Here is a 72,089-nt window from a genome sequence, read left to right as displayed (position 1 = left end):
AGGCACTCGGGGAGGCTTGCTGCAGACGGAGACGATGGCGAGCTCGATCTCGAGCTCGGCTCCAATGGTAGCCGAGAGGAGGGGGAGCACGAGAGCGAATGGAGAGAGGGAAATATCTGGAATGGGTTGCAGAGAAGCTTATCTTCCTCGCCAGCACGATAGGGAGGCCAGCCAGGCACCCAGGTGTGTGGCCTTGCCGGAGGAAGCGACGACCACCTCCTGCTGCCTATTGTCGAGGAGGAAGACGACACGAGAGGAGCTGGGCTAGGCCAAGGTGAGCGACAGATAACACTTTTCTAATTTCTTTCAATTTTGATTTCTGTTAAATCATTTCTGACATTTGTTTTATTTTATTTTGGCTCCAAACTATTCCTATAAATAGTGAATAAAACTGTAGGGTGTTATTTGGAACATCTCCAAGCCCACATAATTATTCGAACATTTTATGATATTATGAAATATTTGAAACCACCTATTTGGATAATAACAGTGGCTTTTGTGAGTTAAAAAAATGCCAAATGTATTTTTAAAATAAGTTCCACCCGAAATATTGTTTCCAATATTTATCAAAAAGGGTGGGCTTTTATGAGGGCCATTTTGGGTTCATTGAACTTTTAGTTCATTTGAATTGAGTTGAATATAGAAGTGCTAGGGTTTTTTCTTTGATTCCTATTTTCATTTTTAATGCAGGAATAAAAACAGGAGCACAATCTTGCAAAACACCAAATGGAATCTAGGGATGTGACAAATGTTACCATCTATAAATCTCGACTTGTTGCAAAGGGGTTTTCACAAGTTCAACGAATTGACTATGATGATACTTTATCACCCGTAGCGATGTTGAAGTCTGTGAGAATCATGTTAGCAATAGCTGAAGTTTTTTATTATGAATTTTGGTAGATGGATGTCAAAATAGCATTCCTTATTGGTTTCCTTAAGGAAGAGTTGTATATGATGCAACCAGAAGTTTTTGTCGATCCATAGTATGCTGACAAAGTATGCAAGCTCCAACAATCCATTTATGGTTTGGTGCAAGCATCTCGGAGTTAGAATCTTCGCTTTGATGAGGTGATCAAAGCATTTGGGTTTATATAAGTTTATGGAGAAGCTTGTATTTACAAGAAAGTGAGTGGTAGCTCTATAGCATTTCTAATATTATATGTGGATGACATATTGTTGATTGGAAACAATATAGAACTTTTGCAAAGCGTGAAGATATATTTGAACAAGAGTTTTTGAATGGAAAACCTTGGAGAAGTTGCTTACATATTAGGCATAAAGATCTATAGGGATAGATAGAGACGCTTAATTGGACTTTCACAAAGCACATACCTTGATAAGATTTTGAAGAAGTTCGAAATGGATCAGTCCAAGAAGGTGTTCTTGCCTCTCCTACAAGGTGTGAAGTTGAGTAAGACTCAATACCCACTGACTACAGAGGATAGAGAGAAGATGAGTGTCATCCCCTATACTTCATCCATATGATCTATTATATATGCGATTTAGTGCACAAGACGAGATGTAAGCCTTGCCATAAGTATGGCTGGAAGGTTTCAAAGTGATCCAGGAGTGGAACACTGGATAGTGGTCAAGAATGTTCTTAAGTGCCTCAAAAGGACTGGGGATATGTTTCTCGTTTATGGAGGTGATCAAGAGCTCGTTGTAAAGGGTTACGTTGATGATAGCTTTGACATGGATCCGCATGATTCTAAGTCTCAAACTAGATACGGATTTGTTCTAAATGGTGGAGTGGTAAGCTGGTGTAGTTCCAAGCAAAGCGTGGTAGATGATTCTATATGTGAAGCGGAGTACTTAGCTGCTTCGGAAGCAGCGAAAGAAGGTGTCTCGATGAAGCAGTTCATGACGGATCTTGGAGTTGTGCCTAGTGCACTAGATCCAATGAACCTGTTTTGTGACAACACTGGTACAATTGCTCTAGTCAAGGAACCAAGGTTTCACAAAAGGACCATACACATAAAATTCCGCTTCGATGCCATCCACGATTATATCAAGGAGGGGGCATAAACATTTGCAAAGTACATACAAATATAAATGTTGCAAATCCTTTGACTAAACCTCTTCCACGAGCAAAACTTGATCAACCCCAAAACTGTATGGGTGTTAGATTCATTACCATGCAATACTAGATTATTGGCTCTAGTGCAAGTGGGAGACTATTGGAAATATGCCCTATAGGCAATAATAAAGTAGTTATTATCATATTCCCTTCTTCATGAAAATCGTTTATTATCCATGCTATAATTGTATTGATTTGAAACTCAAATACATGTGTGGGTACATAGAGAACAAAGTGTCCCTAGTATGCCTTCGCTGGATTAGCTCGTTGATCAAAGATGGCTAAGGTTTCCTAGCCATAGACATGAATTGTCATTTTATAACGGGATCACATCATTAGGAGAATGATGTGATGGACAAGACCCAAAACATGAGCATGGCGTTTGATCATATCTAGTTTTCTGATGTTGCTTTCTTCATGTTAATGTATCTTTTCCTATGACCATGAGATCATGCAACTCACTAACAAAATAGGAATGCCTTGTGTGTATCAAACATTGCAGCGTAACGGTGTGAGTATAAAGATGCTCTACAGGTATCTCCGAGGGTGTCTGTGGAGTTGGCATGGATCAAGACTGGGATTTGTCACTCTGTATGACGGAGAGATATCTCGGGGCCCACTCGGTAATACAACATCACAACAAGCTTGCAAGAAATATGACTAAGGAGTTAGTCACGGTATATTGTATTACGGAATGACTAAAGCGACTTGTCGGTAATGAGATTGAACTAGGTATGGAGATACCAACGATCGAGTCTCGGGCAAGTAACATACCGATGGACAAAGGGAACGAGGTACGGGATTAGTTGAATCCTTGACATCGTTGGTTCAACCGATATAGATATTCGTAGAATATATGGGAACCAATATGGGCATCCAAGTCCCGCTATTGGTTATTGACTGTAGAGGTGTCTTGGTCATGTGAGCATAATTCTCGAACCCGCGGGGTGTGCACACTTAACGTTCGATGACGATTTGGTATTGTTGAGTTATATATGTTGGTGACCAAAAGATGTTCAGAGTCCCAGATGAGATCTTAGACGTCACGAGGAGCTCCAGGATGGTTCGGAGATAAAGATTTATATATAGGAAAGTGGAATTCGGGTTACGAAAAGGTCTTGGGTGTTTTCGGCATTGTACCGGGAGTGCCGAAAGGGCTCCGGGGTCCACCGAGAGGGGCCCACCCGCCCCAGGGGCACATGGGCCTAATAGGTGGCGCACCAGTCCCTGGTGGGCTGGGTAGCCGACACTAAAAGGGCCTATGCGCCCAAGGATTGGTGGAAAGAGGTGCCTTGGTGGAGGAGGAGTCCTCCCTAGGGTATCCACCTCCCTTGTTGGAGGTGGACTCTTCCCCACTTCGGTCGGCAAGCCCTACTTGGATGAGGGGCCAAGGCCAAGACCTACCTACCCCTTCCTCCTATGAATAGAGTGTTGGGGAACGTTGCATGGGAAACAAAAAATTGCCTACGCACACGAAGACCTATCATGGTGATGTACATCAACGAGAGGAGATTTGGATCTACGTACCCTTGTAGATCGCACAACATGAAGCGTTAAGAAACGCGGTTGATGTAGTGGAACGTCTTCACATCCCTCAAACCGCCCCACGGACCGTCCCGCCATCCATCCCATGATCGGTCCCGCGATCCGTCCAAGGAACTGTCCCGCGGTCCGTCTCACGAATCGTCTTGCAATGTGTCTTCATGATCCGTTCCGATCTAGTGCCGAACGTACGACACCTCCGCGTTCAATACACGTACAACTCAATGACGATATCCACCTTCTTGCTCCAGAAAGAGGGGCGGAGAGGTAGAAGAGTTCTTCGGCAGCGTTACAGCGCTCCGGTGGTGGTGACGATCTAATCCTGCAGGGCTCCGCCCGAGCTCCGCAGAAATACGATCTAGAGGAAGAACTATGGCGTCTAGATCTGAGTTGCACGTGGCAAAAAGTTGTCCCAAATCAGTCCTAAATCACCACTATATATAGGAGGGAGGGAGGGGAGGAGGCAGCCTCAAAACCTCAAGGTTTGGCAATAATTGGAGGGGAGGAGTCCTACTCCAATCCTACTTGGAGTAGGATTCCACCTTCCCACTTGGGAACTCTTTCCACCTTGTGTTTTTTCCTTCTCAAACCTTATGGGACTTAGTGGGAACTTATTCCAGCCCACTAGGGGCTGGTTTATCTCTTACCATAGCCCATGAGACCCCTTGGGGCGTGACACTCCTCCCGATGGTCACCGGCACCCCTCCCGGCACTCCCGGTACATTATCGATGAGCCCGAAACTTTTCCGGTGACCAAAACAGGACTTCCTATATATTAATCTTCACCTCCGGACCATTTCGGAGCTCCTCGTGACATCCAGGATCTCATCTGGGACTCCGAACAACTTTCTGTTACCAACACCTATAACTCAACTATACCGAAACGTCACCGAACCTTAAGTGTGCAAACCTTGCGGGTTCGCGAACTATGCAGACATGACCTGAGACACTCTCCGATGCATATCCAATAGAGGGACCTGGATGCCCATATTGGATCCTACATATTCTACGTATATCTTATTGGTTGAACCTCTATGTCAAGGATTCAGTTAATCCCGTATGATGTTCCCTTTGTCCTTCGGTATTTTACCTACCCAAGATTCGATCGTCGGTATCTTCATACATAGTTCAGTCTCGTTACTCGCAAGTCTCTTTACTCGTTACGTAATACAATATCCCGTAACTAACTCATTAGTCACATTGATTGCAAGGCTTGTTGTGATGTTGGATTGCCGAGTGGGCCCCGAGATACCTCTCCGGCACACGGAGTGACAAATCCCAGTCTTGATCCATGCCAACCCAATAGACACCTTCGGAGATACCTGTAGAGCACCTTTATAGTCACCCAGTTACGTTGCGACGTTTGATACACACAAGGTATTCCTCGAGTGTCTGGGAGTTGCATGATCTCATGGTCATGAGACACATTGACATGCAGAAAACAGTAGCAATAAACTGACACGATCATATGGTACGTTTATAGTTTGGGTCTTGTCCATCACATCATTCTCCTAATGATGTGATCATGTTATCAAGTGACAACAGTTGCCTATGGCCAGGAAATCTTGACCATCCATGATCAACGAACTAGTCGACTAGAGGCTCACTAGGGACAGTGCGTTGTCTATGTATCCACACATGTATTTGAGTTTCCAATCAATACAATTCTAACATGGATAATAAACGATTATTATGAACAAGGAAATATAATAATAACCAACTTATTATTGCCTCTAGGGCATATTTCTAACATAGAGAGGGAGAGGGAGGCAGCCAACACACAATTTCTTGGCGGGGCCATAATTCTCTCTCTCTCGTAGTAATTCCGCACCGTCGTGATTGCAGTAGCGCTTGGCGAAGCCCTACCAAGATCGCACCACCACCAACGCCACCACGCCATCATGCCGCCAGATAACTCAGCTAATACTTCATCCTCGCTCATTAGATCAAGGAGGTGAAGGCGTCAATGAGTTGTACATGTGGCGAACACGGAGTGTCGTCCGTTTTGCACTTAATCAGGACATTTGTGATTGGATCGCAGGATGGATCATGATTGGATCGCGAAGACGTTCAACTACATCAACCTCGTTTCTCAACGCTTCCGCTTAGTGATCTACAAGGGTATGTAGATGCACTCCCCCTCTCGTAGATGTTGATCTCTATAGACTGATCTTGGTGAGTGTAGGAAATTATTTGTTTCCCATGCGACATTCCCCATCAAATACTGCACAGAATCATTGGTAGCATCCACTCAACATGTCATGGTGAACTAAACAGATTCTTAGACTTGGACAACTTTCACAATTGTAAAACACACCGGTTTACATCAATATGTCATTTTTGACACGAAGAATGGCTAAGATGCAAAACCTATATGGCAAAGTATTTGCACAATTTATCAGAGGGAAACATGCTCTATAATCTACACCTAAAAACCAGCACAAAGAACTTGTAGATACTTAGCAAACCTCATGGCAACACATCTACTTGAAAACAATTTCTAGACTTAGTCATATTTCATACTACCAACTCAGCAACATTAACATGGCATGTTGACAGCAAGAATCCCAGAAGTAGACAAGGTTTTCATGTAAGGTAAAAATACCACGGCCTAGTACCCCCAACACATTACAACTTTCATGTTGACAAGTTTACGAAAGGGTGCAAGGATTGCTTCAAATAAAAAAAAACAAAAGGGCATCATGATCAAAAATAGCATACACACCAACTTGCTCAAAAGACTAAACTAATGTCGGAGATGAATTCGATGGATTTTCTACCTCAAAATCATATATGATAAGCCTACATTACAGTGGAAAAACATGCCACAATTCCATTGCACAAAATCCTACCTCAGATATAGCCTAGGATATGCTAGATTTGGCCTATGATAAAAATAGAAAAAAAAAACAGAAAAGCACAAAAAAAGGAGTTTCCAAACTTAGTCATATTTCATACTACCAAATCAGCAACATTAACATGGCATGTTGAGATAAGAATCCCACAAGTAGACAAGGTTTTCATGTTAAGTAAAAATATCAGGGTTTAGTACCCCCAACACACTACAACTTTCATGTTGACAAGTTTACCAAAGGGTGCAAGGATTGCTTCATACAAAAATAACAAAAGCACATCATGATAAAAAATAGCATCCACATCAACTTGCTCAAATACAAAACTAATGCCACAAATGAATTCTATGGAATTTCAACCCCAAAATCATATATCATAAGCCTATATTACAGTAGAAAAACATTCCACAATTCCATTGCACAAAATCCTACCTCAAATAAACCTAGGATATGTCAGATTTGGCATATTACGAAAATAGAAAAAAAAACTGAAAAACACAAAAAAGGAGGAGGCTGGTATTGAACCCACAACCTCTTGCGTGGGAGGCAGCGATAGCTATCACTAGGCTAGGTCGTGGCCCGTTGACCGAGGAGGGACTTGGCCCCGCATGAAGCAAGAAGGTCGAGCCTTTCTTCTCCATGGCGCACGATGGCTACTAGGCGGAGGCAGGAACAACAGCAACGGCTACCAAGCTCCGACAGGGGTGCGGGAATAGGAGGCGGTGTAGGTACGTGAGCCGCGAAACAACGGGGGGTGGGGGCATATGCGCTCGCGTGGCTGCACGCAGGCAGAGCTTAAGCTCCTTCGCAATGGCGGCCCAACTCAGCGGCGAGCAACCATGAGATGCAGGAGGCGTGGAGCAGGTGCAGATGCACGCGGGGCAGTGCACAAACGGCATATACGCGAGTGACAATGATATAGCGTGTGGGAAACAAGAGCAAAATGCAAATAAGTAGTACACATACACTGCAACTATGACTAGAGCACGTAAGTAATGAACTTGGCACGGACGAAACGATGCGCACGCGATGCTAAAGACGATGCGGATCACCGCAATAGAAGAAGCGGGAAACCTTCCCTACCTAGGACATGGAGAGCTGGTCCGGAGTACAACGAGGTGAAGGCTGCGAGTCACTGAATACCGTCGCTTCCTGATCTGAGACATAGAGGAAGAAGCCGACGTCGATCCGGGCCTTGGAGTCGCGCGTGTGTAGGATCAAAAGTATGTCTAGAGGGGGGTGATTAGACTACTTGACAAGATAATTTTTTTGCGTTTTCCCAATTTTACTTGAGAGGCAGCTACGACAGTTATAACAAGTCAAGTACACCCTACACATGCAGTTCTAATAGTATAGCAGTGGAAAGTAAACATGCAAGTGTAAATAGAGGAGTAAGGTAGGGAGAACAAATGCATGACGTTGACACGACGATTTTGGCATGGTTCTGATACGTGGCGCTATCGTACGTCCATGTTAGTGGAGACTTCAACCCATGGAGGGTAACGGCTGCGAGAGTCCATGAAGGGCTCCACCCACATAGGGTTCACAAACAAGCGGCCTTGTCTATCCCACCACGGCTTCCGTCCACGGAGGACTAGCCTTACTCACGGTAGATCTTCACGAAGTAGGCGATATCCCTACCCTTACAAACATCTTGGTTCAACTCCACAACACGAAGTAGGAGGCTCCCAAGCGGCACCTAGCCAATCTAGGAGGCACCACCCTCCAAAAGGTAATAGATGGGGTAGATCAATGAACTCCTTGCTCTTGTGCTTCTAAAGATAGTCTCCTCAACACAAATCACTCTTTCACAAAATATGCATGGGTAGGAGAAGTTGATTTGGTGGAAAGCAGTTTGGGGCGGCTAGAGATCAAGTTTCAAATGATTGGATTGGAATATCTTGGTCTCAACAGATGAGTAGGTGGTTCTCTCTCAAAAAATGGATCTGGAAATGAAATGTGTGTTCTGGTACTTCTCCTATGAATGCGAGTTGGATGAAGGGGTATATACAGGCAGAAACCAAATCCAACCGTTACACACAAAAGACCAAACTCGATAACTGCTACCTCTTGAGCTTGCGTTGGTTTTTCCCTTGAAGAGGAAAGGGTGATGCAGCATAGTAGAAGTAAGTATTTCCCTCAGTTTGAGAACCAAGGTAATCCAGTAGGAGCATTAAGGCAAGTCTCCAAAGTATATGCGCAAAAACAAAGAAACTTGCACCCAACGCTATAAAGGGGTTGTCAATCCCTTCACGATTGATTGCAAAGTGAGATCTGAAGGCGGAAAGTGCAACAAAGTAAAAATGTATAGCTGAAAATATGATGTGAAGTAGACCCGGGGGCCATAGTGTTCACTAGAGGCTTCTCTCATGATAGCAAGTATTACGGTGGGTGAACGAATTACTGTCGAACAATTGATAGAACCGTGCAAAGTCATGACGATATCTAAGGCAATGATCATACATATAGGTATCACGTCCGAGACAAGTAGACCGATACTGTCTGCATCTACTACTATTACTCCACACATCGACCGCTATCCAGCATGCATCTAGTGTATTAAGTTCATGAAAAACGGAGTAACGCCTTAAGCAAGATGACATGATGTAGAGGGATAAATTCATGCAATAGATACAAACCCCATCTTTTTACCCATGATGGAAACAACACGATGCGTGCCTCGCTACCCCTTCTGTCACTGGGTGAGGTCACCGCACGGTATGAACCCAAAACCAAGCACTTCTCCCATTGCAAGAATTATAGATCAAGTTGGCCAAACGAAACCCACAACTCGAAGAGAATTACAAGGATAAGAAATCATGCATATAAGAGCAGAGGAGACTCAAATAACATTCATAGATAATCTGATCATAAATCCACAATTCATCGGATCTCGACAAACACACCGCAAAATAATATTACATCGGATAGATCTCCATGAAGATCATGGAGAACTTTGTATTGAAGATCTGAGAGAGAGAAGAAGTCGTCTAGTTACTAGTTATGGACCCGAAGGTCTATGGGGAACTACTCACGCATCATCGGACAGGCAATGGTGTTGATGAAGAAGCCCTCCGTGTCCGAATCTCCCTCCGGCAGGGCACCAGAACGTGCCCCAGATGGGATCTTGTGGAGACAGAAGCTTGCGGCGGCGGAAAAGTATTTTCGTGGCTCCCTCCCGTGAATTCAAATTTTAGGGAATTTATAGGCGGAAGAGGTAGGGCAAAGGAGCCGTGGGGGGCCCACGAGCCTGCTAGGTGCCCCACGAGGCCGCGGCTAGGGGGCTTGTGGCCTCCCCCGGGACCCTTTGCCTTGGTTCCCAAGCTCCCTGCGTATCTTCTGTTCCGGAAAAAAAACATTTCGAAGATTTTATTCCGTTTGGAGTCCGTTTAAAATTCTCTTCTGAAAACGGTCAAAAACACGAGAAAAACAAGAACTGGCACTTGGCAGTGAGTTAATAGGTTAGTCCCAAAAAAGATATAAAATGCATACAAAACATCCAAAGTTGACAAGATAATTGCATGGACCCATCAAAAATTATAGATACGTTGGAGACGTATCAAGCATCCCCAAGCTTAACTCCTGCTCGTCCTCGAGTAGGGAAGTGATAAAGACTAAATTTTTGATGTGGAATGCTACCAAACATATTTGTCCTTTGCAACTTCTTTCATGCGACATGAATGTTCAGATTCATAAGATTCAAAACAATAGTTTGCTATTGACATGAAAACAATGATACTTCAAGCAAACTAGCAAGGTGATCATGAACTTTTGAAATAACAAGGCCACAGAAAGTTATCCCTACAAAATCATATAGTCTGGCTATGCTACATCATCCCCACACAACAAATTTGAATCATGCACAACCCCGGTATTGGCCAAGTAACTGTTTTCGCACTCTTACTTTCTCAAACCTTTTTCAACTCTCACGCAATACATGAGCGTGAGCTATGGATATAGCACTATAGGTGAAATAGAGTGTGGTGGAAGTTGTGAGGCAAGAGGGAGGAGATGGTCACATCGATTCGGCATATTAATGGGCTATGGAGATGCCCATCAATAGATATCAATGTGAATGAGTAGGGATTACCATGCAATGGATGCACTTAGAGCTATGAGTGTGTGAAAGCTCAAAAGGAGAACTAGTGGGTGTGCATCCAACTTGCTTGCTCATGAAGACCTAGGGCAATTTTGAGCAAGCCCATCATTGGAATATACAAGCCAAATTATATAATGAAGATTCCCACGAGTATATGGAAGTGTCAAAACAAGAGACTCTCAATCATGAAGATCATGGTGCTATTATGAAGCACAAGTGTCGAAAAGATAGTAGCATTGTCCCTTTTCTCTTTTTCTCTCATTTTTTGTGTGGGCTCTTTGGCCTCTTTTTTTTGGTGGGCATATTTGGCCTCTTTTCATTTTTCCTCACATGGGACAATGCTCTAATAATGATGATCATCACACTTTTATTTACTCATAACTCAATACTTAGAGCAATGCTGACTCTATAGGAAATGCCTCCGGCAGTGTACCGGGATGTGCAACGAACTAGCTTAGCGTATGACATTGAAACATCTCGCTGGCTATCTTACGATCATGCAATGGCAATATGAAAATGACGGCACAAGTCATGAGACAAAACGGTGGGAGTTGCATGGCAATATATCTCGGAATGGCTATGAAAATGTCATAATACGTAGGTATGGTGGGTTTGTGCACCGATGAAAGTTGCGCGGCACTAGAGAGGCTGGCAATGGTGGAAGGTGAAAGTGCATCTATACCATGGACTCACATTAGTCATGAAGAACTCATATACTTATTGCGAAAGTTTTATTAGTAATCGAAACAAAGTGCTAACACATACTCCTAGGGGAAGGGTTGGTAGGTGTAAACCATCGCGCCATCCCGACCGCCACACAAAGGATGCCAATCAATAACTCAATTATGCTCCGACTTCCTAACATAGCGGTTCACCATACGTGCATGCGACGGGGATCACTAACTTCAACACAAGTATTTCTAGATTCACGACACCCTACTAACATAACTCTAATATCACCAAATCCATGTCTCAAAACTAATTGAGAGGAATCAAACTTCTCTTACTAATAAATGCACATGAATATGGAATTTTTTATTTTATCATCTTTGGATGCCTATCATCTTTAGGACTACTTTCATAGCATAAGCCAACTAGCAAGTTACTCAGAGAGAGCACTCTCAAAAAGATATAAGTGAGGATCGAGAGTTTTTATTTCTCCAAAATATGACACCGCCATGCTCCAAAAAGATCTAAGTGAAGCACTAGAGCAAAGTTATCTAGCTCAAAAGATATAAGTGAAGAACATGCGAGCTAAATTGCCTAACTCAAAAGATATCACCGAAGCTCAATGAGTATTCTAGAAAATTCACGATGAGTGTGTGTCTCTCTCAAAAAGGTGTGCAGCAAGGATGACTGGCGCCGTTGCCGGGGAGGAGTATCAAGTCAAGAATAGTCTCCCTTCAACGTGCCAATTTCTGGCACCGTTGCCTGGGGGGAGTATCAAGTCAAGAATAGTCTCCCGTCAACGTTCCAATTTATGGCACCGAGGACTATTCTAAGTGAAGCTTATCCAAGTAACTATCGCAAACTCATCTCTTGCATTTACTTTTTGGCCTCTCGTTTTCCTCTCCCCCCACTTCTGAAAAACAAAAATTACAAAAAAAATATTTGCCTTTTTCGTTTGCCCTTTTCTTTCGCTTGCTTTCTGTTCACTTGTGTGTGTGCTTGTCTGCTTGCTGAGGTCACCATGACTGAAAACACCAAACTTTGTGACTTCTCGAATACTAATAATAATGATTTTATTAGTACTCCGATTTCTCCCGCCACTAGTGCGGAATCATATGAAATCAATGTTGTTGTGCTGAATCTTGTTATGAAAGAGCAATTTTCCGGCCTTCCTAGTGAAGTTGTCGCATCCCATCTTAATACTTTCATTGAGTTATGCGATATGCAAAAGAAGAAAGATCTGGATAATGATGTGATTAAATTGAAGCTATTTCCGTTCTCATTGCGAGATCGAGCAAAAACTTGGTTTTCATCTTTGCCCTAAAATAGTACTGATTCTTGGAACAAGTGCAAAGATTCTTATATATCCAAGTATTTTCCACCGGCTAAGATTATCTCTCTCCGTAATGATATCATGAATTTTAAGCAACTAGATCATGAACATGTTGCACAATCTTGGGAGAGAATGAAATTGATGATTAGAAATTGTCCCGTTCATGGCTTGAGTCTTTGGATAATTATACAAATCTTCTATGCTGGTTTGAATTTTGCTTCTAGAAATATCTTGGATTCCGCCTCCGGTGGAAATTTCATGGAAATCACATTAGGAGAAGCTACAAAACTCCTAGACAATATCATGACAAACTATTCTCAATGGCCCACTGAAAGGTCACCTACTAGTAAAAAAGTGCATGCTATAGAAGAAATTAACTCTCTGAGTGCTAAGATGGATGAGTTAATGAAATTGTTTGCTAGTAAAGGTGCTCCTCTAGATCCAAATGATATGCCTTTGTCTTCCTTGATTGAGAGTAGCAATGAGATCTTGGATGTTAATTTTGTTGGTAGGAATAATTTTGGCAACAACAATGCTTTTAGAGGAAACTATATTCCTAGGCCTTTTCCTAGTAATCCCTCTAATAACTTTGGCTATCACTACAACAATGCTCTTGGAAATTACAATAGATTACCCTCTGATCTAGATAGTAATATTAAAGAGTTTATCAACTCACAAAAGATTTTCAATGCATCCATAGAACAAAAACTGCTCCAAATTGATGACTTGGCTAGGAGCGTTGATAGAATGTCTCTTGATATTGATGCATTGAAATTGAGATGTGCACCTCCCAAGCTCAATATGGATGAAACTTTGAAAGCTATGCGTGTTTCCATGAATGAGATTAAAGAAAGAACCGCCCAAATTCGTGCTAGACATGAATGGCTTAAAAAGGCGTGTTCTCGTGATGAGAATCACGAAGATCTTAAAGTGCTTGGTGTGACTCCCATTGAATCCTTGTTTTCTACTATCAAACCTAATGATTATGGGGCTGGATATGAATCCACCTTGGTTGAGAAACGCCCCAATGATTCGGAGTCTATCTATCTTGATGCTAAAAGCATTGAAAGTGGAGTAGAGGATATCAAAACTTTGAGTAGTAATGAAATTACTACTTTGGATTTGAAGGAATTCCATTATGATAGTTGCTCTTTGATTGAATGTATTTCCTTGATGCAATCCATGCTAAACTCTCCACACGCTTATAGGCAAAACAAGGCCTTTACCGATCATATCGTCGATGCTATGATGAAATCTCTTGACGAGAAACTTGAGTTGGAAGTTTCTATTCATAGAAAACTTCATGATGAGTTGGAACCTACTATAAAAATCAAGACCAAAAACTATGAATGCAATGCTTTGTGTTATTTGGGTGCTAGTGTTTCCGCCATTCCAAAGTCTTTATGTGATGTTCTAGGCTTCAATGAGATTGATGAGTGCTCTCTTAATTTGCATCTTGCAGATTCTACTGTTAAGAAACCTATGGGAAGGATCAATGATGTTCTTATTATTGCAAATAGGAACTATTTACCTGTAGATTTCATTGTTCTTGACGTTGATTGCAATCCAACATGTCCTATCATTCTTGGTAGACCTTTCCTAAGGACTATTGGTGGTGTCATCGATATGAAGGCAGGGAATATTAGATTTCAATTTCCATTAAAGAAGGGCATGGAACATTTTCCTAGAAAGAAAATAAGATTGCCTTATGAATCCATGATGAGGGCTACTTATGGTTTGAGCACCAAAGACGACGATACTTGATGCTATCGCCTTATGCCTAGCTAAGGGCGTTAAACAATAGCGCTTGTTGGGAGGCAACCCAATGAATTTATCTTTGCTTTTTGCTTCATGTTTTGTTGTGTCCACACCATCATAATTCTGTTATGATTGTGTTTTTTGTGTTTCTTTTTGTGTTTGTGACAAGTAAAACCTTTATGACTAGTTTTGGTGATGGTTGTTTGATCTTGCTGAAAAAGACAGAAACTTTACGCTCACGAAATTATTTTTAATTCCTATCCAGAAAGAGCTTTTGAGTTGATTCTTTTTTCTGCGGGTTGATATGCCAATTGCCCTAATTGTCATAATTTTTCAGAATTTTTGGCATAGCAGAAGCATAAGAAAACAAACCACCACCTCTTTAGGTACTGTAGCAAACTTGATTTCTATTTATATTAGTGTTAGATTACTGTATCCTCACTTTTCCATGGCTAGTACTCCCCGATAATATCCATAGTTTCATCAAAATAAGCAATCAACACAACAAAAACAGAATCTGTCAAAAACAGACGAGTCTGTAGCAATCTGTATACTTCATATACTTCTGGTATCCCAAAAATTGTGACAAATTATGAAAAGTAGGGCAATTGGCATATCAACCACCAGCAAAAATAATCAACTCAAAAGCTCTTTCTGGATAGGAATTAAAAATAATTTCGTGAGCGTAAAGTTTTTGTCTTTTTCACCAAGATTAAACAACCATCACCAAAACTAGTCATAAAGGTTTTACTTGGCATAAACACAAAAAGAAACACAAAAAACACAATCATAACAGAATTATGATGGTGTGGACACAACAAAACATAAAGCAAAAAAGCAAAGATAAATTCATTGGGTTGCCTCCCAACAAGCGCTATTGTTTAACGCCCTTAGCTAGGCATAAGGCGATAGCATCAAGTATCGTCGTCTTTGGTGCTCAAACCATAAGTAGCCCCCATCATGGATTCATAAGGCAATCTTATTTTCTTTCCAGGAAAATGTTCCATGCCCTTCTTTAATGGAAATTGAAATCTAATATTCCCTTCCTTCATTCGATGACAGCACCAATAGTCATTAGGAAAGGTCTACCAAGAATGATAGGACATGTTGGATTGCAATCAATATCAAGCACAATGAAATCTACGGGTACATAGTTCCTATTTGCAATAATAAGAACATCATTGATCCTTCCCATAGGTTTCTTAACAGTAGAATCCGCAAGATGCAAATTAAGAGAGCACTCATCAATATCATTGAAGCCCAAAACATCACATAAAGACTTTGGAATAGCGGAAACACTAGCACCCAAATCACACAAAGCATTGCATTCATAGTTTTTGATCTTGATTTTGATAGTAGGTTCCCACTCATCATGAAGTTTTCTATGAATAGAAACTTCCAACTCAAGTTTCTCTTCAAGAGATTTCATCATAGCATCGACGATATGATCGGTAAAGGCCTTGTTTTGGCTATAAGCGTGTGGAGAGTTTAGCATGGATTGCATCAAGGAAATATATTCAATCAAAGAGAAACTATCATAATTGAATTCCTTGAAATCCAAAGTAGTAATTTCATTACTACTCAAAGTTTTGATATCCTCTACTCCACTTTCAATGCTTTTAACATCAAGATAGATAGACTCCGAATCATTGGGGTGTTTCTCAACCAAGGTGGATTCATATCCAGCCCCATGATCATTGGGTTTGACATTAGAAAACAAGGATTCAATGGGAGTCACACCAAGCACTTTAAGATCTTCGTGATTCTCATCACGAGAACACTCCTTTTTAAGACATTCATGTCTAGCACGAATTTGGGCGGTTCTTTATTTACTCTAATTGATGGAAACACGCATAGCTTTCAAAGTTTCATCCATATTGATCTTGGGAGGAGCACATCTCAATTTCAAAGCATCAATATCAAGAGACATTCTATCAACACTCCTAGCCAAGTCATCAATTTGGAGCAGTTTTTCTTCTATGGATGCATTGAAAATCTTTTGCGAGTTGATAAACTCTTTAATATTACTCTCTAGATCAGAGGGTAATCTATTGTAATTTCCAAGAGCATTGTTGTAGCAATAGCCAAAGTTATTAGAGGGATTACTAGGAAAAGGCCTAGGAATATAGTTTCCTCTAAAAGCATTGTTGTTGCGAAAATTATTCCTACCAACAAAATTAACATCCGAGCTCTCATTGCTACTCTCAATCAAGGAAGACAAAGGCATATCATTTGGATCTAGAGGAGCACCTTTACTAGCAAACAATTTCATTAACTCATCCATCTTAGCACTCAGAGAATTCATTTTTTCTATAACATGCACTTTTTTACAAGTAGGTGACCTTTCAGTGTGCCATTGAGAAAAGTTTGTCATGATATTGTCTAGGAGTTTTGTAGCTTATCCTAATGTGATTTCCATGAAAGTTCCACCGGAGCCAGAATCCAAGATATTTGTAGAAGAAAAATTCAAACCAGCATAGAAAATTTGTATAATCATCCAAAGACTCAAGACATGAACGGGACAATTTCTAATCATCAATTTCATTCTCTCCCGAGATTGTGCAACATGTTCATGATCTAGTTGCTTAAGATTCATGATATCATTACGGAGAGAGATAATCTTAGCCGATGGAAAATACTTGGATATATAAGCATCTTTGCACTTGTTCCAAGAATCAATACTATTTTAGGGCAAAGATGAAAACCAAGTTTTTGCTCGATCTCGCAATGAGAACGGAAATAGCTTCAATTATTCAGATCATTATCCGCATATTTCTTCTTTTGCATATCGCATAACTCAATGAAGGTATTAAGATGGGATGCGGCATCTTCACTAGGAAGGCCGGAAAATTGCTCTTTCATAACAAGATTCAGCAAAGCAGCATTGATTTCATATGAATCCGCACTAGGGGCGGGAGCAATCGGAGTACTAATAAAATCATTTTTTATTAGTATTCGAGAAGTCACAAAGTTTGGTGTTTTCAGTAATGGTGACTTCAGCAAGCAGACAAGCACACAAGCGAACAGAAAGCAAGCGAAAGAAAAGGGCAAACGAAAACGGGATTTTTTTTGTAATTCTTGTTCTTCAGAAGTGGGGGGAGGGGAAAACGAGAGGCAAAAAACTAAATGTAAGAGATGAATTTGCGATAGTGACTTGGATAAGCTTCACTTAGAATAGTCCTCGGTGCCAGAAATTGGCACGTTGACGGGAGACTATTCTTGACTTGATACTCCTCCCAGGCAACGGCGCCAGAAATTGGCACGTTGAAGGGAGACTATTCTTGACTTGATACTCCTCCCCGACAACGGCGCCAGAAATTCTTCTTGCTACCTCTTGAGCTTGCATTGGTTTTTCCCTTGAAGAGGAAAGGGTGATGCAACACAGTAGCAGTAAGTATTTCCCTCAGTTTGAGAACCAAGGTATCAATCCAGTAGGAGTATCAAGGCAAATCTCCAAAGTACATGTGCAAAAACAAAGAAACTTGCACCCAACGCCATAAAGGGGTTGTCAATCCCTTCTAGATTGATTGCAAAGTGAGATCTGAAAGCAGAAAGTGCAACAAAGTAAAAGTGTAGAGTTGAAAATATGATGTGAAGTAGACCCGGGGGCCATAGTGTTCACTGGAGGCTTCTCTCATGATAGCAAGTATTACGGTGGGTGAACGAATTACTGTCGAGCAATTGATAGAACCGCGCAAAGTCATGACGATATATAAGGCAATGATCATACATATAGGCATCAAGTCTGAGACAAGTAGACCGATACTGTCTGGAACAACTATTATTACTCCACACATCGACCGCTATCCAGCATGCATCTAGTGTATTAAGTTCATGAAAAATGGAGTAACGCCTTAAGCAAGATGACATGATGTAGAGGGATAAATTCATGCAATAGGTATAAACCCCATCTTTTTACCCTTGATGGCAACAACATGATGCGTGCCTTGCTACCCCTTCTATCACTGGGTGAGGTCACCGCACGGTATGAACCCAAAACCAAGCACTTCTCCCATTGCAAGAATTATAGATCAAGTTGGCCAAATGAAACCCACAACTCGAAGAGAATTACAACGATACGAAATCATGCATATAAGAGATCAGAGGAGACTCAAATAACATTCATAGATAATCTGATCTTAAGTCCACAATTCATCGGATCTCGACAAACACACCGCAAAAGAAGATTACATCGGATATATCTCCATGAAGATCATGGAGAACTTTGTATTGAAGATCCAAGAGAGAGAAGAAGCCATCTGGTTACTAGCTATGGACTCGAAGGTCCATGGTTAACTACTCACGCATCATCAGAGAGGCAATGGTGTTGATGAAGAAGCCCTCCGTGTCCGAATCTCCCCTCTGGCAGGGCACTAGAATGTGCCACAGATGGGATCTTGCAGAGACAGAAGCTTGCGGCGGCAGAAAAGTATTTTCGTGGCTCCCTCCTGTGATTTCAGATTTTTAGGGAATTTATAGGCGGAAGAGGTAGGGCAAAGGAGCCACGGGGGGCCCACAAGCCTGCTAGGCGCCCCCCAGGCCGCGGCTAGGGGCCTTGTGGCCTCCCCCGGGACCCTTTGCCTTAGTTCCCAAGCTCCCTGCGTATCTTTTCTTCCGTAAAAAATCATTTCGAAGATTTTATTCCGTTTGGACTCCGTTTAAAATTGTCCTCTGAAAAAGGTCAAAAACACGGAAAAAACAGGAACTGGCACTTGGCACTGAGTTAATAGGTTAGTCCCAAAAAAGATATAAAATGCATACAAAACATCCAAAGTTGACAAGATAATAACATGGAACCATCAAAAATTATAGATACATTGGAGACGTATCAGTGACACCGAAGTTGGAAACTTGGTGGTACCGACTAGCACTAAAGGTGTGAACTTTTGAATCTCGGTGATACCAATATATACAACTCGGTGGCACCGAAAAGGTGACTAACGGTCAGATGGCCAATCTCGGTGGCACCGAAAAGGTGAGTAACGGTCAGATGGCAAAACTCGGTGGCACCGATACTCAAACTCGGAAATTCCGATTTTGTGTATCTTGGCAACAGAATGTTGGTCACCCAAACTCTGTAGCACCGATTTGGTGGGAATGGCTAGAGTTTTGTCTGGGGTTCAAACTCGGTGGGTCCGATGTGGAAATGTTGATGACACCAAATTTGTGAGTGTGGAACTTGACAAAGTGGATATGTGGGAAAAATGGCTGAGTGTTTTGGTGGCTAATTTGAGCATTTGAGAAATCAGTTCATTTTACTACATCAGCCCCTTTTAATAGTATTGGCTTTCCTATGGACTAAAAAAGTGATTTCTCACAAATATAAAATGAAGAGTCTTCTAGCTTGAAGCTTGAGCCAATATTATTCCTTCCTTGCATCAAGGGGCATCTCCACAAAAACCTTAAGCCATAGCATCTTTTGAACTTTTCTAAAATATACTTGGAGAACACATTAGTCTAATGATGCATACGTTGTGATCAATTATCAAAACCACCATAGGGAGCAATTGTGCTTTAAATCTCCCCCTCTTTGGTAATTGATGGCATAATATAGATCAAAGCTTCGACAGAAGATATAATCAATGATTAGCATTGACGCTTTGAGAAGTATGTGAAAAGCAAGAGCTCCCTCTAAATTTGTGCATTATTTAAAATTTGCGTTTGAGTGGAAATGCAAAATCGATTTGGATAATTATTTACTCTTCCATGTCACATGAATCTTGGTGGTGCGTAAAAATAATAGCAGTGCACATGACACCAACAAGATAAATGAGTGATCATCATAAAGATAGCTAAGAGATGATATCGTAGGATCACACAGGATAAAGCATATGATCAATCACACAAATAGGATAAAGTCATCCAACAACCAAAGTTTTTAAAACCAAATGAGAGAAAATAAAGTCAAAATCTCTCTCTCACACGAAGTCTATGATCTATACATTTCTCCCCTTTGGCAACAAGTTACCAAAAAGCTCAAAAGTATAGAACTACTCATCTCTCTGGGCAGCTGATGATGGAGTCGATAGAATAGCATCTGCAAAGTCATATGTTGATGTTCCTGGAGCTAGATGATTTGATACTCGAGGTTCTTAAGATGGAGCTGGTGTTGAAGGTGTTGAAGCTTGCGCTGAAGATGTGTGACTTGTCTCCTGAGCTAGAATAGCAGCTGACCAAGGCCTGGTGTTGAACCTAGTAGTAGTGGGAGGAGGAGACTTATCCTCGTCATCATCGTCATCTTCATCTTCATCTTCATCCTCTGAGTGTGGAATCTCCACAAAGTCAACTTCATGTTGAAGCTGTTTGACAATGGTGGTCAACTCAATTACCTTCACATCCATTTTGTGGAATTGTCTTGTACATATTGGCCATTGAGTTGTGACTGTGCTTTGCTTCTACATACACATCTACATCTCAATCTTCCTTCTTGGGGGCACCAACGATAGCAGCCCATTCAGCAATTGTGGCTTCATACTTGTGACCATCAGTCATCCAGACTAAAGAATCATCGTAGAAATGAACAGTTGCATAGAATTCCATGATCAGCTCGTCATTCCATGGGGTCATCTCCTTCCCAACAAATTTCTCAATGTCCACGGCCTTGAAGTTTTCTCGGACATGTGGAAAGAAATCTTCATTATCTTTTATGTATTCCCAATCGACATACCTAATATCACTGACAGCAGGACTCTTGTCAAATAAGATATATAGTCTCATAAAAGTCTTGTTGTTCTTTGGTGTGAAACCTTGGATCAACACCAGTTCTTCTCCTCACAGCATATGGATCAAGGGATCTCCACTTTCTTAGTCCGACATCCTTCCTCTTCTTCATATCATCTGCTATAGGACGAGTAGCATTGTGGAGTGGAAGGAATGGTCTGAGCTTCGTGAGAACTGGAGCATTCTCATCTTCTTCTTCCTCTGCAGCAGGCGCACTCGATGCAGGGCCTTTTGCTTTGGCAGCTGCAAGTATGTCTTTGGTGGTCTTCTTGGAAGCTAGAGCCTTCTTTGCTTTGGCAGCAGGCTTAGGAGCAGACTTCATGGCGTGAGCCATCAACTTCTTCTTCTTGGGAGGAATTGGGATCTCCTCAGGAGCATCTTCCTCATCAACTTTTGGATCTTCATACATGGAAGTTTTTCTGCCAACAAGATGGACAGTTCTGTTCCTGGGCCTCTTCACACCAGCTTTCTTTGCAGGTGCATCCTTGGAAAGCTCAGTGCTCTTCCTGGCATACTCAGGTCCTCTCAGATTAGCTGGAGTAGCAGTGAATTTCCTAACAACCTTCTTAGGAGGGGCCTTCAAAGCAGCTGAAATCTCTTCAGGCACAAAGTCTGAATCCTCCTCATCAGAATTTAGCTTCCTTCTCTGCCTGGTGGCTGCCTTGGGCAGACCATGGGAGCTATATTGTGACAGCCCGAGACCGACGCTCCAAAAGATTCCCCCTTTATTCCATTTTCGTTGTGTGATTATTTTATTTGTCGCATCATCATCTAATCATTCGCATTATCTGCATTGCATCGGCATCTCTGTTGCCGCCAGTTTTCAAACTTGCATCCGTTAATAGTTACCCGTTCTCTCCGCGTTCGTCGTTGATCGTTTCGAGCCCGACCACACACGCACGCACCCGCGGCATCGTCAAAACCTTCTTTCTAAAAAGTGTGTAAAACTTTATCTGATTGGGTTGAAACTTGGCGTGCGGTCTTAATATAGCATAGACAGGCCGCCTGTCAAATTTCGTCGCAATCGGTGTTCGTGTGGTACCTGAGCGGTCAACCGTAGAGGCACCGTCTTCGGTTATTCATCGGACGTTTTTCAGTATTGTAAATCACGTTCTCGGGTGCCCGTTTCCCTCTCGTCTCCGGCTAGCCTACTCTACACAGCCACTTAGCCCTCCCCGCATTCGAGATCGTTTGATTTAGATTGCGCAGTTGAAACCGGGGCGAAAAACTGCTAAATCTAGCCCCCCCCATTGTTATAAATAGACCCCAAAACCTGCCTAATCTGGCCCCCTCTCTCACCTCCTCGTTTTTCGCGCCACCCCACCAAACTCTAGCCTCTCTCTCTCCTCCCTCCCTCCTCAGAGCCGCCGCCGGGCCCGCGAGCCCACGCGAGGCCCGCCCGGGCCTGTTTCGCCCCAAGCGGTCGCTCACCCGAGCCTGCCCCGAGCCGTGTTGTGCTCCCGCGCCCCCTGGTGCCGCACGCCGTCGGCCTCCCGTCGGCAGAGCCCCTTCGCGCGCCGCCTCTGGCAGCCGCCGGCCAGCCCCCTTGGCCTCCCTACCGGCCGCCTGCCATGTCCCGTCACCGCCGCCTTGGAGTCCCCCTCGGGCTAGCCAGCCGATGCCGCAGCTGTTGCTCGCCTCCGACCCCGTCTTCGGCCAGATCCGGGCAGGCTGCGCCCGGATCTGCCGCCCCTCGCGCCGTGAAGCTTCCCCGCCGGCTGGATCCGGTCCGGGAACCCATCTCCGCCGCCCTAGAGCCCGCGCCGCGCCGCGCCGCCAGCGGCTCCCACTCGGGAGCGAGCACAATGAGAAGCGCCTTGCTCGCCTGCCGCGTGGGCCAGTGTAACGACTAAGATGCGGTCCTTTCCGATTTAGGGAACGGGGCTCCGAATTGGAAAGAACCGCATCTAAGCGTTTCGCAAGCACAGTAACATAGCACATACATAATAAAAGTAGAATGACAATAAGAGATTCAGTTTCCATCTCATAAATATATCACAGTTAAATCACGCATCCAAACAAGGTAGTTCCGCTACGGACTACAAAACATGAGAAATGACTATGCTACCTGATGTTTGCTGTGTATCTCCGGCAACGGCGCCAGAAATACTTTTGCTACTGCAACAAAAGACCTTCCAACGGCGCCCGAAATAGGAGTGTTGCTTGATACTCCTCAGCAACGGCACCAGGAATCCTTCAGCTGCGGCTACGCCTTAAGGGACTTCCTTGGCAAGTATGAAAAGGATATCCCCCGTGGCCTTGGAGCCTTGCGTTGGTCTTCCCTCGACGCGGAAAGGGTGATGTAGCGTAGCGGTGGTCAGTACATCTCTCAGTTTGAGAACCAAGGTATCAATCCAGTGGAGGAGTATCTCAAGATCCTGCACAAACACAAAAACTTGCTCCCAACGCTATGAAGGGGTTGTCAATCGCTTATAGATTGTTTGCCAAGTGAGAACTGAAAGCAACAAAGTAACAAAGAAAAGTAAAAGCGAAGGTGTAAACGATGGATGTGAATAGACCCGGGGGCCATAGTGTTTACTAGTGGCTTCTCTCATGAACGCAAGTAGACGGTGGGTGAATAAATTACTGTCGACCAATTGATAGAATTATGCAAAGTCGTGACGATATCTATGCAATGATTGTTTCTATAGGCATCACGTCTAAAACAAGTAGACCGATACTTTCTGCATTTACTACTATTACTCCACACGTCAACCGCTATCAAGCATGCATCTAGTGTATTAAGTCCAAAAGAACAGAGTAACGCCTTAAGCAAGATGACATGATGCAGAGGGATAATCTCAAACCAATGACGTGAATGTTTAGATCCATTAGATTCAAAACAATAGTTTGCTATTGACGTGGAAACAATAATAATTCAAGCAAACTAGCAAAGTAATCATGAACTTTCAAAATAACAAGGCGAAAAGAAAGTTATCCCTACAAAAGCATATAGTCTGGCTATGCTCTATCATCATTGCACAACGAATTTAAATCACGCACAACCCCGGTATTGGCCAAGTAATTGTTTCACAATTTTACTTTCTCAAACATTTTCAACTCTCACTCAATACATGAGCGTGAGCCATGGTTATAGCACTATAAATGGTGTGGAATGTGGTGGAGGTTGCAAGACAAAAAAAGGAGAAGATAGTCACATTAACTAGGCATATCAATGAGCTGTGGAGATGCTCATCAATAGATATCAATGTGAATGAGTAGGGATTGTCATACAAATGATGCACTAGAGCTACGAGTATGTGAAACCTCTTAAAGAAAACTAGTGGGTGTGCATCCAACTTGCTTGCTCACGAAGACCTAAGGCAATTTTGAGGAAGCCTATCATTGGAATATACAAGCCAAGTTATATAATGAAAATTTCCCTCTAGATATATAGTGGTGACAAAACGAGAGACTCTCAATCATGAAGATCATGGTGCTTAATATGCACAAGTGTGGAAAAAGTGGTAGCATTGTCCCTTCTCTCTTTTTCTCTCATTTTTTTGGTGGGCTCTTTGGCCTCTTTTTTTTGGTCGGCTTCTTTGGCCTCTTTTATTTCCTCACATGGGACAATGCTCCATTAATGATGATCATCACACTTTCAACTCAAAACTTAGAGTAATGATGACTCTATATGGAATGCCTTCGGTAGTGTACCGTGGCAATGATCTAGCATGGCATAGACATCAATGGAAACATCATGCTAGCTATCTTACGATCATGCAATGGCAATGTAGACGTGGAGGCACATATCATGGTGGTAGTTGCATGGCAATATATCTCGGAATGACTTTGAAAAAGCCATAATAGGTAGGTATGGTGGCTGTTTTGAGGGAGGCTAATGGTGGGTTTTGTGCACCGGCGAAAATTCCACGGCACTAAGAAGATAGTGATGGTGGAAGGTGAAAGTGCATATAAACCATGGACTCAACATTAGTCATGAAGAACTCATATACTTGTTGCAAAAGTTTTATTAGTAATCGAATCAAAGAATTCAACGCATACTCCTAGGGGAAGGGTTGGTAGGTATAAACCATCTCGCGATCCCGACCACCACGCAAAGGATGACAATCAATATACTAATCATGCTCAGATTTCATCACATAGCGGTTCACCATACGTGCATGCTACGGGAATCACTAACTTTAACACAAGTATTTCTAGATCCACAACACCTTACTAGCATGACTTCAATATTACCATAACCACAACTCAAAACTAATTGAGATGAATCAAACTTCTCTAACTATTCAATGCACATGAAGGTGGAAGTTTTCGTATCCCTTTGGATAACTACCCCTTTTGAGACTACTTTCAAAGCATAGATCAACTACCAAGCCACACACCGCTGCACTCTAAAAGATATAAGTGAAGCTCATAGAGCAAAAGTATCTAGCTCAAAAGATATAAGTGAAGCACATGTGAGCTGAATTGTCTACCAAAAGATATAAGTGAAGCTTGACAAAATCAGGGTGTGTGCATGTCTCTCTCTCTAGGTGTGCAGCAAGGATGATTGTGACACAACAAAAATAAAAGACTCCTACGATCCAAGACGCTCCAAGCAAAAACACATAACATGTGGTGAATAAAAATATAGCCCCAAGTAACGTTACCGATGGATTGAAGACGAGAGAGGGGATGCCTTCTCGGGGCATCCCGAAGCTTAGGCTTTTACGGCATCCTTGAATGTCTTCGGGTGCCTTGGGCACCCCCAAGCTTGATCTCTTGCCACTCTTTTATCTCTTTGTCCATAAGAACTTCACCCAAAACTTGAAAACTTCACAACACGAAACTTAAACACAAACTCGTGATAACATTAGTACAAGAAAGCAAACCACCACTTCCTTAGGTACTGTAGCAAACTTAAATTCTACTTGTGCTGATGTTGGGTTACTGTACTTTCAATCTTCCATGGCTAATACCCCCCGATACTATCCATAGCTTCATCAAAATAAGCAACCAACACAACAAAAATAGAATCTGTTAACAGCAGACCAGTCTGTAGCAATCTGTATGTTTCGTATACCTCTGGCATTTCAAAAATTCCGAAAAATTACGAAAGTCTGAAGAATTTGCGTAGAAATCAGCAGCAAAAAGAATCAACTCAAAAGCTCTTACATAAAAATGAAAATTATTTTCGTGAACAGAAAGTTTCTGTCTTTTCCAGCATGACCAAACGATCATCCTCAAGACTAATCATAACGGGTTTTCTTGGCACAAACGCAAAAAGAAACACAAAAAACACAATCATAATAGAATTATGAAAGTGTGGAAAACACAAAACAGAAAGAAAAAGGATAGATTCGTTGGGTTGCCTCCCAACAAGCGCTATTGTTTAACGCCCTTAGCTAGGCATCAATGATGCTCACACAAAAGACAAGAATTGAAGCACAACGAGAGCATCCTAAAGCATGTGAAAATCACATCTAAGTCTAACATACTTCCTATGCATAGGCATTTTATAGGAAAACAGAATTGTCAAGACAACCAATAGTTGCCATATGCAAGGAAGAAGAAAGAGACAATAGCAATCTCCACATAACGAGAGGTAATTTGGAAACATGAAAGTTTCTACCACAATATTTTCCTCTCTCATAGCTATTACATGTGGGATCATATTCGAATTCAACAATGCAACTATCACAAAGGATATTCTTTTCATGATCCACATGCATGCAAAGTTGACGCTCTTCGAAAATAGTGGGATTATCATCAACTAAAGTCATGACTTCTCCAAACCCACTTTCAATATCATTGAAAATATCATATTCATCATGAGGTTTAAACAAATTTTCAAGATCATAAGAAAGATCATCACCCCAATCATGATTATTGAAATAAGTAGTGGTCAAAGCAAAACTAGCATCCCCAAGCTTAGGGTTTTGCATATTTTTAGCATGATTCTCACTAGTAGGATTTATAGTGAAACCATTGCAATCATGCTTTTCATTCAAGGAGCCCTCGTGAATCATTTCATGAATTTCTTCCTCACAATTTTCATATTCACGCATCTTACGCAAAACTCCAAAGAAATAGTCAATTGTCCTCAACTCACTAGCAATTTGTTCCATACGAGTGGGTCTCTTAAAGAGACTAGCAAGTGGATGAGGATCCATATCACTAGATTTTCAGCAAGCAAAGATGCAAGCATATTGAGGGCACACGGCACACAAGCGAACAGAAAGCAAGCGAGAAAAAGGGAAAACGAAAAAGGCAAAAGAAAACGGCAAAGGAGAAAGGCAAATGAAAACGGAAAATGTGAAGTGGGGGAGAGGAAAACGAGAGGCAACTGGCAACAAAAGTAAATGCAAGAGAAGAGTTTGTGAGACCTACTTGGATAGATCTTGATTTCTCCTCCTCGGCAACAGCGGCAGAAATACTTCTGATGTTTGCTGTGTATCCCCGGCAACGGCACCAGAAATACTTCTGCTACTGCAACAAAAGACCTTCCAACGGCGCCAGAAATAGGAGTGTTGCTTGATACTCCTCAGCAATGGCACCAGGAATCCTTCAGCTGCGGCTACGCCTTAAGGGACTTCCTAGGCAAGTATGCAAAGGATTTCCCCCGTTGGTGTTCCCTCAAAGCAGAAAGGGTGATGTAGCGTAGCGGTGGTAAGTACTTCCCTTAGTTTGAGAACCAAGGTATCAATCCAGTGCAGGAGTATCTCAAGATCCTGGAGAAACACAAAACCTTGCTCCCAACGCTATGAAGGGGTTGTCAATCCCTTACAGATTGTTTGCCAAGTGAGAACTGAAAGCAACAAAGTAACAAAGCAAAGTAAAAGCGGAGGTGTAAACGATGGATGTGAATAGACCCGGGGGTCGTAGTGTTTACTAGTGGCTTCTCTCATGAAAGCAAGTAGACAGTGGGTGAACAAATTACTGTCGAGCAATTGATAGAACTGTGCCAAGTCGTGACGATATCTATGCAATGATTGTTTCTATAGGCATCACGTCCGAAACAAGTACACCGATACTTTCTGCATCTACTACTATTACTCCAAACGTCTACCGCTATCGAGCATGCATCTAGTGTATTAAGTTCATAAGAACAGAGTAACGCCTTAAGCAAGATGACATGATGTAGAGGGATAATCTCAAACCAATGATAAAAAACCCCATCCTTTTACCCTTGATGGAAACTACTTGATGTGTGCCTTGCTGCCCCTACTGTCACTGGGAAAGGTCACCACATGGCAGAACCCAAAACCAAGCACTTCTCCCATTGCAAGAATCATAGATCTGGTTGGACAAACAAAACCCAAGACTCGGAGAGACTTACAAGGATATCAAATCATGCATATAAGAAATCAGCAAAGACTCAAATATATATCATAGATAATCTGATCACAAATCCACAATTCATCGGATCTCGACAAACACACCGCCAAAGAAGATTACATCCGATAGATCTCCATGAAGATCATGGAGAACTTTGTATTGAAGATCCAAGAGAGAGAAGAAGCCATCTAGCTACTAACTACGGACCCGTAGGTCTGAAGTGAACTACTCACGAGTCATTGGAGGGGCGATGATGATGATGAAGAAGCCCTCCAACTCCAAAGTCCCCTCCGGCAGGGTGCAAGGAAGGGTCTCCAGATGAGATCTCGCGGAAACGGAAGCTTGCGGCGGCGGAAAAGTATTTTCGAGGCTCCCTGATTTTTTTCGGAATATTTGGGAATTTATAGGCCAAAGACCAAGGTTAGGGGGACGGCCAGGGAGGCCACAAGCTTGCCCACCGCCACCTCCCCCCTGGTGGCGTGGTGGGAGCTTGTGGGCTCCCTGGAGCCCACCTGGCTTGGCCCAAAGGCCCCCTGGTCTTCTTCCGTTCGGGAAAAATCATTTCGGGGTTTTTATTCCGTTTGGACTCCATTCCAAAATCAGATCTCAAAAGAGTCAAAAACATGGAAAAACAGGAACTGGCACTTGGCACTGAATTAATAAGTTACTCCCAAAAAAGATATAAAAGGTACATAAAACAACCAAAGAAGACAAGATAACATCGTGAAACCATCAAAAATTATAGATACGTTTGAGACATATCACTACCCTGCATGCTTGCCCACGATCACGACCACGCCTCAGTCTTTTGGATAGTTCACGTACATGCGGTCGTTCTCCTCATCGTACTGCCACGCCAGCTGCGTGCCGTTGGGATCACCTGTCTCGGGGGTACCTGAACCTGTTGGTGTTGTCAAGGAATCTGTGAGCCACGGGGTTTCAGCAATCTATGACCTCGGTGCGAGAACTAGTCAAGTTATTTGGTAAGGAAGGTGGAGTATTTAGGTTGCATCATCCTAAGCATATATGGTGGCTAACTTACGTAGAACAAGTATGAAGGTGGTCTGTACTAGCGTTCGATGATTAACTGATCACTAAGTGATCGTGAACACCTACTTACGTCAATCATAACCCCACCATGTTCCCGATCGAAGAGAGATCTTCGAAGGGGACAGTCACGGTTACGCACACAGTTGGCAATTTTATAGAGTTATGTTTATGTTATCTATAACCGGATGTCAACAAATATTCCAAGTTGCCACATAACCGCGGGCACGGCTTTCCGAAATATTATACCCTACAGGGGTGCTCCAACTAGTCCATCACAAACGGTCACGGGCCGCAAAGTAATCCTCTATCACGAATCTCGTGATCTCATCGGATTCCTTAGAGGAAAATCTCAAGTCTAGGGAGAACCAAAGCTTCACCGGGATTCCTATACGCAAGATATATCACTAAGGTAAGACAAGACTAGCAGGACCTCCCGTCGTGTCGATGACCCTGATAAGAGCCGCGTATCTCAGTCTTAGGACACGACGGATGGAACTAGCTACGAGAACCAAACCTCAAGTTTCCTTGTGGTGGCCCCGCAGGCAGACGAGGTTGGACCAACACTCATGAGGATCACTGGCCCGGGTTGTTGATTAAAGATCCTCGGGGTGATCATTCCCTATGCAGATTATTATTAAGTGATTAGCAAATTAACAACAATGTTGGATCCTGCCAGATAAGTCTTCGCACTACGGGATTTATCAAGGGGGTCCCCATAACAACCCCGAACGTGTTAGCAACGATCATTATGGAATCAAACACCGGTAGCCGGTAACTATGGCGACAATAACGGAACAAAACACCTGGAAAAAGGCTAGGCCTTCCGTTAATTACCAAGTATATACGTGCATTAATTAAACAACAGATTTAACATAATGATATCAACTCATGTTATCACATGAGACAAGGCACCTGCACCTAGCAACGCTAACATTAGTAGCTGAGCAAAGCCTACTTAGCCATTCAAGATTTGCTAGGAAGGGAAAGTGTATGGGTTTCATGGCAATATCAGGAGGCAATTATTTCAGTGGTAGGCAGCGAGCATATGACGGAACAAATGTAATCTAGCATAACAAGTCTAGAGATGGAATCAAGGTCATATCATCTTGCCTCTGATGTCCTCAGCTTGGAACTGCTCTTGTTCTTCCTGTACGTACTCTCCCGGATCCACGTACTCGTTCTCCGACCCCGGTGCTACCCAACTTTAAAATAGCATCCAATGAACAACAGCACATCAAGATGCAACAAGCACATGATGCATCAGATGAAAATGAACCTGCAACTCTATTCTACTCACTTGCACATGCATGAGAAGGAAATACAAGTTCCTGGACAGAACTGAACTCTAAGATATATTGACATGCATGAGGATGACATTAACAGATGCGTCATGTGAAAACGGTGCAAAACGATATAAAGAATGTTACAAACGGAGCTACGGATCAACGGGAAACAACGAAACAAGAAATAGAGTCCTTCGTGTCAAATCCATCACAACACACACCAATGGCATACTTCTGGTATTTCCAGGTTGCCAAGACATAAATCAAACCAGCATGGATGGGGTGGTGCAAATAATATCACCACACCATCAACTATGCACTCACAAGCATCAAAACATCAAAACTATACAATCTGCCATAAACAGCATCATAGCCTTTTGAGAGCCACATGCAAAGCACCTACAGCCACCCAAACATGCCAAATAGGATATGTGGCAGAAGCTATTCAAAAGTACTACAAGCATGATCAATAAGCTAATTCAAAGGAGTTACACACAGAAAGTTACACAGCTGCTAACTTGGCCAAAAATATCAGTTTTCACGGACTTTGTGAAAATTTCAGATTCTCACTAGCTGTTTAAGCTCTGAAGCATTTTGGCAGCACCCAAAACAATATCTACAGGGATCCAAATGGAATTAAAATTTATAGGGAGCTAGAGAAACACAAAAGGTACAACTTTCCAGTTGATAGCTAAGGCTGAATCACAACACATGGACCTCTACAACCTCAACAACAGGAGAAGAAAATATAAACAAATTCTCAGACTTAGTGAAAATCACAGATTTTCACTAAACTAGAATTTGAGCCACATGCCTACTTTGACTAGGCACAACTTGCACATATGAATTCCTAAGCATGAAACAAAACCAACATGTGGTAGAGGGGGTCACCCTCTACTTCCAGAACAAAGAATCAACCTCTTGGGCTCACCACATCTCATGGAACCAAGTTCCAAACATAGAACAAATCTGAAATATGTCATCTCCAAAGGTAAAACTGATTTCACCATTGGATTCCTGGGATGATTCTACCCCAAAAACATATATAATACCTAGGTACTTGCATAGATTAAAAGGGCACAAACTTGAAAAGAAAAACCACATGGAATCACATATAGTGAATAGTGCATCATCACATGTGTTTTTCACTAGATCAACAACTACACAAGCTTATGCACACTCTCACAAGTCCAATGGTGACATGAGGGTTTTGACCTCATGTATGTGTTCCATAGCACATCACCATTCCCACACACCTACAACAAGCACAAGCATAAAAGTCACCTACACATGCTAAAGTGAATACTCCGCTAACTACACACACATCATGCATTCCTCTCCTACACACACAAGTTAGCACATGTGCACATCCAAGTCTCACCAAGCCTTGAGCATGTGTGCGTCACCACACACTTACACACACTCATGACAAGAGCACTTACATATACACAAGGTAGGTGAGGGGGAAAACCCACACACACACTCACATCACATACTTGCACAAGAGATGCATATATACCACCCTTGGTGCTTGCACCACACTCATGCACATAATCAACATCACCTGGTGCCATACCCACACAAGATACCTCGCACACACAACATGTTACTACACATCTATACATGCTAAGCTCACTCCCAAACATGAGCTAACTCACATAACACCTATGCACACAAGGTCCTTCACATACATACAACATAGCTAGCAAACTACTAGGATCAACATGTTGTTAAGAACTTAAATAAATACCACATAAGCTGTTGATCAATCAAAGCAACAATATATCAAGCTATAAAAGAAAATAGCAAAGTAAAGCAAAGAAAATAAAGGGGCGGGTCTGGGTTTCGAACCCAAGACCCCCAGGATCAATCCCAAGGCCAACTCCACCCTGCTACTTGACATTTCATCAACAGAATAGGGAGATCTTGCCAGGTATGGTACTACGTGCATCTACTGTGCAAACAAAAGGAAAATAAAAAGGGGGTGGCAACCCTGGGACTTGAACCCAGCACCTACAGGCCAACACATACAACACGCACGCACTGCAAACCACTGGGATATGCATCGGGGACTTGACACATCAGAGAGATCTAAGCAGCTAACCTACAAATACGGCCTGATGCTCTGATTGCACACAGAGGCGCTGATGGAAGAGAGGCCTCCGGAGCATGCTCTGCTGTTGCTGCTACACCGCGCCAGAGAGGGGAGCATCTACGCTACTACTACTCTACATCTACCTGCACAAGCATCACCACACAACCTGCACAGATCACACATGCATCTAACTATCGATCTCCTCTCGGTACAGAGGCACGGGGATGAGCCATGTTCCGCATATACCACGTGGAAGGAGGGAGGAGCTAGGTCTCACCGAGGGAAGGAGGGTGAGGCCGATCGGGAGGAAGGCCTGACGAAGTCGGCGATCTGAAGAAGAAGCAGGGGCGCGGTGCAGAACCGATGCATGGGAGGAAGAACACTGGGTGCACGCGGTTGACGAGGAGCTGCCCGTTGGTGAGGTCGCTCCCCGGACTCACCGAGGATGGGAATGGAGCGCGGAGTGCAGCCCCGAGCCCCTGGACATGGCAGCCAGCGCCAGAGACAACAGGAGCACGGCGGACGTCGGCGGCGTGGTGCTCTCTCTCTGTGCTTGTGATCTACAGAGCCTTACCTGAGGGGGAAGGAGAGGAGGAGGGAGATGGTGGCGGCACGGATGGGGAAGGCGCGGAACCCTAGGAAAGAAGGCCTGGACGCCGAGGCTTTAGGGGGCTCTGATGGGATGGACGACGTCATGCCGCACCTCCCTCTCTTTGTACTTCAGATGGAAAGCGGCACGGGGGGTAGACGCCGTCAGGGGGAGGAAGGAGGGACGCGCAGGTGGGCTGCCGCGCGGGAAGAGAGGAAGCTGGGCCACAGGAGGAAGAGTGGTGGCCCAAGTTGGCACCAGGAAGAGCGAAAGAAACCCTGAGGGGTTTTTCTATTTTAAATAAACCATAGAAAGAATTAAAACCAAGGCAAAAACTGATGGAGTTTAAAATAAAACAAAATACCCCATGGACATAAGGGAATTATGACCCATTTGAATAAAATAGAAAAGAATTATTTGGGGCAACTAAATATTTCAAAACAGCATTTATTTTATCTGTTTTGGGAATATTTGCACCTTTCAAATATGGATTTAAAACAGCAAAATCACATCTCCATCTCCACCACAAAATATACTAATTCAAGGACATTTTTAAAACAGGAAAGGATCAAGTGAAACTGATCTTGAGATAAAAGAAAGGGGGAAGTTTTTATAAACCTAGAGCAACCACAAAGCTTCCTACTACCATTGCACTACTCCTTAAGTCCACTTATCACACACACCAACATCACATCACAACTCATGGAACACAAGAACAACAATACAAAAGCAAGGATGAATGAGATGGCATGGATGCATGCATGCAAAAGAGAATAAAACAGGGGAAGCACCACATGAAATATCCCATGCATATAACCTCATGTCAATGACAAGTTGGACCCACATAGAGAAGGTTCCAAAAAGGGAAAGATACACTCTTGGGGCATTACAAACTCTCCCACACTACAAAAAGATCTCGCCCCGAGTTCTACACCTGAAAGAACTCCGAAAATTCAGAACGGAGGTGATCCTCGCCTTCCCAAGTAGCCTCTTTATCAGAATGGTGTGACCACTGCACTCTGAGAAATTTGACAGTCTTGTTGCAGGTCTTGCGCTCAGTCTCCTCGAGAACAGCAACTGGATGCTCACGATAAGATAGGTCGGGTTGAAGGTCGATGTCTTGAAGATGAACAGTGCACTCGGGGGTCTTGAAGCACCTCCGGAGCTGAGAAACATGGAACACATCATGCACATTTGCAAAGTTTGATGGGAGCTCAAGCTGGTATGCAAGGTCGCCTTTCTTGCTAACCACTCTGAACGGACCAACGAAACGAGGCGCAAGCTTGCCTTTGATGCCAAAGCATTGCGTACCCTTCATAGGCGACACCTTGAGATAGACGAAGTCATCGAGCTCATAAGAAATGTCACGATGCTTGCTATCATAATAGCTCTTCTGACGGGACTGAGCTGCTCTTAGTTTATCGCGAATGACCCGACACATCGCTACTGCAACAAAAGATCTTCCAACAGCGCTAGAAATAGGTGTGTTGACGGCACCAGGAATCCTTCTGCTACGGCTACGCCTTAAGGGACTTCCTAGGCAAATATGCAAATGATTTCCCCCGTGGCCTTGGAGCCTTGCGTTGGTGTTCCCTCGAAGCGGAAAGGGTGATGTAGCACAGCGGAGGTAAGTATTTCCCTCAGTTTGAGAACCAAGGTATCGATCCAGTGAAGGAGTATCACAAGTGCCTTCACAAACACAAAAAGCTTGCTCCCAACGCTATAAAGGGGTTGTCTATCCCTTATAGATTGTTTGCCAAGTGAGAACTGAAAGCAACAAAGTAAGAAAAGCAAAGTAAAAGCGAAAGTGGAAACGATAGGTGTGAATAGACCCGGGGGCCGTAGTGTTTACTAGTGGCTTCTCTCATGAAAGCAAGTAGACGGTGGGTGAACAAATTACTGTCGAGCAATTGATAGAACCGCGCAAAGTCGTGACGTCATCTATGGCAATCATTATATCTATAGGCATCACGTCCAAAACAAGTAGACCGATACTTTCTGCATCTACTACTATTACTCCACACGTCGACCGCTATCCATCATGCATCTAGTGTATTAAGTCCAAAAGAACAGAGCAATGCCTTAAGCAAGATGACATGATGTAGATGGACAATCTCATATCTACGACACAGCCCACCTTGTTACCCTTGATGGCAACTACACGATGTGTGCCTTGCTGCCCCTACTGTCACTGGGAAAGGTCACCACACGGTACGAACCCAAAACCAAGCACTTATCCCATTGCAAGAATCATAGATTTAGTTGGCCAGACAAAACCCAAGACTCGGAGAGACTTACAAGGATATCAAATCATGCATATAAGAAATCAGAAAAGACTCAAATATATATCATAGATAATCTGATCACAAATCCACAATTCATCGGATCTCGACAAACACACCGCCAAAGAGGATTACATCGGATAGATCTCCATGAAGATCATGGAGAACTTTGTATTGAAGATCCAAGAGAGAGAAGAAGCCATCTAGCTACTAACTACGGACCCATAGGTCTGAAGTGAACTACTCACGAGTCATTGGAGGGGCGATGATGTTGATGTAGAAGCCCTCCAACTCCAAAGTCCCCTCCGGCAGAGCACCGGGAAGGGTCTCCAGATGAGATCTCGCGGAAATGGAAGCTTGCGGCGGCGGAAAAGTATTATCGTGGATCCCTTGATTATTTTCTGTATTTTAGGGAATATATAGGCGAAAGATCTAGGTCAGGGGGGCGCGAGGGAGGCCACAAGCCGGCACACCGCCGCCCCCCTGGTGGCGGAGAGGGGGCTTGTGGGCCCCCTGTAGCCCTCCTGGCTTGGCCCTCAAGCCCCCTGATCTTCTTCCGTTCGGGAAAAAATCATTTCGGGGATTTTTTTCCGTTTGGACTCCGCTCCAAAATCAGATCTGAAAAGAGCCAAAAACACAAAAAAAAACAGGAACTCGCACTTGGCACTGAATTAATAAGTTAGTCCCAAAAAGATATAAAAGGTACATAAAACATCCAAAGATGACAAGATAACAACATGAAACCATCAAAAATTATAGATACGTTTGAGACGTATCAAGCATCCCCAAGCTTAACTCCTGCTCGTCCTCGAGTAGGGAAGTGATAAAGAATGAATATTTGATGCTTTCATGCTACCTAGCATAGATGTCCTTTGTAACTCCTCTTATGTGACGTGAATGTTCAGATCCATTAGATTCAAAACAATAGTTTTCTATTGTCGTGGAAACAATAATAATTCAAGCAAACTAGCAAGGTAATCATGAACTTTCAAAATAACAAGGCCAAAAGAAAGTTATCCCTACAAAAGCATATAGTTTGGCTATGCTCTATCATCATTGCACAACGAATTTATCTCATGAATAACCCCGGTATTGGCCAAGTAATTGTTTCACACCTTTACTTTCTCAAACCTTTTCAACTCTCACGCAATACATGAGTATGAGCCATGGTTTTAGCACTATAAGTGGTGTGGAGTGTGGTGGAGGTTGCAAGACAAAATAAGGAGAAGATGATCACATTAACTAGGCATATCAATGAGCTGTGGAGATGCTCGTCAATAAATATCAATGTGAATGAGTAGGGATTGCCATACAAATGATGCACTAGAGCTAAGAGTATGAAAATCTCTTAAAGAAAACTAGTGGGTGTGCATCCAACTTGCTTGCTCACGAAGACCTAAGGCAATTTTGAGGAAGCCTATGATTGGAATATACAAGCCAAGTTATATAATGAAAATTTCCCACTAGCTATATGGTGGTGACAAAACGAGAGACTCTCAATCATGAAGATCATGGTGCTTAATATGCACAACTGTGGAAAAGTAGTAGCATTGTCCCTTCCCTCTTTTTCTCTCATTTTTTTTGGTGGGCTCTTTGGCCTCTTTTTTATATATTTTTTTGGTGGGCATCTTTGGCCTCTTTTATTTCCTCACATGGGATAATGATCCATTAATGATGATCATCACACTTTCAACTCAAAACTTAGAGCAATGATGACTCTATATGGAATGCCTCCGGTAGTGTACCGTGACAATGATCTAGCATGGCATAGACATTAAGGGAAACATCATGCTAGCTATCTTACGATCATGCAATGGCAATGTAGACGTGGTGGCACATGTCATGGTGGTAGTTGCATGGCAATATATCTCGGAATGACTTTGAAAAAGACATAGTAGGTAGGTATCGTGGTTGTTTTGAGGGAGGCTAATGGTGGGTTTTGTGCACCGGCCAAAGTTGCACGGTACTAAGAAGATAGTGATGGTGGAAGGTGAAAGTGCATCCAAACCATGGACTCAACATTAGTCATGAAGAACTCATATACTTGTTGCAAAAGTTTTATTAGTAATCGAGACAAAGCATTCAACGCATACTCCTAGGGGAAGGGTTGGTAGGTATAAACCAACGCGCGATCCCGACCGCCACACAAAGGATGACAATCAAAAGACAAATCATGCTCAGATTTCATCACATAGCGGTTGACCATACGTGCATGCTACGGGAATCACTAACTTCAACACAAGTATTTCTAGATCGACAACACCTTACTAGCATAACTTCAATATTACCATAACCACAACTCAAAACTAATTGAGATGAATCAAACTTCTCTAACTATTCAATGCACATGAAGGTGGAAGTTTTTGTATCCCTTTGGATAACTACCCCTTTTGAGACTACTTTCAAAGCATAGATCAACTACCAAGCCATGCACCTCTGCGCTCTAAAAGATATAAGTGAAGCACATTGAGCAAAAGTATCTAGCTCAAAAGATATAAGTGAAGCACATGTGAGCTGAATTGTCTACCAAAAGATAGAAGTGAAGCTCGACAAAATCACGGTGAGTGCATGTATCTCTCTCTCTAGGTGTGCAGCAAGGATGATTATGACACAAAAAAAATAAAAGACTCCTACGATACAAGACGCTCCAAGCAAAAACACATAACATGTGGTGAATAAAAATATAGCCCCAAGTAACGTTACCGATGGATTGAAGACGAGAGAGGGGATGCCTTCCCGGGGCATCCCCAAGCTTAGGCTTTTACGACATCCTTGAATCTCTTGCGGTGCCTTGGGCATCCCCAAGCTTGAGCTCTTGCCACTCTTTATCTCTTTGTCCATAAGAACTTCACCCAAAACTTGAAAACTTCACAACACGAAACTTAAACAGAAACTCGTGATAACATTAGTTTTAGAAAGCAAACCACCACTTCCTTAGTTACTATAGCAAACTTAAATTCAACTTGCGTTGATGTTGGGTTACTGTATTTTCAATCTTCCATGGCTAATACCCCCCGATACTATCCATAGTTTCATCAAAATAAGCAACCAACACAACAAAAACAGAATCTATTAACAGCAGACCAGTCTGTAGCAATCTGTATATTTCGTATACTTATGGTACTTCACAAATTCTGAAATATTACGACAGTCTGAATAATTTGCGTAGCAATCAGCAGCAAAAAGAATCAACTCAAAAGCTCTTATAGAAAAAAATGAAAATTCTTTTCGTGAGCAGAAAGTTTCTGTCTTTTCCAGCATGACCAAACGATCATCCCCAAGACTAATCATAACGGTTTTGCTTGGCACAAACGCAAAAATAAACACAAAAAACACAAGCATAACAGAATTATGAAAGTGTGGAAAACACAAAACAGAAAGAAAAAAGGATAGATTTGTTGGGTTTCCTCCCAACAAGCGCTTTTGTTTAACGCCCTTAGCTAGGAAAAAGGTGATGGAATCACGTATAGTCATCTTTGGTGCTCAAACCATAAGTATCCCTCATCATAGATTCATAAGGCAATCTTATTTTCTTTCTAGGAAAGTGCTCCATGCCCTTCTTTAAAGGAAATTGAAATCTAATATTCCCTTCCTTCATATCGATGATAGCACCAATAGTCCTTAGGAAAGGTCTACCAAGAATAATGGGACATGAAGGATTGCAATCTATGTCAAGTACAATGAAATCCACGGGTACATAGTTCTTATTTGCAACAATAAGAACATAATCGATCCTTCCCATGGGTTTCTTGATAGTAGAATCCGCAAGATGCAAATTAAGAGAACACTCTTCAATCTCATGAAAACCAAGAATATCACATAAAGACTTCGGAATCGCAGAAACACTAGCACCCAAATCACAGGAAGCATTGCACTCATAGTTTTTGGTCTTGATTTTGATAGTAGGTTCCCACTCATCATGAAGTTTTCTTGGTATAGAGACTTCTAGTTCGAGCTTCTCTTCAACAGATTTCATCATAGCATCTACGATATGCGCGGTAAAGGCTTTGATTTGGCTATAAGCATGTGGAGAGTTTGCAATGGATTGCATCAAAGAAATGCATTCAAACAAGGAGCAATTATCATAATTGAATTCCTTGAAATCCAAAGTGGGAGTTTCATGACTACCCAAAATTTTGATTTCTTCTACTCCACTCTCCACACCTTTATTATCAAGATAGGTGGACTCCGAATCATTGTGGCGTTTTTCAACCAAAGTGGATTCATATCCAGCCCGTCCATCAAAAGGTTTGACACGCGAATACAAAGATTCAAGAGGAAACACACCAAGCACTTTAAGATCTTCGTGATTTGCATCACTAGAACGCACCCTTTTAAACCATTCATGCCTAACGCGAATTTGGGCGGTTCTTTCTTTTCTTTCATTCATGGAGACACGCATAGCTTTCAAAGTTTCATCCAAGTTGACTTTGGGAGGAGCGCATCTAACTTTCAAAGCATCAATATCACAAGACATCATATCAACGCTCTTAGCCAAATCGTCTATTTTGAGTAGTTTTTCCTCTATGGACGGATTGAAAATCTTTTGAGAGTTGATGAACTCTTTGATATTACTCTCTAAATCAGAGGGTAATTTGTTGTGATTTCCATAAGCGTTGTTGTAGGAATTGCCATAATTGCTAGAGGAGTTACTAGGAAAAGGCCTAGGAACATAGTTTCCTCTAAAAGCATTGTTGTTGCCAAAATTATTCCTACCAACAAAATTTACGTCCAAACTTGCGTTGTTACTCTCAATCAAGGAAGATAGTGGCATGTCATTAGGATCTACAGTAGCGTTTCTACTACCAACCAAATTCATCAACTCGTCCATCTTAGCACTAAGCGAGTTAATTTCTTCTATAGCGTGCACCTTTTTGCTAGCAGGCGACCTTTCAGTGTGCCACTGAGAGTAGTTGGTCATGATATTGTCTAGGAGTTTTGTAGCGTCTCCTAACGTGATTTCCATGAACGTTCCACCTGAGGCGGAGTCCAAGATATTGTGAGATGCGAAATTCAAGCCAGCGTAAAAGATTTGTATGATCATCCACAAACTCAAGCCATGAGCGGGACAATTTCTAATCATAAGCTTCATCCTCTCCCAAGATTGTGCAACGTGTTCATGATCAAGTTTCTTGAAATTCATGATATCGTTACGTAAGGAGATGATCTTAGCCAGCGGAAAATACTTGGATATGTAAGCATCTTTGCACTTATCCCAAGAATCGATACTATTTTTAGGCAAAGAAGAAAACCAAGTTTTTGCGCGATCTCGCAACGAGAAAGGAAAAAGTTTCAACTTAACCACGTCATTATCCACATCTCTTTTCTTTTGCATATCACAAAGCTCAATGAAGGTATTGAGATGGGATGCGACATCTTCACTAGGAAGGCCAAAGAATTGCTCTTTCATAACAAGATTCAGCAAAGCTGCGTTGATTTCATACGATTCCGCACTAGTGGCGGGAGCAATCGGAGTACTAATAAAGTCATTATTATTAGTGCTCAAGAAGTCGCAAAGTTTGGTGTTTTCAGCCATGATGACTTCAACAAACAAACAAGCACACAAGCAAGCAAGAAAACCGGCAAAGGAAAACGGCAAAAAGGCAAAAGGCAAAAGAAAACAGCAAAGGAGAAAGGCAAATGAAAACGGCAAATGTGAAGTGGGGGAGAGGAAAACGAGAGGCAACTGGCAAAAAAGTAAATGCAAGTGATGAGTTTGTGAGACCTACTTGGATAGATCTCTCCTCCCCGGCAACGGCGCCAGAAATACTTCTGCTACTACAACAAAAGACCTTCCAACGGCGCCAGAAATAGGTGTGTTGACGGCACCAGGAATCCTTCTGCTACGGCTACGGCTTAAGGGACTTCCTAGGAAAATATGCAAAGGATTCCCCCCGTGGCCTTGGAGCCTTGCGTTGGTGTTCCCTCGAAGCGGAAAGGGTGATGTAGCGCAGCGGAGGTAATTATTTCCCTCAGTTTGAGAACCAAGGTATCAATCCAGTGAAGGAGTATCACAAGTGCCTGCACAAACACAAAAATCTTGCTCCCAACACTATAAAGGGGTTGTCAATCCCTTATAGATTGTTCGCCAAGTGAGAACTGAAAGCAACAAAGTAACAAAGCAAAGTAAAAGCAAAAGTGGAAATGATAGGTGTGAATAGACCCGGGGGCCGTAGTGTTTACTACTGGCTTCTCTCATGAAGCAAGTAGCCGGTGGGTGAACAAATTACTGTCGAGCAATTGATAGAACCGCGCAAAGTCGTGACGTCATCTATGGCAATGATTATATCTATAGGCATCATGTCCAAAACAAGTAGACCGATACTTTCTGCATTTACAACTATTACTCCACACATCGACCTCTATCCAGCATGCATCTAATGTATTACGTCCAAAAGAACAGTGTAACGCCTTAAGTAAGATGACATGATGTAGATGGACAATCTCATATCTACGACAGAGCCCACCTTGTTACCCTTGATGGCAACTACATGGTGTGTGCCTTGCTGCCCCAACTCTCACTGGGAAAGGTCACCACACGGTAAGAACCCAAAACCAAGCACTTCTCCCATTGCAAGAATCATAGATCTAGTTGGCTAGACAAAGGCCAAGACTCGAAGAGACTTACAAGGATATCAAATCATGCATATAAGAAATCAGCAAAGACTCAAATATATATCATAGATAATCTGATCACAAATCCACAATTCAACATATCTTGACAAACACACCGCCAAAGAGGATTACATCGGATAGATCTCCATGAAGATCATGGAGAACTTTGTATTGAAGATCCAAGAGAGAGAAGAAGCCATCTAGCTACTAACTACGGACTCGTAGGTCTGAAGTGAACTACTCACGAGTCATTGGAGGGGCGATGATGTTGATGTAGAAGCCCTCCAACTCCAAAGTCCCCTCCGGCAGGGCACCGGGAAGGGTCTCCAGATGAGATCTCGCGGAAACGGAAGCTTGCGGCGGCGAAAAAGTATTTTCGTGGATCCCTTGATTTTTTTTCTGTATTTTAGGGAATATATAGGCGAAGATCTAGGTCAGGGAGGTGCCAGGGAGGCCACAAGCCTGCCCACCGCCGCCCCCTTAGTGGCGGAGAGGGGGCTTTTGGGCCCCATGTAGCCCTCCTGGCTTGGCCCTCAAGCCCCCTGATCTTCTTCCGTTCGGGAAAAATCATTTCGGGGATTTTATTCCGTTTGGACTCCGTTCCAAAATCAGATCTGAAAAGAGCCAAAAACACAGAAAAAACAGGAACTAGCACTTGGCACTGAATTAATAAGTTAGTCCCAAAAATGATATAAAAGGTACATAGAACATCCAAAGATGACAAGATAACAGCATCAAACCATCAAAAATTATAGATACGTTTGAGACATATCACACATCTCCTCAACTTCTTCTATCAAGTCATTCCCAAGGATCTGACGCTCGCCGGTCTCGCACCAGTTGAGCGGGGTACGACACTTCCTGCCACAGAGAATTTCAAACAGAGCTTTGCCAGAACTAGCTTGATAACTGTTGTGATACGAGAACTCAGCGAAAGGCAGACAATCCTCCCACTTCATGCCAAAAGAGATAACACATGCTCTCAGCATGTCCTCAAGAACTTGATTGACTCGCTCCACTTGACCACTAGTCTCAGGATGAAATGTTGTGCTGAAGCGTATCTTCGTGCCCATCGCAGACTGAAAAGAGTCCCAGAACTTAGAAGTGAAGATACTTCCGCAATCCGAAGAAATCATCATAGGCATGCCGTCCAAGGACACAATCCTGGAAGTGTACAACTCTGCAAGTTGAGTTGCCGAAATGGATTCCTTGACTGGAAGAAAATGAGCCACTTTACTCAACTTGTCGATGACGACGAAGATGGCATCATTACCCTTCTTGCACTTCGGAAACCCGGTGACGAAATCCATCTCAATATGATCAAACTTCCACTCGGGAATGGGCAAAGGATGCAAAAGACCTGCTGGACGTTGATGCTCTGCTTTCACCCTTCGACATACATCACATTCGTTTACGAACTGAGCAATCTCACGCTTCATGCGAGTCCACCAGAAGGTCTGTTTCAAGTCCTGATACATCTTGGAGCTTCTCGGATGTATAGAGAGCAGATAGTTATGAGCTTCTTCCATGATTACCTTTCTGAGATCACCTTTTGGAATGACAAGACGATCCTCAAAGCACAACCTGTCTCTGGCATCAACACTGAAGCACTTATACTTGGGAAAACTCTTTGCCACGCCAATCTTGACTTTCTTTAGCATTGCATCAAGAAGTTGTGCTGCTCGGACCTGATCTTCCAAGGTAGGAGAGATCTAAAGGTTTGCAAGAAATCCTTGAGGTACTAACTGAAGGTTGAGCTTTCTGAAAGACTCACAAAGGTCAGGCTGGAGAGGTTTCAGAATGAGACTGTTGTAGTACGCCTTCCTGCTCAAGGCATCTGCCACGACATTAGCTTTGCATGGCGTGTACTCAACACTCGGATTAAAATCTTGGAGCATTTCCACCCAACGAGTTTGCCGAAGATTCAGGTTAGGCTGAGTGAAGATGTACTTGAGACTCTTGTGATCGGTGAACACATCAACCTTTCATTCCAACAAGAGGTGTCTCCAAGTCATTAGAGCGTGTACCGCGGCTCCTAGCTCAAGATCATGCACAAGATAATTCTTCTCCGCTGGCTTCAACTGCCTGGAGGTATAAGCAACCACTTTCTTGTCTTGCATCAGAACTGCACCAAGACCCTGGACAGAAGCGTCACAGAACACCTGGTAAGGCTTGGAATCATCCGGCGGAACCAAGACTGGAGTAGGGGTGATCTTCTCTTTGAGTGTGTCGAAGGCGAACTGACATTCTGGAGACCAAGCATACTTCACACCTTTCTGAAGAAGACTTGAGAGCAGCTTAGCAATCTTGGAGAAGTTCTCAACGAACCTTCTGCAATAGCTTGCAAGCCCGAGAAAGCTTCGAAGCTGCTTCACATTCTGCGGAGGCTCCCATTCAACAATGGCCTGCACCTTGGACGGATCAACTTTGATGCCCTCGGCAGAGATAATGTGACCAAGATAGACAACTTCTTTCAACCAGAACTCACACTTGGAAAACTTGGCATACAATTTGTACTCCCTCAGCTTATCAAGCACCAACCTGAGATGTTCTTCATGTTCCTCCTTAGTTTCAGAAAAGACCAGAATGTAGTCGAGATAGAGCAAGGCGAAGTCATTCTTGAACGGAGAGAATATGTTGTTCATCAATCGACAAAATGTCGGAGGAGTATTTGCCAGTCCAAAAGACATGACCGTATACTCATACGAGCCAAAACTAGTCCTGAAAGCAGTCTTCCGAATATCTTCTTCGCGAATGCGAATTTGATGATAGCCCATTCTGAGATCGAGCTTCGAGAAGATCTTAGCCCCTTTCAACTGTTCAAACAACTCAGTTATGTGCGGAAGTGGATATTTGTTCCTGATTGTCTTCTTGTTCAATGGACGGTAATCGACACACAACCGGTCCGTGCCATCCTTCTTCTTGACAAATAGAACTCCACATCCCCACAGAGACGAGCTCGGTATGATCAAACCCAAACGCTCCTGCTCATCAAGTTGCCTCTTAAGTTCCTTCAACTCTTCTCGACCCAATTTGTACGGCTGTTTGCACACCAGCTCAGTACCTGGCTCAAGCTCAATGATAAATTCAACTTCTCGTTGCGGAGGCATACCCGGCAGCTCTTCTGGAAACACATCTTCATATTCGCAGACCACTAGGACTTGCGAAATAGGATTAATCTCACCCTTTTCATTCAAAGAGAATAGACGGATTGTATCATCGCGCGCCGCGAATATAATCACGTCCTATGAAGAGTGGGTAAGCTTCACTTCTTTAGCTTCACAATCAATCTATGCCTTGTTCATGGCCAGCCAGTCCATACCAAGGATCAACTCAATGTCGGAATTGCCCAAGACAATAGGAGATGCTAGAAAATAATAGCTGCCCATCTTGACAGAAACACCCGGAACGGACAACTCGGAGCTCATCCGCATACCCGGAGACACAACTTGCAATGACTTGGGTAGAAACTCGGTCGCAATATTATTACCAGATGCAAAGGGATATGACATGAAAGAATGCGATGCGCCAGAATCGAACAACACTTTAGCAGGAATATCATTAACGAGGAGGTTACCCATGATCACATCTGACGAGTTTTCTGCCTCAGCCGCATTCACCATGTTGACTCGAGCGGACCTGGGGTTGAACTTGATAAGAGCATTGCTTGGAGGTTTGCCTGGAGGAGGAGGCGGTAGACGGAGCTGAGAAGTGCACTTGTTTGCATAGTGACCTTTCTGCCCACACTTGTGACAAGTAACCTCTACTGGCTGGCGGTACTGTGTCTGAGGAGGCCCTTGCTTCTGATGCTAGAATCTCTGCTGAACGACTGGGTTGGGTGGGTGAGAAGAACCATGGCCACCATAATGCTTGAGCTGTTGCGAGTGCTAAGGAGGAGGAGGAGACACCCAAAACTTCTGTTGCTTCTGAACCACCTGAGTTGAGGAAGAGCTAGAATCTCTGAAGCGCTTCTTAGAATTCTCCACCCTGAGCAAGGTTGTCTCTGCCCTGAGAGCTAAGTTTGAGAACTTATCAAACTCCTGAGGATCGTGCAAAGCAAGAGCTAACTGCAAATCTTCTTTCAAGCCACCTGTGAACTGATAAATCTTGCTCTTCTGATCAGGGATATATCCTGCAAGGCGTATCGGGCTAGCTCGTGGAACTCGACATTGTACTTGTACACGAAGTTACCACACTGCTTCAAGCGGCTGAACTTCTCACGCATTTCCTCCACGAAGCTGGAAGGAATGTAGTGGGATCTGAAGTCACGACAGAACTCATCCCAAGTGATCACTCTAGCGCCTCTGGAATCCTTCAACTGTTGCCACCAGATAGATGCTTGCCCCTTCAGCTGGAATGTTGCAAACATAACAAAATCCTCGGGACGAACATTGCTGCACTCAAAATGCTTGTTCATGTCGCGGATCCAATCCTCAGCATCAAACGGCTGGTCACGGGAAGTGAAAGTATTTGGTTGATTCGACAGGAACTGACTCAGATTAGCAAACTGATTTCCACCATGCTGGAAATTGCCTTGCTGCTGATTAACCCTCTCTTGCAACAACTGTAGCTGCATCTGAGTGTTTGCATTTGTAGCAGCCATCACCGCTTGCCAAGCCTCTACAGGAGGAGGCGGCGGCGGAGGAGGAGGTGGTGGCGTCACATCCTCACGCCCTGGATTCTGACGACTTGGTGGAGCCATCCTGAAGACGGAGAACACAATATCCCAACGAATAAATTGACTATATAGCTGAATCAAAAAGACAGGAATAACTGAACAGGAATATAGCAATTGCATTCGAACAAAATAGTAAGAATGCTTCCTCAAAGTGACGGACGACAAAATTCTGATTAAGACCACTTGCAAACAAGTATGAGTTAGAACTGCTCGGAACAAACATATGATCAAGATTCCATACGATATCTTCGTGGATAAGATCGCACGGGCTCGAATTTATAGTAGCCATCCTGTGCAAGGTAGTGCACATGACTTATGAAGTATCCTCGAGTCGTAGCGAGCTACAAGGACTCTTTAAGACACAACGAGAACCACTGTAAGACGACCATGAACAAACATACCCAGTGAACATCGAATTCCAACCTCAGATCATGCATCTGTAGGAAGATTGTCCTATAAGTTACTACTTGATATCCCACCTATGAATTCCTGAAATATCTGGTCATGCAATCTGGTACACGGATACAAGGAGTAATATCACACAACTCCTATACTAACCCGTCACCTGTATCACATCCGTCAACACACAACCAGAATCTGGGACCTTCATCTACAACAGACCCTCGTGATCACAACGATACAAAGAATGGCAGTACTCCCGAACAATCTGCACCAGTACTAGGGACATCGGGGTTATCTCGCCACTACTAGTATTGAAGCAATTACGAACATCCTTCGTTCTTAAATACTCAGAAAAATCTGAATGATGGCGATGTGCGCAAGAATCCCCTGGAGCTCAAGTCCCCGTAAGAAATTGATGACCCACAAGTATAGGGGATCAATCGTAGTCCTTTAGATAAGTAAGAGTGTCGAACCCAACAAGGAGGAGAAGGCTCTAATAAACGGTTTTCAGCAAGGTAATAACTGCAAGCACTGAAAGTAGCGGTAACAAGTGATGGTGTAGTGAGGTGAAACGTAGCAAGCGAAAAGTAACAAGTAACAAGTAGTAGCAACGGTGAAGCAAGTGTCCCAATCCCTTTTGTAGCAAGGGACAAGCCTGAACAAAGTCTTATAAGAGGAAAAACGCTCCCGAGGACACACGGGAATTTCTGTCATGCTAGTTTAATCATGTTCATATGATTCGCGTTCTTTACTTTGATAGTTTGATATGTGGGTGGACCGGCGCTTGGTTACTTCCCTTACTTGGACAAGCATCCCACTTATGATTAACCCCTCTCGCAAGCATCCGCAACTACGAAATAAGAATTAAGACAACGTCTAACCATAGCATTAAACTAGTGGATCCAAATCAGCCCCTTACGAAGCAACGCATAGACTGGGGTTTAAGCTTCTGTCACACTAGCAACACATCATATACTTACTACTCCCCAATGCCTTCCTCTAGGCCCAAATATGGTGAAGTGTTATGTAGTCGACGTTCAGATAACACCACTAGAGGAATAACAACATGCAGCATATCAAAATACCGAACGAATACCAAATTCACATGACTATTATCAGCATGACATATCCCATGTCCTAAGGAACAAAAGTAACTACTCACAAAGCATAATCATAATCATGATCAGAGGTGTAATGAATAGCATCAAGGATCTGAACATAAACTCTTCCACCAAGTAATCCAACTAGCATCAACTACAAAGAGTAATCAACACTACTAGCAACCTCACAAGTACCAATCGGAGTCGCGAGAGATGAACTAGGGTTTGGAGAGGAGATGGTGCTAATGAAGATGTTGATGGAGATGACTCCCCTCCGACGAGAGGAGTGTTGGTGATGACGACGGCGACGATTTCCCCCTCCGGGAGGGAAGTTTCCCCGGCAGGATCATCCTGCCGGAGCTCCAGATTGGATCTGCTCAAGTTCGACCTCATTGCGGCGGAGAGTCCACGAAAAAGCTCCACCTTGATTTTTTTTCCGGACGAAACCCTTCATATAGCAAAAGAGGGGGGGGGGCTAGTGGGCCACCAGGGTGCCCACAAGCCCTGTTACCGCGGCCAGGGGGTAGGCCGCGGCAACCAGGCTTGTGGGCCCCTGGTTGCTCCCCTTTGACACTTCTTTCGCCCAGTATATTTTATATATTCCCCAAAAAAATCCATGTTGATTTTCAGGGCATTTGGAGTTGCGTAGAATAGAGGACTCAGACTTGCTATTTTTCCAGTCCAGAATTCCAGCTGCTGGTATTCTCCCTCTTAAACCTTGCAAAATAAGAGAGAAAAGGCATAAGTATGGTTCCACAAAGTATAATAACAGTCCATAAAGCGATAAATATCAACATGAAAGCATGATGCAAAATGGACGTATCAACTCCCCCAAGCTTAGACCTCGCTTGTCCTCAAGCAAAAACCATGACCCAAAACATGTCCACATGTTTAGGGATGAAGGTGTCGATAAAACATACTACGGACATGAGGGCATCATGATCACACATAGAACAACAATACATCATAGAGATTCTTATGGGAAAGTAACAATTCCTTCACAAAGCAAAGTATGAAACAAAAACCTTACCGAGAAGTAGCCAACAACAGTCCATAGTCATTGAAGCAATTGCAATTTATCATATTATCAGGAAGAGTCAAATAAGAGCTTGCAAAGCAAATCCACATACTCAATCATCTCTTTTGTTTTCCACAATTGTTACAACTCACGTGGTACTCATGTTATCAAAGTTTCAGTTGGACACACAGAAAGATAGGGGCTTATAGTTTTGCCTCCCAACCATTTACCTCAAGGGTAAAGTCAACAATAATAAAGCATAAGTACTCCGCTCCAAGTTGGTACATGAATATAGATCTTTCCTGAGCATATGGCGTTCACCAAGAAAAAGGCTAAATAAGGAATTGGTGAAGATCACCATGACTCTTACAGGGGTAAAAAGTAAAGGTACAAGATAGGCCATTCGCAGAGGGAAGCAGAGGTTGTCATGCGCTATTGAGGTTTGGATGTGTGTCCTCTTAGTGTGGAGGAACGTCACTTTATATTGCCTCTTGTGATAAAGAACTTTATTATGCAGTCTGTCGCTTTTATGTCTTCCTCATCACAGGTTCATACAAAGCTTATTTTCCACACACTAATAGATCATACATATTAGAGCGCAATTTTTATTGCTTGCACCGATAACAACTTACTTGAGGGATCTTATTCAATCCATAGGTAGGTATGGTGGACACTCATGGCAAAACTGGTTTGAAGGTTTATGGATGCACAAGTAGTATCTCTACTTGGTGCGGGAGTTTTGGCTAATGTGAGGTGGAAGCAATCGTCACATGCTAAGGGATCTCTAATCATATAACTTTGTTTGGAACCAAGCAAACACAATTCATTATGTTGTCTTCCTTGTCCAACATCTACTTCTAAGCATGTAATAGTTTGGTGAGTGCTCACAATTATAGAAAGTGTCTAAGATGATATATTTATATGTGAACATCTCTTTCCTTATTACTTATTATTAATTGAAACAATGACTGAGGTCTATGTTGGTCTACTCTCAACAAGTTTCAATCATCATACTTGTTATATGTGAAGCTATCACTTTCCATAAGATCATCTCATGATGTTTCATGCTATCGTTCTTTTCATACTTTTGATCACGGCACAAAACAAAGCCCTTGACTAAGATACTCTTTATTATATAGCTCGCAAGCTCGAATACATCGGGAGAGACACAAGGCAAAAGACTCAAACTAAAAGACTAAATACTTATTCCACTAAGAGAAGAAATAAAAACAGAAAAGGAAAGAACTAAAACGAAGGTAAAAGCAAAAGATATAAAGGTGATACGATACCAGGGCAACTCTCCCAAGCATGGCATAAGCCAACGGGATTGCCCATACCAATGCTTAGTTGTCTTCCTTTGGTGGTGATGGTGGTGGAGTTGTTGAAGTAGTATTTGCCTTTGATTCCAAGAGAGCTATCAATCTTTCCAGCAAAACAACTTCACGAGAAAGGGAAATATTGCGAGCGCGAGTTGTTTCACAAAACCTCAAGAGTTCAATCAAGGATGGAGATAGCACGTGGAGGAAGGGTTGGAGAAAATCTACTCCTTCAACGTCTTCAATGTTGAACATAGGTTGAACTTCCTCCCTAGCTTGGGTTTTCTCCTTATTTTGTCCCTGGCTTTCGTGACTTATACCCTTTTCAGATCAGCATCTACTTCTTCATGAACTTGAGGGAGATTATTCTCCCCAACAGATTCCTGAGACATCTTTGCTCTAAATCTGTGGCAGACAACAGGATCGAAACTAAAACAGAGGAAAACTACGCGATACGGAGATCAAAACCCTCGGGCGTATATATAATGATTTTTTCTGGACCAGAAGGAGTGCTCCGCAAGAAAACGGAGTCCGGGAGGCACACGAGGTGCCCACAAGCCCTATTGCCGCGGCCAGGGGGAGGTCGCGGCAACCAAGCTTGTGGCCACCTCGTGCGCTCTCCGGGCTGCTTTTTATTTTTCTAATTTTCCATGAATTCCAAAACAGAGAAAATTTCCTATTGGAAAAGTTTCGGAGTCCAATTACTTACCAAAACACATACCTCTTCGTTTTCAGGGTCTGAAGCACGCTGATAAACATCCCTTATGTACTCCTCTTGAGGTATGATATTGATGATATTGGTCTCAACATTTATGGGAGTACCAGAGATGTAATGCTTGATTCTTTGCCCATTTACCACTATAGGAAAATTACCTTCCGTGTTATTGATTTTGATGGCACCGGAATGATATACTTCCTCGACAACGTAGGGACCTTCCCATTTAGAGAGAAGCTTGCCTGCGAAGAATCTTAAACGAGAATTGTATAGCAGGACATAATCACGTACATTGAACTCTCGTTTTTGTATTCTTTTATCGTGCCACCTCTTAACCTTCTCCTTGAACAACTTGGCATTCTCATATGCCTGGGCCCTCCATTCATCTAATGAGCTGGTATCAAACAACCGCTTCTCACCGGCAAGTTTGAAATCAAAGTTGAGCTCTTTGATTGCCCAATAAGCTTTGTGTTCCAGCTCAAGAGGTAAATGAAAGGCCTTACTGTAAACCATTTTATACAGCGACATGCCCATGGGATTCTTATAAACAGTCCTATAAGCCCATAGTGCATCGTCAAGTTTGCTAGACCAATTCTTTCGAGATCTATTGACGGTCTTTTGTAAGATCAATTTGATCTCCCTATTACTCAACTCCACTTGACCGCTAGACTGAGGATGATAAGTAGGTGCAACTCTATGGTTGACATCGTACTTAGCGAGCATCTTGCGGAAAACACCATGAATGAAGTGTGAACCGCCATCAGTCATCAGATATCTAGGGACTCCAAATCTTGGGAAAATTACTTCTTTAAGCATCTTAATAGAGGTGTGGTGATCAGCATTTTTAGTGGGGATAGCCTCTACCCACTTAGTGACATAATCCACAGCAACTAAGATGTGAGTATACCCATTGGAACTCGGGAAAGGTCCCATATAATCAAAACCCCAGACATCAAATGGTTCAATGACAAGTGAATAGTTCATAGGCATTTCCTGATGCTTACTGATATTCCCTATTCTTTGGCATTCGTCACAAGACAAGACAAACTTACGGGCATCCTTGAAGAGAGTGGGCCAATAGAAACCTGATTGCAATACCCTATGAGCAGTTCTGTCTCCAGCATGGTGTCCTTCGTAAGCCTCGGAATGACACTTCTGCAGGATCTGTCCCTGTTGATGTTCAGGCACACAATGTCCAATAACACCATCTACTCCTTCCTTATAAAGGTGAGGATCATCCCAGAAGTAGTGTCTCAAATCAAAGAAGAATTTCTTCTTTTGTTGGTAGGTGAAACTGAGTGGTATGTATTTGGCTACGATATAGTTTGCTTAATCAGCATACCACGGTGCACTATGTGAAGTGCGGATGACATTCAATTGCTCATCAGGAAAGCTGTCATCAATAGGTCGTGGGTCATCAAGGACATTCTCTAGCCTATACAAGTTATCTTCTATAGGGTTATCAGCACCCTTTCGGTCAACAACGTGCAAATCAAATTCCTGTAGAAGGAGAAGTACTTAATAGCAGCATGACGAGAGTGAATAGTGACTTTGAGTCAACTATATAAGATCTGAACTTTTCGCATGCAAACACGACTACTAAAAACTCCTTCTCCGTAGTGGCATAGTTTCTTTGGGCACTTTCTAGAGTTTTACTAGCGTAGTGAATGACATTCAACTTCTTGTCAACTCTTTATCCTAAAACAGCACCAACGACATAATCACTAGCATCGCACATGATTTCAAAGGGCAAGTTCCAATCAGGTGGTTGAACAATAGGTGCGGTTATTAAGGCCTTCTTAAGTATTTCGAAAGCTTCCTCACAATCCTCATCAAAAACAAAAGGAACATCCTTCTGCAAGAGGTTGGTAAGAGGCCTAGAAATCTTAGAGAAGTCTTTAATGAACCTTCTATAGAAACCAGCATGACCTAGGAAACTTCGTATACCTCTGATATCTGTGGGGCAAGGCGTTTTCTCAATTGCATCAACCTTAGCCTTATCAACTTCAATGCCTTTCTCAGAGATTTTGTGTCCTAAGACGATGCCTTCATTAACCATGAAGTGGCACTTCTCCTAGTTCAAGACGAGGTTGGTATCTTTTCATCTCTGTAAGACTCGATCAAGGTTGCTGAGGCAATCCTCAAAGGAAGAACCGTAGACGAAGAAATCATCCATGAAAACCTCAACAATCTTTTCACAAAAGTCATAGAATATAGCCATCATACATCTTTGAAAGGTGGGAGGTGCATTGCACAAGCTAAAAAGCATACGTCTATAAGCAAAGGTACCGAAGGGGCATGTGAAGGTGGTTTTCTCTTGATCAGATTGTGCAACAGGTATTTGTGAGAAACCTGAATAACCGTCTAGAAAGCAGAAGTGTGTGTGTTTAGATAGCCTTTCTAGCATTTGGTCGATAAACGACAAAGGATAATGGTCTTTCCTGGTTGCCTTGTTCAGTTCCCGGAAGTCTATCACCATCCTATAGCCAGTAATAATCCTCTGTGAGATTAGTTCATTCTTATCATTAGGAACGACGGTGATACCTCCCTTCTTAGGTACGCAATGTACTGGACTTAACCAATCACTATGAGCAACAAGATAGATGATTCCTGCTTCCAGAAGCTTTAATATTTCTTTTCTCACGACCTCTTTAATCCTCGGATTTAGTCTCCATTGCTGATCAGCAACTGGCTTAGAATCAGGATCGGTTTTAATCTTGTGCTGACATAGAGTGGGACTAATACCCTTAAGATCATCAAGAGTATATCCAATAGCAGCACGGTGCTTCCTCAAAGTTTTTAATAACTTCTTCTCTTCGTGATTCGAGAGGTGAGCACTAATAATAACAGGATATATCTCCTTCTTATCAAGATAGGCATACTTAAGAGTATATGGTAACTGTTTTAGCTCGAACACAGGATCACCCTTTGGTGGGGGAGGATCCCCAAGCAGTTCAACATGCAGATTATTCTTGAGAATAGGATATTGTTCTAAGACAATTTTACCTATCTCATCTCTTTCATCCATATGCATATCATTTTCATGCTCAAGCAGATATTGCTCTAAAGGATCCGTAGGAGGTACGGCAATAGAGGAAAGAGCAATGATTTCATCCCTACCAGACGACTCTTTTTCATGGGGTTGTCTTCCAAACTTGGAGAAGTTAAATTCGTGAGACACACCCTCGAAATTAACAGTGACAATCTGTTTAATGCAATCAATGTGAGCATTGACAGTGTTGAGAAAGGGTCTACCAAATATGATGGGACAAAAGCTATCTTGTTCAGTAGCAAGGATGAGGAAATCAATAAGATACTTCGTCTTACCACACAGGACTTCTACGTCTCTCACAATTCCCAGGGGACAGATAGTGTCTCTATTAGCTAGCGTAATAGCGACATCAATGGGTTCTAACTCAGCAGGTGCAATCTCATCTTTGATTTCATCATATAGGGACTGGGGTATTGCACTAACACTAGAACCCATATCACATAACCCATGATAACAATGATCTCCTATCTTGACAGAAACAACGGGCAGGCCAACTACAGGTCCGTATTTGTCTTCCGCGTGAGGTTTAGCTATTCTAGCGGAGTCCTCACAGAATTTGATAACATGCCCGTCTATGTCTTCGGCTAAGAGATCTTTGATAATAGCAACACTGGGTTCAACTCTAATTTCCTCAAGGGGTGCAAGTGGTCTAATGTAACCCCTACATATCACAGTTGGAGCTCTAGAATAATCCTTTTTCCTAGCAGTTAAGGTGGTTTCTCAGCGTAGGCACAAGGAACAATAGGATCACTAAAGGCAATGACTTTCTCTTCAACTAGATTGGGTTTAACTATGTTGATTTCTACAGGAGGATGATACTTAAACCACTTCTCTTTGGGAAGATCAACATGAGCAGCAAAAGATTCACATAGAGAAGCTATTATCTCAAAGTCAAGTCCATACTTAACGCTAAAATCTCTAGAAGTGTTTGTTTCAACAACAGATTTAACGCAATCAAACTGGAAATTCATACCTGACTCCTTACCTTCTTCAAGCTCCCAATCTTCAGAGTTACGTTTGATTCTTTCCAATAAATTCCACTTGCGATCAATATCCTTCTTCATAAAAGAACCGGTACAAGAAGTGTCAAGCATGGTACGATCTTCATGAGAGAGCCAAGCATAAAAGTTTTGAGTGATAATTTCTCTCGGGAGATCATGATTGGGGCATGAATATAGCATTGATTTAAGCCTCCCGCAAGCTTGAGCTATGCTTTCCCTGTCATGAGGCCAAAAGTTATAAATATAATTTTGATCACGATGTACTAAATGCATAGGATAAAACTTTTGATGAAATTCCAATTTCAACCGATTGTAGTCCCATGATCCAGTATCATCACATAGCCTATACCATGTCAACGCCTTATCCTTCAAAGATAAAGGAAAGACTTTCTTCTTTACCTCATCCTCGGGCAAACCTGCAAGCTTAAATAAACCACATACTTCATCTACATAGATTAGATGCAAGTCTGGGTGTGATGATCCATCTCCTGTAAAAGGATTAGCCAGCAGTTTCTCAAGCATACCCGAAGGAATTTCATAAAAGATATTTTCAGTAGGTACCTTAGGTTGAGGAACAACTCCTCGTGCTTCCGTTCATGGTGAAGATACCCCGAACAAACTCCTCAAAGGAACAGTTTCCATAGTGACAAGTGACAAAAGATTTCAGCACAGTATATAAATGTTTCCTTACCAAATTCCACTTACCAAAGGCGCTTCCCTCCCCGGCAACGGCGCCAGAAAAGAGTCTTGATGACCCACAAGTATAGGGGATCAATCGTAGTCCTTTTGATAAGTAAGAGTGTCGAACCCAACGAGGAGGAGAAGGCTCTGATAAACGGTTTTCAGCAAGGTAATAACAGCAAGCACTGAAAGTAGTGGTAACAAGTGATGGTGTAGTGAGGTGAAACGTAGGAAGCAAAAAGTAACAAGTAACAAGTAGTAGCAACGGTGCAGCAAGTGGCCCAATCCCTTTTGTAGCAAGGGACAAGCCTGAACAAAGTCTTATAAGAGGAAAAACGCTCCCGAGGACACACGGGAATTTTTGTCATGCTAGTTTCATCATGTTCATATGATTCGCGTTCGTTACTTTGATAGTTTGATATGTGGGTGGACCGGCACTTGGGTACTGCCCTTACTTGGACAAGAATCCCACTTATGATTAACCCCTCTCGCAAGCATCCGCAACTACGAAAGAAGAATTAAGACAACTTCTAACCATGGCATTAAACTAGTGGATCCAAATCAGCCCCTTACGAAGCAACGCATAGACTGGGGTTTAAGCTTCTGTCACTCTAGCAACCCATCATCTAATTACTACTCCCCAATGCCTTCCTCTAGGCCCAAATATGGTGAAGTGTTATGTAGTCGACGTTAACATAACACCACTAGAGGAAAAACAACATACAACATATCAAAATACCGAACGAATACCAAATTCACATGACTATTATCAGCATGACATATCCCATGTCCTCAGGAACAAAAGTAACTACTCACAAAGCATAATCATAATCATGATCAGAGGTGTAATGAATAGCATCAAGGATCTGAACATAAACTCTTCCACCAAGTCATCCAACTAGCATCAACTACAAAGAGTAATCAACACTACTAGCAACCTTACAAGTACCAATTGGAGTCGCGAGACGGAGATTGGTTACAAGAGATGAACTAGGGTTTGGAGAGGAGATGGTGCTGATGAAGATGTTGATGAGATGACTCCCCTCCAACGAGAGGAGTGTTGGTGATGACGATGGCGACGATTTCCCCCTCCGGGAGGGAAGTTTCCCCGGCAGGATCGTCCTGCCGGAGCTCTAGATTGGATCTGCTCAAGTTCCGCCTCATGGCGGCGGAGAATCCATGAAAAAGCTCCACCTTGATTTTTTTCCGGACGAAACCCTTCATATAGCAAAAGAGGGGGGCCAGTGGGCCACCAGGGTGCCAACAAGCCCTGTTGTCGCGGCCAGGGGGGTAGGCCGCGGCAACCAGGCTTGTGGGCCCCTGGTTGCTCCCCTCTGACACTTCTTTCGCCCAGTATTTTCTATATATTCCCAAAAAAAATCCATGTTTATTTTCAGGGCAATCGAGTTGCGCAGAATAGAGAACTCAGACTTGCTCATTTTCCAGTCCAGAATTCCAGCTGCCGGTATTCTCCCTCTTCAAATAAACCTTGCAAAATAAGAGAGAAAAGGCATAAGTATGGTTCCACAAAGTATAATAACAGTCCATAAAGCGATAAATATCAACATGAAAGCATGATGCAAAATGGACGTATCAGAAATCAAGGCAGATAGGAGGCACCAAGACAGAACTCCGTCACATCGAAATCATATAGATTTCACAAATACCCGCATGATCCTAAAAAAATTGAGCGAGAAGAGGAGTATAATTAAGATTTCCTAAGTCGGGAACCTCACCAGAGCATGGAAGAGGAGAAAAAAGAATCCTACTCTCCGATATAAGTAAGACTCAAAACATTTTACTAGACTCGACTCGGCCAAGTACGATCACACAAAGGCTCCTATGGTGGTAAGGCTCTGATTACCAACTTGTAACGACTAAGATGCGGTCCTTTCCGATTTAGGGAACGAGGCCCCGAATAGGAAAGAAGCACATCTAAGCGTTTCGCAAGCACGGTAACATAGCACATACATAATAAAAGTAGAATGACAATAAGGTATTCAATTGACATCTCATAAATATATCAGAGTTACATCACGCATCCAAACAAGGTAGTTCCGCTACGGACTAGAAAACATGAGAAATGACTATGCTACCCTGCATGCTTGCCCACGATCACAACCACGCCTCTGTCTTCTGGATAGTTCACGTACAGGCGGTCGTTCTCCTCATCGTACTGCCACGCCAGCTGCATGCCGTCGAGATCACCTGTCTCGGGGGTACCTGAACCTGTTGGTGTTGTGAAGGAATCTGTGAGCCACGGGGACTCAGCAATCTATGACCTCGGTGCCAGAACTAGTCAAGTTATTAGGTAAGGAAGGTGGAGTATTTAGGTTGCAGCATCCTAAGCATATATGGTGGCTAACTTACGTAGAACAAGTATGAAGGTGGTATATACTAGCGCTCGATGATTAACTGATCACTAAGTGATCCTGAACACCTACTTACGTCAATTATAACCCCAACAAGTTCCCGATCGAAGAGAGATCTTCGAAGGGGACAGTCACGGTTACGCACACTGTTGGCAATTTTATAGAGTTATGTTTATGTTATCTATAACCAGATGTCAACAAATATTACAAGTTGCCACATAACAGCGGGCACGGCTTTCCGAAAGATTATACCCTGCAGGGGTGCTCCAACTAGTCCATCACAAACGTTCACGGGCCGCAAAGTAATCCTCTATCACGAATCTCGTGATCTCGTCGGATTCCTTAGAGGAAAACCTCAACTTTGGGGAGAACCAAAGCTTCACCGGGATTCCTATACGCAAGATATATCGCTAAGGTAAGACAAGACTAGCAGGACTTCCCGTTGTGTCGACGACCCTGATAAGAGCCGCATATCTCAGTCTCAGGACACGACGGATGGAACTAGCTACGAGAACCAAACCTCAAGTTTCCTTGTGGTGGCCCCGCGGGCAGACCAGGTTGGACCAACACTCATGAGGAGCACTGGCCCGGGTTGTTGATTAAAGATCCTCGGGATGATCATTCCCTATGCAGATTATTATTAAGTGATTAGCAAATTAACACCAATGTTGGGTCCTGCCGGACAAGTCTTAACACTACGTGATTTATCAAGGGGGTCCCCATAACAACCCCGAATGTGTTAGGAGCGATCATTATGGAATCAAACACCGGTAGCCGGTAACTATGGCGGAAATAACGGAACAAAACACCCAGCAAAAGGCCAAGCCTTTCGTTATTTACCAAGTATATAGGTGCATTAATTAAACAACAGATTTAACAAAATGATATCAACTCATGTTATCACATGAGACAAGGCACCTGCAACTAGCAACGCTAACATTAGTAGCTGAGCAAAGCCTACTTAGCCATTCAAGATTTGCTAGAAAGGGAAAGTGTATGGGTTTCATGGCAATATCAGGAGGCAATTATTTCAGTGGTAGGCAGCGAGCATATGACGGAAGAAACGTAATCTAGCATAACAAGTCTAGAGATGGAATCAAGGTCATATCATCTTGCGTGTGATGTCCTCAGCTTGGAACTGCTCTTGTTCATCCTGCACGTACTCTCCCGGATCCACGTACTCATTCTCCGATCCTGGCGCTACCCAACATAAAAATAGCATCCAATGAACAACAGCACCTCAATATGCAACAAGCACATGATGCATGAGATGAAAACGAACCTGAAACTCTATTCTACTCACTTGCACATGCATGAGAAGGAAATACAAGTTCCTGGACAGAACTGCACTCTAAGATATCTTGACATGCATCAGGATGAAATGAACAGATGCGCCACGTGAAAACGGTGCAAAACCATATAAAGAATGTTACAAACGAAGCTACGGATCAACGGGAAACAACGAAACAAGAAATAGAGTCCTACGTGTCAAATCCATCACAACACACACCAATGGCATACTTCTGGTATTTCCAGGTTGCCAAGACATAAAAAAACCAACATGGATGGGGTGGTGCAAAGAATATCACCACACCATCAACTATGCACTCACAAGCATCAAAACATCAAAACTATACAATCTGCCATAAACAGCATCATAGCCTTTTGAGAGCTACATGCAAAGCACCTACAGCCATCCAAACATGCCAAATAGGATATGTGGAAGAATCTATTCAAAAGTACTACAAGCATGAGCAACAAGATAATTCAAAGGAGTTACACACAGAAAGTTACACAGGTGCTAACTTGGCGAAAAATATCAGTTTTCAGGGACTTAGTGAAAATTCCAGATTCTCACTAGTTGTTTAAGCTTCGAAGCATTTTGACAGCACCCAAAACAATATCTATACGGATCCAAATGGAATGAAAATTTGCATGGAGCTAGAGAAACACAAAAGCTATAACTTTCCAGTTGATAGCTAAGGCTGAATCACAACACATGGACCTCTACAACCTCAACAGCGCGAGAAGAAAATATAAACAAATTCTCAGACTTAGTGAACCCAGCACCTGCAGGCCAACACATACAACACGCACGCACTTCAAACCACTGTGATACGCATCGGGGACTTGACATATCAGAGAGATCTAACCAGCTAACCTACCAATACAGCCTGATGCTCTGATTGCACACAGAGGCGTCGACGGCAGAGAGGCCGCCGGAGCATGCTCTGCTGCTGCGCCGCGCCAGAGAGGGGAGCATCTATGGCTACTACTGCTCTACATCTACCTGCCCAAGCATCAGCACACAACCTGCACAGATCACACATGCATCTAACTGTCGATCTCCTCTCGGTACAGAGGCACTGCAACGAGCCCTGCTGCGCATCTACCACGGGGAAGGAGGGAGGAGCTAGGTCTCATCGTGGGAAGGAGGGAGAGGCCGATCGAGAGGAAGGCCTGACGAAGTCGGCAATCTGAAGAAGAAGCAGGGGCGCGGTGCAGAACCGACGCAGGGGAGGAAGAACACCGGGTGCACGCGGTTGACGAGGAGCTGCCCGTCGGTGAGGTCGCTCCCCGGCCTCACCGAGGACGGGAATGGAGCGCGGGGTGCAGCCCCGAACCCATGGACATGGCGGCCGGCGCCGGAGACGACGGGAGCATGGCGGACGTCGGCGGCACGCTGCTCTCTCTCCCTTCTTGCGTTCTACAGAGCTTTACCTAAGGGGGAAGAAGAGGAGGAGGGAGATGGTGGCGGGGCAGATGGGGAAGGCGCGGAACCCTAGGAAAGAAGGCCCGGACGCCGAGGCTTTAAGGGGCCTCTGATGGGATGGACGGCGTCATGTCGCACCTCCCTCTCTCTGTACTTCAGACGGAAAGCGGCACGGAGGGTAGACACCGTCACGAGGAGGAAGGAGGGACGCGCAGGTGGGTTGCCGCGCGGGAAGAGAGGAAGCTCGGCCACGGGAGGAAGAGTGGTGGCCCAAGCTGGCACGAGGAAGAGAGAAAGAAACCCTGAGGGGGTTTTAATTTATTTTAAATAAACCAGAGAAAGAATTAAAATCAAGGAAAAAACTGATGGAGTTTAAAATAAAACAAAATACCCCCTCGACATAAGGGAATTATGACCCATTTGAATAAAATAGAAAATAATTATTTGGGGCAACTAAATATTTCAAAACAGCATTTATTTTATCTGTTTTGGGAATATTTGCACCTTTCAAATATGGATTTGAAACAACAAAATCACATCTCCATCTCCACCACAAAATATACTAATTCAAGGACATTTTTAAAACAGGAAAGGATCAAGTGAAACTGATCTTGAGATAAAAGAAAGGGGGGAGTTTTATAAACCTAGAGCAACCACAAAGCTTCCTACTACCATTGCACCACTCCTTAAGTCCACTTATCACACACACCAACATCACATCACAACTCATGGAACACAAGAACAACAATACAAAGGCAAGGATGAAAGAGATGGCATGGATGCATGCTTGCAAAAGAGAATAAAAAAAGGGAAGCACCACATGGAATATCACATGCATATAACCTCATGTCAATGAGAAGTTGGATCCACATAGAGAAGGTTCCAAAAAGGGAACGATACACTCCTGGGGCATTACAGCCAGCTAGCCGCCGGCCCAGCTCGGCCGCCCCTTCGGCACAGGTCGTCCTGAGGCCGAGCTGCTCCCTCAGCCTCGCCCTTGGCCTGCCTCCTCTCGACTTGGGCCGATCCCACTAGGTGAGCACCTCCGCTAAGCCCCACCCGTAGCGCGTTTTGTTAAATTGCGTTGCCCTGTTTCGGCCCGTTAGTTATTATTTATTTTTAGAATTTCGTTTTAACAATTTCAGGAATAAGATATATTTTCTAACGCCCATAGTTTATTATCCGTGCATCGGATCGGAACGAATTATATATGAAACTTGTGTAGTTATTCACGTAGATTCATAATTTGCAACTTGCATGCATGTTTGAAGTGATTTCACTTGCCATATGCCTAGAAACGCATGTTGTCCTAATAGGTTGCTTATCCAGTATGTATTTTCGTGCATGTCCGGATTGCTCAAATCCCGTAGTTTAAATGCTCATGTTTTTAGGGACCCTGTTCGATGTATTTTCGAGTAGTTGTTTGCATTTGTGCATGTAGGTTCCATCGCTAGTTTGTTATATCGCGTTTAGGACATATTCTCGCATATACGTGTGGAGTTATTTTTATTTTGCAACCCCTCATGTTATATATGTTTTCGAGGTAGACAAACCCATAGAATTTAACTGTGCATTTAGTTTTCGCTTTTGATCAAGTTAGTGCGCGTGATATTTTGCCATATTGCCCTTTTGTTTATTTTGTGGGATTTAATCCGTGCATGATATGAATGAGTTGTCAACTAGAGATATGCCCTTGGATGTGTAGGCTAGCCTCTGGTAATTTTGGTTGTAATAGAAATCCATGTTTAGGTGTTGTTTGCTTGCTCTCAACATGCTAGAAAATAATGCTGATTTGGAGATGCTGATATATTTCTAAGTCTGAAATCTGTTATATTTTCTTGTTGTCTTTCCATGAGTTTATCTAGTGATCTGTAGCTCTTTTGAGGTTGGTGCAATGAAGTTAGTTGTAGTCCTTCAGATTATCTAGCAAGTTGTCAATTTTCATGCCATTTGGAAACATGTAGCATATAGTTTTGTTGCTGTCAATATGCCTTCAGATCGAAAACTGCACTGTCTAAAACTTATATTTTCACTAAGTCTGGAACTGCATGTGAGATACCATTTTGTGAGTTCTTTTCCTAGTGATCCATGCTTCCATGCTAGAGGTTATTGGTAGTATGTTGTAGTGCATCTTGACCTCAAATGTCTCATGCCTTGGTTGAGCACTTTGGATTTTAGTAGCTAGTTGTTCGAGGGTGTAGAAAATGCTATGTGGCTGATTTTGGCAGATTGTAGTGATTTCTTGTTTACTCGTAGTTGTTGAACCGTTGCTCCGTTTTGGTCGTGTCCTATATGAAACTTGCTTAGAATCTCGTGTAGTTTCATAATATGTTGCTGCCTTCTTGGTTTGGGATGCTTGTGACTGTCGTTGCACACATATTGCGGTCATGCCATCATATCTTGTGGTGCTAGTATCTTTTGAACCGTAGCTCCGTTTGAGATGTTTTCTATATGTAAATTGATTGGAACTACGCGTAGAATCACGTGAACCTATTTATTTTTTTGTTTAACAAATATTAAAAAAACTTAGTTCAGATCGGGACAGATTTATAAATTAACGTATGAGGTTATCTCCGGGATGCTATATGTCGTTTCCAACCTCATTTAAAATGCCTAGATAGGTAGTTTAATTACTCTTCACCTTTTTCCATGTTTAACCACATTTAAATTACCGTGTACCTTAACGGGATAGAACTAAATAATTCGTATGTGGAGTTTCGTCAATATGCAACTCGTTGCATATTGAACTTCACTTAATGTGTAGTGTTTGGTTGATGTGAATTGCCATGCCATGTCTTGCATATATTCAACTCATCGTGCATCATATGTGGATTGCATCTTGTCGTGCATGTGCCGTGGTGAATATCGTGTGTTGATGATTTTTTCCGGTTTGCTTCGTCTCGATACAGTTCCGCAAGCGTGTCGGAATGTGAGGACCCGTTCGACTACATCGGTTCATCTGCTTCATGGAGTCGTTCTTCTTCCAAGCGAGATCTCAGGCAAGATGACCATTTCCCTGATACCATTACTATCATTGCCATGCTAGTATTATCGTTTCGGTCGCTATGTCTCGCTGCCTACCACCTGTTAAATATCAGCCTCCCAACATTGCCATGAAAACCTTCAACCTGTTCACAACCTAGAAAACCACTGATTGGCTATGTTACCGCTTGCTTAACCACGTGTTAGCGTTGCTAGTTGCAGGTGCAGTTGCTTCCATGTGATAACATGGGTTCCTTCTTATATAAACGTATTAATGCTGTTTCATTTAATGCACCTATATACTTGGTAAAAGGTGGAAGGCTCGGCCTTTCTAGCCTGGTGTTCTGTTCCACCTTTGTCCCCCTTAGTTTTCAGCTACCAGTGTTATATTCCATAATTGAGCACTCCTAACACGATCGGGGTTGTTATGGGGGCCCCCTTGATAATTCATTTTAGATAAAAGCTGGTCTGGCAAGGCCCAACTTTGGTTTTCCTTCGTCTAATAACCTAATAAAATTGCATAGGGACTTTCCGGACCCCGAGGATAATTAATCAACCCCCCGGGCCAGTGCTCCGTATGAGTGTTGGTCCAACCTGTCAGCCGCCGGTGGCTACCAGGGGCATCTCTGTGATTGACCTACCGAAAGTTTGGACAATCTGTCGTGTCCTGAGAATGAGATACGCAGCTCCTATCGGGATCGTCAACACGTCGGGCGGCCTTGCTGGATTAGTTTTACCTTTTACGAAATATCTTGTGCATCACGATTCTGGTGATGCTTTAGGTAATCTCAGAGTTGAGGTTTCCCACTAAGGAATCCGACGTGATAGCGAGTTTCGTGATCGAGGATTTCTATGCGGATTGTGGTAATTTGTGATGGACTAGTTGGAGCACCCCTGCAGGGTTAAATCTTTCAGAAAGTCGTGCCTGCGGTTATGTGGCTACGTGGACACTTTGTTTAACAGTGGTTCTAGATAACTTGAAGTTAACTTAATTTAAATATGCCAACTGAGTGCGTAACCGTGAATGTTTCTTTCGTGAGCTCCTTCTCCGATCGAGGACACGGTGGGGTTATGTTTGACGTAAGTATGTGTTCAGGATCGTTCCTTTGATCATCATTAGTTCATGTCTGCTATGCGTAGATCATCCCCCTCTTTATTCTTGTACTCGTAAGTTAGCCACCAAATATATGCTTAGTCGCTTGCTGCAGCCTCACCACTTAACCATACCTTGCCTATTAAGATTTGCTAGTCTTGATACCTTTGGAAATGAGATTGCTGAGTCCCCCGTGGCTCATAGATTACTACAACACCAGTTGCAGGTACAGGTAAAGAGTTACTGACACGAGCGAGTTGATTGTTCATTTGGAGTTCCTTCTTCTTCTTCATCGATCTAGGATGGGTTCCAGGCCGGCAGCCTGGGATAGCAAGGATGGACGTCGTTCGTTTCTTGTTTGTTTTTGTAGCGACCCAACTCAAAACGAGTCAAGCCTCTTTGTATCTGTGCCATCCCTGGATCAGTATGCTGGCACACACAGTACATCAATGTATATATCAAAGTGCAATCACATGTAAATAGCATAAAACTGATATATACCTTAAATATCTCAGCGGAAGCGGTCAAGGGAGTGGAGTCCCAATAAACACCAACGGCAAGTTGAGTGTAGACCGTAACCCTGAATTGTACTCTTACTCGTCGAAGAAAAATATCTGCAACATAAGACGTTGCAGGCATGTAGGTCAGCATATTGAATATGCCGGCAAGTCACATAAGAGAGGGGTGAAAAGTAATCATCTATACTATATGCATATATGGCAGATGGGGCTATAAGTTTTAGCAAAAAGCAAGTTTTCTCCTACATCAAGAGAGGGCTAAAAGCAAAATGTTACTACTTTGTTGGTTGATAACGAAATGGTTCTGCCAACCAATTCTCGTACCCGAGTTGTCATTAGTTACCCTCATCAAATATTTCTAATGGTGTTGAGAAATCCAGATAACTTCAGTTCCTTTGGCTCAAGTTGTCCATGACCGTGGACACGGCTAATCGATTAGGTTTGAGTACTCTGCAGAGTTTTGCACATGTTCCCCACAAGATTTGATCGCCTCTGGGTTTGTCCTCGCACTTCAGGGTGTTTGAAGACCGGATGATCAAAACATGGTCTTTCAACGGGTCCCTCTGAATCCCTGTCGGTGCCCATCCAATCCTACCGTTCTTCTACATCTGCTAGCACCGCCTGTCCAGAGTCGCCGCGTTGTCCAACCAAGCCAGAGCCCATAATGACTTTTGGCTGTGCAGGTAAGCCTTGGGTCTTGAAAATATCCGTCCGTCTCTTTGAGCCTGGGTGAAGCTTTCCGCAGGATGACATGGCCTCTCCAGCATCCCGGGCATCCACTGGGTTTTTCCAGGGAGCCGATCAACCGTCCTTCACCCAGTGTTGCATTGCGTCCGAGGTCTTGAAAATCTTGTCTTAACCGGTCTTGATTATTTAATCAACCTCGCATCACTCGTGTTATGCACTCAACCGAAATCCCGTCTACTCAAGCATAGCAATATGAAATTTGTCGTCCCGGGGCCAAGTATCGGGGTTGTTGGGTGCCTACCACATAATACTACAATCTATACTAAAATTTCCAAGTACCTAAGCAGCATGCAATTGGGCATAGGATGGTAGAACTACAATGCATAAAACATAGGTGATAGTATGATCAAAGTGACTTGCCTGTGATGTTGACGAAGAAGAATTTCTCGAGAAAATAACTTTATAGACTACTCGTCACTCTCCGATAAAATCTATATAACAAACATATCATTCACATAAGCACTCATACTAGCAATCATTCTAGCAATCAAAACGAAGAAGAGAGCGAATAGGAAACCGAAAGAAACTTCAAATAAGACTAGGGAGTCTTCTACTACGTCAAACACTAAATAGTTTTGTTTAACAGAAAATAATAAAAAATAACTAAGATATATGTTTAACTAAGATAAAATAAAGTGTTTTTCACAAAACCTTTTGAAAGTATTCCCAAACGGGATTTGAAACAACGGTGAAAACAATTGCAAGTTACTAGGGAACTAGAATTGGTTTCATGAAAACAAATAAAATAAAAACTTGTTGCAAAACTACTGTTTTATCTAGCAAAAACAAAACAATAATTTTTCTGAAATAATAAAAAAAATATTTTAAAACAAAAATAGAGAATGAATTAGCCAAAATCCTAAAAGAGGTGAAACAGAAATTGTTTCATATGAAACAGTGAGCTAAAATATTCAAACAAATCTGAAATTTTTACCACTTATAAATAGGATCACTAGTGATCAGTACCAAAAGGAATCAAAATAAAAGCTATTTTTAGACTCCTGGAATAGGCAAAACAAGATTTTAACTAAATCTGCTCTAACTTATATTTGAAAATTTCAAACATAGACACATTATATGTTTTTACAAACTACAGGAAATTTGTGAGCTACTGGAAAAAGAATCAATGTCATTGGACTTAGGGATAAAAAGTTGTGGCCAAAACAAGATTGAAAGTTGCTGTTTTTGCTATTTTTGACAGAAAAACCGCAGCTAACTAGTACTAACAAAGGGGTACACGTGGCCAGTTTCTATTGGCTTTGTAGGGTGTTTGTTGCATGGCTTCGGGCAAATGACCGAAGGTTAGCAAAGTCGCCGGTTAATACTTAAGTGACAAAAAACCTACTGGTTTTCTAAGATAAACCGAAAGGTTAACTAGATGTAATCTAAACCGTTGCATGGGATCTAAGGGCTACTAAGTAATCAAAAGAAAAACAGAAAGAGGAGGGAGAAAACTACCTGCTGGGCAGTGAGTTGCACCGGCGAGGGACGTCGCTGCCGGCGAGGGAGGAGCTCCGAGGCATGGAGGGGATGGGGCAGCGGCGACGGGGGTCCTTCTCCTCCGCGGGGGAGGCGGCGGCGGGGTGAGAGGGCTCGGGGGTGGCTCCTCTAGGGGCGAGGCCAAAAGTGCAGTAGCTTGCACCGGCGGCAGCGGTGGCGAGACGGCGAGGGGAGAGGGGAGGCGGCGGCGGCTAGGGTTGGGAAGGGGTGGCTCGGGGGTGGGGGTATTTATAGGCTTAGGAGGGGGTGGGTTATGGAAGGAGAGGGAGCTTCGGGGAAGGTATCCCGTGTACTGGGGGGCTCGGTCTCGGCTTGGTGGAAGAAGGAAGGAGGAGGGAGGTAGAAGAAGGGAAGGTGACGGGGGGAGAGGGGGCTCGGGCAGGGACCCGCAGGTCAGTGAGAGGGAGGAGGGAAAATTGGGGAGGGTGGCCGGCTTGTAGGGGATCTGGGATCCCAGGGAAAAGGGCCTCGGCCCAGCTGGCTATCTAGCGCCAGGCGGCGGTTGTGGTTAGAAAAAAAAATCCTTTCCTTATTCTAATTTTTTTCCAAAACAGAAAATATAAAAGCTAAAAAAATAAAATAAATAAAAATTTCTATAAATGGTATTATATATCAAAAAAATCAGAAAAAGAATCTCTACCCGAATAACATTTTTTTAAAGCCAAAATAAAAACTTAAAAAAATGTTTTTTTCAGAAATTCCCAATTTGCTTTATTTCTTTTTGCAAAAGAACTTTGGGTTTTCTTGGCTCCAACATTTCAAAAAATTTCCCGCACTTTGGAGTGTCATTTTCCTCCGCTCTCTCTCTTGCGTGCAAGAGGGTGTTTTCTCCGGGCTTTTCTCATGCGAGGAAAAATGGAAATGCAAAGAATTCAATGCAATTATCTCCGTTCAAATTCTTTATAATTGAAGAAGTCATGTCATCTTCTCTCTTTGCTTTTAAAAGCTTGAATTTGAATTCACCGGAGAACGGGAAAGTAATTTTATTCCCTCTCATTCAAAAATTTCGAAAAGTTTCAAATTTCACACAAGTTTCAGTCACTGAGCAAACAAACAAACAAACAATCTAATAATTATATTAACATTCCAAAATTTATAATTTTGGGATGTTACAAACGACCACACTTAAAATGAATCTCGTCCTCGAGATTCGAAGAGGCTAGAAAGAAAGGTTAGGGTTTGGGGGTCTTCTAACAATTCTAATCTCCTGCAAAGTGGGATGCTAGCACACTTAAAATGAGAGCTACTAGTCCCTCAAAATGCTTTAATGATTCTCTCGGGTTTTGGCCACTGACTTCTCACAGTCTTCATACTAAATCTTTTAGTGATGCTCTTCCGTTTTATTCATAACGTTTCCATCAAAATCAAGGGTTCTTCTGTTGATATAAGCTTCTTCCGTTACTGGGTCTTCTTAACTGACAGTCTCGTGGTCAATTCTAAATAACCTATCGATGGTTCTCATGGTGGTCTACCATTTTTGGCTATCCTGCAGAGAGAGGGGTCTTGGTTTCATTCTCACCGTAAAATTTCCTACGCGTGACAACAAGTGCCATGTACATGGGCTTTCATTATACCATTCTAAGGCTCAAACAAAAGCTTCAAAGGACATCGTCTCTCACTATGGGTAAGTCTCTTAGATTTACCATTCCGAATAGCAAGAGAATGACAATAGTAAGTCGTCATGGTGGCCAAGCCATGTCGCACTGAAATCATTACCTTGTATAAAGCTTAGTGAATCTCGTATTCTAACACTTGGACATCCTCACAAGCATTGCAGAGTTTCTCTTGTCCACGAACGAAGTTCGGATAAATCCAATGATTCTGCAAGCTGAACAAACATCTATCGTTTCTTCACAACACTCAGGTTTTCGTATGCTCCTAAGAAAACGTTTGCTGATCCATCATAGCTTCTTCCATAAATCATATCCATTTCATAATCAATCCTTTATTACATCCTCAAAAGTCCAATTCAATAGTACTTTATTACAAATGCTGCCATCCACATGGTTCGGTATGGTCGAGCATTTCTGCCAAACTTATTCATCTGCCTCTCTTGGAGGTACTTTAGTTCCACTGGAACTTTCCGATGCGCTCCTTGAAATCATCCATCTTTCGCTTCATCATGGTGGTCATGAGCTTCATCTCCATCATCTCCGCATGCACTTCACTCACGTATTCCTGGGTATGACGGAGTCTTGCTTCAAGTATCTCTCCAATCTGACGTATGGCTTCCATGGCAGATTCACGAACAGCATCAAAGAAGGTTGCTCGTGGTACACGTGAAATGAAAAAGTATTGCCCCATAGTCTTTGGACAAACTCCTTTCACATGGTGGAGGTGTACTTCCACGTACCAAAGTTCCACTCCATTTTCCATGAACGGGTAGCCTTTGTAGACTGCATCTCCTTCAAGATGAATGTGCTTCATCATGTCCTTCAGGATTTTCGAGTAATCATCGTCACTGGTCAGGGTCACGATCATTTCTGGGCCCTTGAGGAATGACTCGTAGAGAGTTGTCATCTGCAGGTGCGAGTAAATAGGTACACAGAGGAATGTATATGTCTCCTTGGTTATGGTACATTCCTACTCAGTGGATCATGTGGTTTTACTGATTACTACCACTCTTAAATGAATTATACTCATGTCTGCATAGACCATATTTTCTCATATCCTCATAATTGTTCAGAGAGCTTTGCTCGTAGAGAAACAACGCATACATTTTCAACATAGGCAATCAGGAGACAATAAATTCCATTTATTCATGATGTTATTACAATCTCAAGGACTTCTGTTACAAAAATTTCACTCCATGATCTCATGAAAAACAAGAGTGCTTCGGATCACACTTATTGCCCTTGTCAAAACTTAACTACTCCATTCTAGCTTTCTTCCTTTGTGGACAATCGCTAGCAAAATGTCCTGCTTCCTTGCAGCGAAAGCAAATGAGTTCTGACAAGTCTCGAGGCTTCTTAGCTTTTGCTTTTGCTCCTTGGATTTCCGACTTCCTTCCTGAGAAAATGTATTTGTGGTGGCCAAAATCCATACACTTGTAACATCTGACATGACTCAGGTCTATATCTACAGAGGTTTGGCTCTTCCCAGGGTACTTTTTCTTCTTTCTGGACTCCTTCATTTTGGCCAGTTCTTCTATTTCTAGTGGATCAAACTCCACTTCTTCCGTCGGGAAGTTTCCCAGATACTCTTGGCTTCTCTTCGTGTAGTCCTGTGAATAATGTCCTTCTTCTCCACATGAGTAGCATGCATTGGAGAAAAATCTGGTTAGACCTTGTCCATCAGGGTCTTCAATATATTCGTTCATCACCGGTTCCTCTAGAATCTTCTTCTTGAGTGTTTCCTTCACTGCATCTTTCTGCTGCTTGACAACTTGTTGCACCTTGGGGTAAATGTGACACTGAGCTGGGTAGTGGGTGGTTCCTTCACACAAGAAACAAGTCACCTGACTACTTGGGCACTCCTCTGCTGGGTGATTTTCTTCACAATGAGTGCATCCATTAGTGTGTTCTTCCTGGGTGTGTCCTATTTCTCCACAGATCTTGCATGCACAAGTCTTCTTCTTCGGATTATCATAGCACTTCTGAATGAGACGGGATCTTAACAGGGTGTTCTTGAATTCGTCCCAAGTTTCTGCTCCACTAAATCCTTGTATGGCATGATGCATTTTCCACCAGATATCAGCACTTTGGGTAAAGTACTGGAGAGCATGTTCCACTTCATACTTCCTTGAGATCAAGTTGCTCCCGAAGTGGTTCTCCATGTTCTGAATCCATATTTCAACTTCCAGCTGGGTCATTGGTCCAGAGATTACAAGTCTAGCTTCATACGCCATCTATTGGGTCCAACGTTTTTGGGATGAGATGAATAAGAGAGAGAGGGAAAGAGGGAGATACACACAATACAAACAATATTTTTGAGAATAGGTTTTATTTGTGGCTGTC

The sequence above is a fragment of the Hordeum vulgare genome, chromosome 6H, assembly GCF_904849725.1.
Source record: "Hordeum vulgare subsp. vulgare chromosome 6H, MorexV3_pseudomolecules_assembly, whole genome shotgun sequence".
Lineage (NCBI taxonomy): Eukaryota > Viridiplantae > Streptophyta > Magnoliopsida > Poales > Poaceae > Hordeum > Hordeum vulgare.
The sequence above is the reverse complement of the archived record's forward strand: the minus strand, read 5'-3'. Positions refer to the sequence as shown.